Below are 67,500 nucleotides of genomic sequence, written 5' to 3'. Positions count from 1 at the left end.
ACAATCCCACTGATGAGGGTGCTTTATAAAAGCCAAAATGATGTTGGTGCTCTCATAGAGCCCAGAAAACAGCTGGGTGTTTTTGAGGTTAGAACGTTTCGGATTCAATCCCTGGGCTCTGTTCATAACAAAGAACAGAATCTTTCTTGTTTGGTGTAAAGTGGTAACTCCAGTTGTGTCCACCATAACCTGGTAACTATGCAAAGTACAATCAAGATATAAATATGAATTATGATAACAGTAATACTAATGACCAATAATTAAATAATTAAAATTTAACATTTGCAGTTTAGTTAGCACGAGTTTATTATTTTTGAAGAAGAATGTAGTAATATGTGATGTCATTACCAATAATACCATCATCATTGGTAATATGAATGCCCATCCATTTGAATTTTTGCAGCTTGAGAAATGCAGAAAGTAGCAACCAAAACTGGAGAATGATACCAGCTATGAAAACTGGCTCCATGAGATATGTAGTAGGTACTTTCTTCAGCAGTTTACTCGTAAGTTGCAGGTTAGAGATGTTTCATTGCAATCTCAGTCATAAAGTTTCTGTAGAACTGCACGCAAGAGGGTTGAATTCTTAGGCGTGAATTTATTTTGAACAGAGATGGAATAATTGGTTGGGTTGATCTTGGTGACTGAATGCTGAGAAAGTCATTCAGACTAGGACTATCTGACTGGCTTTTAGGAGGATGTGGTCAGTGTGCATAAAGAAGTTTCCTATGTGCTCATAGGATGCTGATCCTGTGTCTTTATTCTTGGAGTTTTCTATGGACTGAGAGTGCCAGTGTTGATGTTATGAGGTGAGGTAAGGTGAGGATTGGTAAGGTAAGATAATGGGAGGCAATGTAAGGTGAGGAGAGGTAGGGTGAGATAATGGGAGGCAATGTAAGGTGAGGAAAGGTAATGGGAGGTGAGGTAAGATGAGATGAGGTAAAGTGAGCTAAGATGAGATAATGGAAGGTGAGGTCACGGGAGTGAGGTAATGTGAGGAGAGGCAGGGTGAGGTCACAGGAGATGAGGTGATGGGAGGTGAGGTAGGGAGAGGTCACAGGAGATTTTGCAATGAAAGCAGGATATCTCAAAGGTGTTTTCCCTGAATCCAGAGTTTGATCAAACAAAGAAAGAATCTTGGAAACTTGACAGAAAGTTCAAAGAAAGAAAAACACTAAATCATATCAACATACGATCTACTACCCTAAATTAATTCATATAGAATTCAGTATTCGTAAAAATGTAACATTATAAACGTTAAAATATTCCTGGAGATTTTGTCGAGTCTTCTTCTTGTACTGCCTACAATTTTTCCAAGACGTTACTGAATGGGAAACTGGACTAAAATAGCACTGAATTCGTCATATTGAAGATAAAGTGGTACTCAATATATATATATATATATATATATATATATATATATATATATATTATATATATATATATATATATATATGAAACCACAACTTTAAGCATATCTAAGTGTCAGGACTATTACACCATTTATTTACAAGATTAACCTCAAATAATAATGTTTAAACCAACTAGCAGCATCTTGTAACTATATATATGATTTAAAGTAGGTCTCATTTGTAAAATATTTCTCCGTTTGATATACAAGATAGATTATGGAAATCATGAAGACTCACTTCCTATTAGGTGATTAGTGGAAATTACAGAAATCCTTAATAAAATATGTATGACAATAGGCAATGGCAGTTTTTACAAATCACATAACTCAAAACCTTTTTGATACGTAATAAGTTAAAGCTTAAATCTTTTAATCTAATACACATTAAATATTATATAAAAATTCATCTCTGTCCTATTTATACTTTATACTCGTTTACCTCAAAAACATCTGTCTGCTATGTGTTGTTTGCTGGGAAATAATAATAAAAAAAACTATTGTTTTCATGCTTAAAAGTCTATAACATACTGTACGTTTTTAATTTTCAAAGGATTTCTATATAAAAGATATATATAAACACTAATTTCAAAATTAACAGAAATGTATTTGCTGTAAAAAATGGTTTTCTAGGCTTCTTGATCACACTGTTCAGTAACTGAGACAGCAGACGAATTTCCGACATGATGCGAACGACAGTAATTCTGTCGAAACCTGATTGATGGCGAAGTGGAAGTGGAGACCAATCAAGTGGGAGGAATGTAGGGTGAGGAGAGAGAGCAGTTGGGAGAAGACTAGACCAAATCAGTAGGCATCAGATGAACTGGGAAAAATGGCCTTCAAAGACGCCAATGGAAATATAGAGGGAGTTGATGCTCATTTCGCTTCTCTATCTAACTTTCTTCTGTCTGGCTTCTTTTCTTCAGCTTTTAATTCATACAGAATCGTTCCTTATTGGTCTTCACTAATCTATGCAGATTATTGGAAGCATCATGTCCTTCATTTAACTTATTTTCAGCTCGAAATAAGGAGAAAATCTGCCTTCAAATATGTTCATTGAAATAGCAGGTTTATGCACATTTCACTTTATTTGGTTAACCTTAAAACGGGCCATTTTCAGCTTTTAATTACAGTAGGATTGTTCCTTAATGTAGAGTCTAGAAGCAGAAGTTCCTTCATGTAGTAATGCTTTTTAACTCTGAAATACTGAAACTATTGTCAAAAGGAGAGAGAGAGAGAGAGAGAGAGAGAGAGGATATTCCTGTCCCAGTACACAAACGAGTTTAAGGTGTTACGACTATTTTAGTTTTATACATACATTTGGACACATTCAACTGTCCTGTCAAAGGCCAAACGTCTTAATTCTAATGTTCCTGTTAATATCAACGATACTGGTTGAAGGTCAAGTATGCCAGAGCCTGAGCGAGGACTACAGGAAGTCCAGGAACCAACAGATGATGGGAGAAACTACATATGTCCATTATGCAGGTTTTAATGAAGAGTAACAACGATTTTGTTGCCGCAGAACCACCATGTGTAGTACATCAGTTAGTACATAGTCATTTTAGGAGGACTTGAGTCACAAATTGTGCAAACGATATTAAAACCCAATGGAAAAACTTCTCTACAAATTGCCTACTTTAATTCAGTTAGGCCCTCCATTCCATTCGACTGAACGGAGGGCCGTAAAGTGGCTTTGTAGTAGGTAATTTTTTCCAACACTTCAATTTCCACACAGCTATGTTCACGAAGACCAACTAGACTGGTGACACTGGTGATTGAATGAAGGTTAGGGCAGTGAAACTAAAGTCTCCTCAATATTTAGTTCTTCAGTAAATTAGCCTGTCAATATCCATTATAGCAATTATTTCTGGGCTCAGCCCATGTCGCTTCATGAAATGTCCCTTTAGCACTCATTTCTAAGGTAAATATTGCTAACATTACCAGAGAAAAAGCTAAAAAGCCATCACGAGCGCCTCTAGCGGTCATCCTTTTCGTTAGCACCATCTTGCGCACACATGTTTTTTCTTCACTGTGTTTTGTGCTCTGATCTTTGGATTTATCCTTACCATGGAACTCCAAGCCATTGCCGCAGCTAAGTTAAGTACTGCTAAAGTGTTTCACTTAATTTTAGCCAGCCAGAGACCCGTTTAACCGTTTTTATTTAGGTTATAAGACGGGGTCTCCTTCGGCCTGGTTATAGAGTCGTCTCAGGCGGCTTGTCCCACGTGTTTCATTGTTTCATGCTTCTTCAGTCTCCCATACCGTTGTAGCTTGAATTTTAGCAGTATTCATGCCCACATTCTTATACGTTGTGCAATTTTTTCCATGTTTGTTTATGCTTAGCTTTTCAAAGGGATTCCTAAGCTCTGCGGAGCTCGTAGCGTACATCGCTCCTTAGCTCAGTGTTCATGCATGCATGTTCCTTTGTCTAGGTCTTTTTAGGCTCCTTTTAAGACATTGTCCTCTCTTTTTTAGTCCTGCCCACCCTGGCAGCCGCCCTCCGTTCCTACGTATCGGCAGAGGCCAGCTCCGAGTTGTTAGGCGCACTCCCTTCTTGGTTGGCCCGTCTAGCTTCTCCAGGACTTCGCTTTCTCTCGTTCTACTTATTTCTTCCCTCTTCCCCGTGTTCCGTTAGGCTATTTTGATGCATGCCTTGAGACGGTTAGAGGTAGCCTAGGTCACCTCAGACCGCCTGGCCTGTCTTACCGCGTGGTCTACACCACGTTCACGACGAGCCAGGCGATCGCCATGAGCCACCCGGCTACTGTCCCCCACGCTTCCTTCCCCCCCTAGGGGGGGAAGTACCGCTCGCTCACGTTGCCCATGGCAACCATCCGAGCTCCCTCCCTTCTTCCCCCTCTCCACGGGGGGGATACGGGAGTCTGCAGGGGGACATCCGAGGCTGGCTCGCTCCTACCGCTCTCACTCTTCGGTACCAAGGGAGGTCTCCCGTGCGGTCGGTCTCGGCTGGCCACCTCGCTCGGCCCCGCTCGGAACCTCCTCGGTTTCCGATCAGCTCTCTCTCACCCCGAGTCACCACCCTCCCCACCACTCCGCGGTGGGTCCCTCTGGCTCCGCCAGACCTCAGGTGTGGTGACTGAGAGAAGCCCCGCCGCATGTTTTCCCCACATGTTACCGTATTTTATCTTATTTTATTATTCTTTGTTTATATTTTATTCTCGCTAAGTCGGCGGAGTTCCCGCTCACCATCCGGGTTCTCCTCCTGCCTACGCGTATCTGTTACGGCAGAGCTACGCTCCCCCGACTAGTTTTTTACTAGCCTCCTCATGATCCTCCCCGCTGTCCTCGTACTCCTTGCTCGGGCGTATAGGCAGGTTACTGGTTTGGTGAATTTCCGTCTTCCGGTAACACCGGAGACACACTGAAGCCAGTTTACCAGCTCTATCGGACACCCACCACTCACGGCAGGAGAGCAAGTGGAGGCTAATCCCCATGTCAATAACTCCGGTATCCTCTGGCATCATAATATATCACTTCTTGGACTTAGTCCAATTAGTTAGTGTCGGTACTCATGTATCTGTTCACTTACAGGCCACCCATTGCCAGGAATCTGGCTGTAATGCTGTCCTGCAGGACCCCTGTGGGCACGAGGTCTGCCGGACCCATGCTGTCTGCGCCATCCGCTACGGAGACATAGCAGTCTGGCACCACGAGAGTTGCTCGAGCTGTTACGATCTAGTAGACCAGGTTACCTCCGGAGTAAGTACCTTCCGGAGAACAACTGTCATGTATAATTTTGGCCTATATGTATACAGTCCTAATAAGTGATATATCTATATGAATCATATACTTTAGTCTTTCTAGCTTAGTATTTATACTAACCCTCTCTCGCAGGCTGCTCAAGCGGTCAGGGACGCCGCTACAACCACCTTGAAAGCCTGGGTCAGCGGGTTTGGGAGGAATGTCACCAAGGGGCAGCCCTACATCCTCGACAAGAAGATGGCTGCTCTGATCTTCCCCGGCGGAAAGACGACCTCCTACGTCGACCCGCAAGCGGCGGCCCCGTACATCGCCACCATCCAGCATCAAGTGGCTCAAGCCTTGGCGGACCCTGGAAACCCGGAGATCATTGAAGACGTAGCAACTCTCAACTTGGACCTCGAGCCCATGGCGGTAGAGGCAGCAGGTAGGACGTTGGGTGAGGCAGGTTTGCTTGGGGCTCAAGGTGTACCCTTGGGCCATTCTGGATCGTCTTCCCCTATCCCCTCTTCCTCTTCCTTCCAAGGATTTTCGGAGGGTGAACTTTCGGTTAGACCGAAGTCCACCCATGCTATCCCTAAAGTTAAGGGAAAGCGAGAAACAAAGACGCTCGAGAAGACGCTGCCTAAGAAGATGGCTCCTAGCGGTTCTCATAAGACTCCGGCTCACCATCCCGGAGCAGAGAAACCCAAGCCATCTTCTCACTCCAAAGGGTCCAGAGGCAAGTCCTCTAGAGACAAGGCTCAGCTCCCTGATCCTAGGCCTTCAACCTCTACGGGGACGCGCCGCGCCCTAAGACTCCCAGCGGGAAGCAGGAACCTAGTTCCTTCGACTCCGAAGCCTTCACTGCAAACATCATGCAGCAAATGGGGAGTCTAGTGGGAAACTTAGTCCAAGACAAGTTTCAGGAGATGCTCTCCCACATCTCATCTTCCTTTGAGGCATCAGGCCAGTTGATCCAGGACATCTCGGAAAGGCTGGCCAGTCAAGAGAACCTGATCGCAGGTCTCAGGGAAAACCCTATGGCAGCTCTTCCTCAGCCCGGTGTGGCAGCTCAAGCCATGCCGGACTACAACACCCTCCCTCCTTATACGGCAAGTAATCCTTGGAGGATCTCGTCCTATGCCCCCATTAAGGACGGGATGCTAACGTTGGCGGATTGTGGAACTCGAAGGCTTGAGGACTTCGAGTTCCACCCAGCTGACTTGCAACCCCCCTTCATTGGTTACGCCCGCCTTATGGAGGCAGCTATGAGGAGGGAAGATAAGATCCCTAAAGAGACCATAATCTTCGGTTGGGATCAGGCTCAGCGGGACTGGCTGAGAAACCTGGAAGAATGGGACTGCATCAACACCAGGATGCAAGCCTTCAAGAGCGCTTTTACCATTATTGTGGTGGATGGAGAGACCCCCATTCCGTTCACCACAAAGGTGGCGGAGTTGACTTTACAGGCCGCAATGAGAGACGAGCCTATGCCTCAGCTCCGGGAAACGGAGCCCACGTCACTCCTCCTTCCAGGTATGGAAGATCTTTGGGCAGATCTTCCAGCCACCTTCACGGTCGGGAAGCTAAAGCCGGATTGTGCAATAACACAATTCAGCGAAAGGCTTCCCAGGCTCCCGGACAACCTCATCCAGGCTGAGTTCGATGCAAGAACCAGGTTAGGCAGGTCTCTCAATACCCTGGTTATGACAGAGATTTTGGCCATTACTTATGGGAACGAGCCTCTGTTCAAACTTATAGCCAAGTCACATTTACATACCGTACAATGTGACTTGTATGACTTCGTAGTGGCGAGGCGTAACTGCAGAAAACATGTTCTGCAGGAAGCCACCATCCGCCATGAACCTAACAAGTTGCTGGCGGCTCCGATCTGGGCCGCTGACCTTTTCCCAGAATCGGTTGTCAACTCTGTGCAGTACGAAGCGACAAGACTCAACCAGAGTCTTAAGGTCTGTTGGGGTCTTTCAAGTAAAAGGAGGCCAGAGTCGACTTCTTCAGCTAGAAAACCTAAACAGCCTAGGAAATTCCAGCCTTTCCAGGCTCCCCAACAACAGCAGGTAGTACAGGCAGTGCCAGTCTCCCAAGTGGCACAGCCTTCCACATCAAAGGCCCAGCCTCAACAGCAATTTCTGCTGTTGACTCCTCAGGGTCAAGCTTCTACCTCCTTCGCTGTCTCCCCGGCCTTCAACCCAGTGTTTGGGGGCCAGGCTTTCCAACCTTTTAATAGGTTCGGAAGGGGCAGCAGGGCTAGGGGTGCCTTTCGCCAGAGAGGTGGCGGAAGAGCAACCAGCCGGGGGAAGCACCTACGAGGAGGGCGCGGATCTCGACCTGCCCCAAGCCAGTGAGAACCCTCAGGTAGGAGGGAGACTGTTCCTTTATCGACACAGATGGGGGTTCAGCAACTGGGCACAGAGTATTGTGTCCAAAGGCCTAGGGTGGAGTTGGACCAAAGGTCCCCCTCCATCCAAGACCTATCAACAACCAACAACGGAATTGATGGAGTATGCCCAAGAGCTCCTTCAGAAAGGAGTAGTGTCAAAAGTCAAGCATTTAAAGTTTCAAGGTCGCTTCTACCTCACAGGTGCGGACCTTACTTCCCCGTGGGGCCGTCACCACCTCTATCGATCTTACAGACGCATACTATCATATCCCAGTGGCAAGACACTTCCGCCCGTACCTAGGTTTCAGGCTAGGGAACCAGGCATTCTCCTTCAAGGTAATGCCCTTCGGGCTAAACGTAGCCCCCAGGGTATTTACGAAAGTAGCAGAGACAGTAGTTCAACAACTCAGGTCCCAGGGGATAATGGTAGTTGCGTATCTAGATGATTGGCTCGTTTGGGCAACAAGCATCAAAGAGTGCCACAAAGCAACGGTCAAGGTAATACAGTTTCTGGAACATCTAGGGTTCCAGATAAACAAGACCAAGTCCAGGCTGACACCGGACTCTTGCTTTCAGTGGCTCGGCATTCAGTGGGATTTAAACTCCCACACTCTATCAATTCCGTCGTCCAAAAGGAAAGAAATAGCCAAAGCAACCAAGCAATTTCTCAAGTGCAAAAAGACATCAAGGAGAAGCCAGGAAAGGATCCTAGGCTCTCTTCAATTTGCCTCAGTAACAGACGTTCTGCTGAAGGCAAAACTAAAAGACAAACCGTGTCTGCCGCTCGAGAGCAAACAACAAGTCCCGGGACAAATTGTCAGCTATCCCGGCGATACTTCGCAAACGTCTCCACCCTTGGGCGGAGGTCAAGAATTTGTCAAAGTCAATTCCTCTCCAGTTTCCTCCTCCGGCATTAGTTATCCATACGGATGCTTCACAAGCGGCTGGGGAGGGTACTCTCAGTACAAAAAAGTACAAGGGACTTGGTCCCTTCCATTCCTCCGGCTCCATATCAATGTGCTGGAAGCTATGGCAGTATTCCTCACTCTGAAAGACTTCTGCCAGCCAAGGGATCTCACATCAAGCTGGTATTAGACAGTGCAGTAGTAGTGCACTGCATCAACAGAGGAGGCTCCAAGTCAAGCCATGTGAACCATGTCATGATAGCCATATTTTCTCTGGCAACCAAGTACAAATGGCACCTGTCCTCCACTCACCTGGCGGGAGTGAAGAACGTGATAGCAGATGCCTTGTCTCGCTCAGTCCCTCTAGAGTCGGAGTGGTCTCTGGACAGGCATTCATTCAATTGGATCTGTCTGCAGGTTCCAGGGCTCCAGGTGGATCTTTTCGCCACAGAGTCGAACCACAAGCTTCCCTGCTATGTGGCTCCCAACCTGGACCCTCTGGCTTATGCCATGGATGCCATGGCCATAGATTGGAATCAATGGAAGAAGATCTACATCTTTCCTCCAGTGAATCTTCTACTGAAAGTTCTGAGCAAACTCAGGACTTTCAAGGGACAAGTTGCCCTAGTAGCCCCCAATTGGCCCAAGAGCAACTGGTTCCCACTCCTGCTGGAATTGGGTCTCCGACCTCAACGGATTCCCAATCCCAAGCTATCTCAAGTAGTGCAAATGAAGACTGTGTTCGCTTCCTCAGGAATTCTCAAAACCCTAACTTTATGGACTTCATGAAGTTCGCGGCTAAAAGGGATGCAGATATCGATCCTCAAAACATCCTATTCCTAGAATCGGATAAAAGAGCATCGACCCTTCGTCAATATGACTCAGCCGTTAAGAGACTAGCCAAATTTCTGAGGGGGACCGAATCTCAAATCATGACTACCAACCTGGCTATTTCCTTCTTCAGATCATTATTTGAAAAAGGTTTAGCAGCCAGTACTATTACTACCACTAAATCAGCTCTAAAGAAAATATTCCAGTATGGTTTTAAAATAGATCTAACAGACTCATATTTTTCATCTATTCCTAGAGCCTGTGCTAGACTCAGACCAGCAGAGAGGCCTAGCTCAGTGTCATGGTTCTTGAATGATGTTCTCAAACTGGCCTCAGATACTAATAACAATTCATGTGATTTCTTACCCCTCCTGAGGAAAACATTATTTCTTTTAAGTCTAGCCTCAGGAGCCAGGGTATCTGAACTGTCGGCTCTATCTAGAGACTCGGGTCATATAGAATTTCTCCCATCAGGGGAAGCTCTTCTCTCTCCAGATCGTCAATTTTTGGCTAAAAACGAGGATCCATCAATGAGATGGGCTCCTTGGAAGATCCTTCCTCTTCCTCAAGGCCCCTCCTTATGTCCAGTTATTGCCTTATGAGCATATCTTTCCAGGACAGCCATGAGATCCTCTGGTCCTTTGTTTATAAGGGAAAAGGGTGGCACCATTTCCTTAAAAGGTATTAGACAAAAAATTTTATACTTTATTAAACAAGCCAACCCAAACTCGTTCCCCAAAGTTCACGACATTAGGGCAGTAGCTACCTCAATCAACTACTTTCAACATATGAATTTTGAAGATCTGAAAAAGTATACAGACTGGAAATCTCCGACAGTATTCAAACGTCACTACCTTAAGTCCTTAGAAGCTCTTAAATTCCCAGCAGTGGCAGCGGGAAACACAGTTTCCCCTGACACTGCTTAAGTAGTTTAGTAAATTAGATCCAGATCTCCTTTCTACCTGCCTCACTGACATCCTTCCTGCAATTCTGCCACCATGTACTCCCTTTTAATGCCTTAGTTACCAAAAAGGGCACTTATTGTGATGTTTTCCTTATTTTCATGCTAGGATTACTCACACCTGTAAATAATCTGTTAAATTGTGTCTAGTTTTAAGATTAATATAAGTTATCATAAGTAATCTTAAGTATGTATTATAATCTTTGTAGTCATAAGTTTTTTAGATTATAGTACTTTAATATCAATTGTTTTTTATTCTTTCCTTACTCATGTTATATCCTCTTTCAAGCTTGTGGCCATTTCTCTGGTACTATTTCACGAAGCGACACGGGCTGAGCCCAGAAAAGGGATTTTGACTAAGGAAAAATCTATTTCTGGGCAAGGGCCCGTGTCGCCCAGTGAAATCCCACCCTTCTTTACACCCACCCTTGGGCCCAAGCTTGACAGTCTAACTCCAAGGATGACCGCTACAGGCGCTCGTGATGGCGTCGGGAGCGCTAGTAGTAGTAGTAGCTGGGTGCGGGCCTTGCATCGGCCCTCTCAGGTAGGGGGATTTTGTAGAAGGATGGATCTAAATGGTAAGAGACCCGTGGTAGTGGTTTCACTCGCCCCAGAAACCATACCGACACCTTTTTTATAAGGTGAGCGAGTCAGAATACGCTGACATTCCATTTTAGCTTTTTCTCTGGTAATGTTAGCAATATTTACCTTAGAAATGAGTGCTAAAGGGACATTTCACTGGGCGACACGGGTCCTTGCCCAGAAATAGATTTTTCCTTTGTCAAAATCCCTTATTTACCACCTAAAATGTTCATTCATTACTGCAGTTCTTAAACAAAATGACAAGGGTTGCCTTTGTCACCCGTATGACAAGGGATAACAAGTAGCAATTAAATGTTATAAGTGTAATAACCCCATGAACTTAATATTTCTAACAAGATACGACTTAGTTTCATCTAGAGATCCGGATCAGGTCTCCAGAGGTCTAAATTATTTGTGGCTTATTACTGCATATCAAGTCTGCTGTCAATATGCCTTCACTCATACCTTCAACTATTTGGGATAATAGTAGGTACTTGAACTAGGTGTTGGTAACTTCCTCCTCAACCCAAGTGTCATGATAATAGTTTAGATATTTTTCCCCACACTTCATAATGCAGAAACCATGCAAAAATCAAGATAAACTCAGTCTTCGAGAGATCTTCAGGTAAAAGAAGTCTGTCTGATGAACTGATCGTAGTACAGAGACTGCGTGATCGGTTGCCAGACTTCTGGGCATTTTCAAATGAAGGAAGAGACGTAACCCATCACAAAATCAAGTTGGAGTAGTTAGCACAGTCATTTCTTTCACAGGTTAACTGCTAGTAAGGTAGTCAAGTTTAAAACTTCTCCCTCATAGCAGGATGTGTTTGTTGGTTTTGTAATATTCTGTTTTTAGTCAGACTTTTTAAACTGATTCACTTTATCAAAGAAAATAATCCTGGAATGTGAATAATGTAGTCATCTATACAGTTCGACCAAAAGGCAGCTGTTATGTGAATGAAGTTAGTGCATTGGGACAGTAAGGAAAGATGCACTTCAATTGGGAAGAGGTGCACTGGGACCTGATACTCTGTGCATTCAGACTACATCATGGTGCATTTATTCACTTTTGGCAGTGTAAAATATTATTCTGATATTATTTAAGTTTTAACGGGGTCAAATGAAAAACTATTAATTTATAAACAATTTTTATTATTTATCAATAATTTCAAAGTTTAAACAAGAAATAAAATAAAGAGGTTTAATCTAATTAGAATAACACATTACTTTAGTCATTTACATAACTAGTCTAGTCTCAACACTTCAGACTGGTTAACCTAAAACAAAATACTACATAGTCCACTGTAGTATTCAGTGAGCTAATACAAGGCATTAGTCAAATAAAACTGCACCTGAATTTCATTGAAGTTTAATGAAGATATCAATCCTTTCTATTTCCACTAAGAATAACATTTCATGGAAATATTCAAGCTTACAATTACATATACAAGTGCATATGTAACAATGCTAAATAACAAAAGGAAGAAAACCATGTCAGCCAAAGACAATACTAATTCTTTTTTTGGAAATCATACAAAAAATACACAGGAATGAGAAAAGTGGAGAAGGCAAAGGAAAGTTTCTTAACCTAGCACTGTACAGTGTTCACTGAGAACAATTGTAAGAAAAAACTAAAAGTCATTTATTTTACACAACCATTTTGCATTAAATTCACTCTGGCCAAAATGCTTTGGCTCTGCCTTGACTAATAAAGACTGCAAATGAAGAGCCTTCATCTGCATTTTCAGTGAGACCCTCCTCCAGATTCTCCTTGTGTTCTATACCAGTGTTTTCTTCTATTCCAAAGTATGTACCTATATGAAGACTCCTCCACCTGGTCTTCAACAAATATGCCTTCCTCTACCTTTATGCCTTCTAATGTTACTTTCTTCCTTCTCTTTAGTGTACTCTTGGCATAATTGTCCAACCCAAATTCCATGCAGATGTCATTTGAGAATTGGTGGACTGTCTTAACTTGTTCTTCAAATTTTTCTTCTGAGTCTGAAAACAACTTCAGGTCATCCATGAAGAGCAGGTGGTTCACTCTTTTATTCTCTGTTCTGCTTAGGTCATAGCCAGTGTTAATGTTGTTCAAGATTTTACTAAGATGATCTATGGTCAAGCAGAATAGAAGTGGTGAGAGGCTGTCACCCTGGAATATTCCTCTTTGGATCGTTATGTCTGGCCCTCAGAGTGTTTTAGACAGAGAGTGGTCTTCCACTTATTCATCTGTGCTGCCAGGAAAGATCTTATTTACTCATTGGTATTATATAGTTCCAAACATTTGAGTATCCAGGCGTGCAGCACGCTGTCAAATGCCTTCTTGTAATCTATCCAAGCCATATTAAGATTCCTTTGTCTTTTCTTACAATCTTCTAATATTGCTTTGTTTATTAGCAGTTGATCTTTAGTGCCTAGTTTGTTTCTTGTGCATCTCTTTCGTTCTTTTTCCATATATTTGCCTTGATCTCTAGGTGTTCACAAATCTCATCTGCTACGACTCCTGTGAGCCATTTGTAGGTTGTTGGTAGGCAGCAGATGGGGCTATATTTGTTAGGAAGCTCAGTCTCGGAGCTTTTAGGGAGAAGGTTGGTATTCCTTGTTGTGAGCCACTCTTGAGAAGGGCTTGTGCATAAGTATGATGTAGTGATGTGATCTTTTCTAGCCTGAAATTTGGGATCTTGCTGTTACTGTTATCTTGAAATTATTATATTCTTTTATTTTCTTTGTTACTTTTTCAATGGTGAACCTTATTGGTGGCATTTGCTGTTTCTGGCTGTTCTGCCTAATGGTGTCAATCCATGAATTCTCTTGGTTTGTCTAGGGTCTTCAAACAGTGGCTTCCAAAATTTCTCTAGGTCTTCCTTGCTCGTTGGTGTTTGTACCTCCACTGTTTCTTTTGACATCTTTCTATACACTATCTCTGGAATTTTGCCAAAATGCCTATTTATCTGTTTTACTTCTATCTTCTGTTGTTGTTTCCTATTTGTGAAGCTAGGGCCTTTGTATTGGCTTGGTGTTCTGCCAGTTTTCCACTCATTTGTTCATCCCCCTTTCTGTATTTTTTCATTTTCCTTATTTTCTTGGACAAATTTTGTGAGTGATTTGGATCTCTCATATAGTTGGTCATTTGAGAGATCTCTGCCTTAACTGGTTTAATTTATCATGTTGTTTCTTTTTCCTCTCCAGTATGCAACCTCATATGACGTGTAAGATTTGGTTTCTGGGAAAATGCTTTCCCACACTCCTTGCACACAAATGGCTTCTCTCCAGTATGCAACGTCATATGACGTGTAAGATTTGGTTTCTGGGAAAATGCTTTCCCGCAATCCTTGCACATATATGGTTTCTTTCCAGTATGCAATGTCATATGAAATGTAAGACTTGACTTGTGAGAAAATGCTTTCCCACAATCCTTGCACATGAATGGCATCTCTCCAGTGTGCAATCTCATATGATCTCTAAGATTTGTTTTCTGGGAAAATGCTTTCCCACACTCCTTGCACATATGTGGCTTCTCTCCAGTGTGCAATTTCATATGATGTTTAAGACTTGCTTTCTTTGGAAATGCTTTCCCACATTCCTTGCACACAAAGGGCTTCTCTCCAGTATGCAACCTCATATGACGTGTAAGATTTGGTTTCCGGGAAAATGCTTTCCCGCAATCCTTGCACATATATGGTTTCTTTCCAGTATGCAATGTCATATGAGATGTAAGACTTGACTTGTAAGAAAATGCTTTCCCACAATCCTTGCACATGAATGGCGTCTCTCCAGTGTGCAATCTCATATGATCTCTAAGATTTGTTTTCTGGGAAAATGCTTTCCCACACTCCTTGCATATATGTGGCTTTCTCTCCAAGTGTGCATTTCTTTATTGATGTTTAAGAACTTGCTGTTTCCTTTGGAAATGCTTTCCCACATTCCTTGCACACAAAGGGCTTCTCTCCAGTGTGCAATCTCATATGAAATGTCATTTTTGATTTCTGGGAAAATGCTTTCCCACATTCCTTGCACATATGTGGCTTCTGTCCAGTGTGGATTCTCATATGAAGGTTAAGAGTTGATTTCTGGGAAAATGCTTTCCCACATTCTTTGCACATGAATGACTTTTCTCCAGTATGCAGTCTCATATGATATGTAAGATGTGGTTTGTTGGAAAATGTTTGCCCACATTCTTTGCACACAAATGGCTTCTCTCCAGTATGCAATCTCATATGATCTCTAAGAACTGTTTTCTGGGAAAATGCTTTCCCACATTCCTTGCACACAAATGGCTTCTCTCCTGTATGCAACCTCATATGAAGTGTAAGATTTGATTTCTGAGAAAATGCTTTCCCACATTCTCTGCACATGAACGGCTTTTCTCCAGTGTGGATTCTCATATGAAGTGTAAGAGTTGATTTCTGGGAAAATGCTTTCCCACATTCTTTGCACATGAATGGCTTCTGTCCAGTGTGGATTCTCATATGAAGGTTAAGAGCTGATTTCTGGGGAAATGCTTTCCCACATTCCTTGCATACAAATGGCTTCTCTCCAGTATGCAATCTCATATGAAGTGTAAGATATGGTTTCTGGGAAAATGCTTTCCCACATTCCTTGCAGATGAATGGCTTCTCTACAGTGTGGATTCTCATATGAACTATAAGATTACGTTTCAAGGAAAATGTATTCCCACAGTCACTGCATATGAATGTTTTCTCTCTGGTAGGATTTGTGATATCACTTGTAAGATTAATTTTCTTGTAAAATGCTTTTTCACAGTCAGTGGATCTGAAAGGCTCCTCTCCATTGTCACTAAACCTTCTTTCTTGTTTTACTTCCTTTTTGCAAGTTTGTGGATGTTTTTCATTCACTATCGAATTAATTTCACATGAATATTCATCTTCATTAGACTCACAGAATTCCTCTGGCTCTATTTTGATGTCCATCAATGGATCCAAAGACCAAAAGTCACCATCACTGGTTTCACTAAAGGCAGCCAAGTTGCTGGTTTCTTGATTTATGGAAGGTAGTGATAATGCACCTTCAGTTTCACTTTTCAAAGGAAATTCTAAAGAATACTCTGGATTCATTTTAGCCTTTTGTCCTGTCCTGTTCTGTAATGGAAATGCGTTCAATTCACAACTCTAAACACAAAATTGTTTAAAAATAATTACCAAATAAATCTGTTATAAATTAAATACAATATCTTGAAGGACTACAAGCAGATTTCACTGCTGATGTATGAATCTAATATTAAAATCAGATTTTACTCTTTTAAATTCTTTAAATACGCATACAGTAATTCACTGTTGTCTCATATACTTTAAGAGTTGTTATTGGTAATGTTCCATGTATAGAACCATTAAACAACATGCATTCCCAAAATCCTGATGCTAATCAAAACTGACGAAGGAAGGAAGGTTCTTCTGAGGGAGAATCTGAAATCAAAGAATGCAACGCAGAGTTAAGAAACATAATGCCAGAACTGAAGAAGCAAAATATAAATAAAATTCAATTCAGGTTCCAATAAAGGTCTCAGGCCAATTTACAAAGCATTCATTCGAAAGTTCTATCCAAACAAGAGTACAATCTAACCAAACGTTGTCCAGACACAACATCAAAACATTCCTGAGGCAACAATGCAACAATAGATTGACACCCACCACCTCACATCTGTTAACATTCTTAGCTTAGCATTACAGTAATACAGTAGTACCTCGAGATACAAAATTAATCCGTTCTGAGGCACCCTTCGTATCATGAGGTTTTCGTATCTTGGACCACATTTTACATGTAAAATGGCTAATCCGTTCCAAGCCCTCCAAAAACACCCCAGTAAATTTCATAATAAAGCTAAATTGACCTATAAACAATGAAATACTACAACAATTTGGACCATTTAATACCTAAATTAATAACAAATTGCAAAATAACCTGTAAATAAAGTGTATTAGTGTACATGGTATACAAGAAATACTGTACGTAAAATGTGGAAGCTTACCTTTCGAGTGAGGCTATATCCGAAAGTGGCGGCAGAGGAGGAGGAGGACAAATGGCAGATACGTACGTACACTTAACTTTACGAAAACACATAAAAAAATGTAAGGAAAACATACATAAACTAAAATTTACGAAACACATTAACAAAATTGTAACACTTAACTTTACAAGAAACTAAAATTAAAAAAAAAAATTTCAACTTCATCACCACTTACAACGTTCTGTTTATCACTTGGTTCTTCCTTTTTGCTTTCAACTTTCTGTTTTTTATCACTTTGTTCTTCCTTTTTGCTTACTCCTGCTAATGCTAAAGGCCTCTTTAAAAAATAACGATCCAAGGAAGATTGCTTCTGCCTAATTTTCACAATGTTCCTGAAATGACTCAGGCAAACGTCATCGAACTGAGCAAGCATACGACCTGTGTGAGCCTTTTCGGGGTGTCTTTTTTCGATAAACAATTGCACTTTATGAAAAGCGGCTAGGACATCCTTAATTTCTGCCGTTGTCGTAGGGTCCTCCTCCTCTTCCTCGCCGCTGCTAGAGAACTCCTCTTGAACGACGTTATGTTGCATGGCCTCCAACTCCTTCAGGTCATCTGTCATAAGCTCCTCTTGGTGCTCCTCGAGAAGGTCGCTGATATCGTCCTCATCGACGACCAGCCCTATGGACTTGCCGAGTGCAACGATCTCGTCAAGTTTCGGGATCGCCAACTGTTTCGGACTCTGCAGCACCAGCTTCGCCCACGTCGAATCCCTCAAAGTCTCGGCCAGATACAGCATCAGGCCAGAGTTTCCTCCACAAGGAATTCAAGGTTCACCTCGAAACCTCCTGCCAAGCTTGGTCAATGAGTCGGATACAAATGACGATGTCGAAATGTTCCTTCCAAAATTGACGCAAGGTGAGGTTTGTGGTATTGGTGATGTTGAAACATCTCTTGAAAAGATGTTTCGTGTACAGCTTCTTAAAGTTCGCTATCACTTGCTGGTCCATGGGCTGGAGGAGAGGGGTGGTGTTGGGCGGAAGAAAAAGAATCTTGACGAAGGAATACTCCGCTAGGATATCTTCCTCGAGGCCAGGAGGGTGGGGTGGGGCAGGGCATTGTCCAACACCAGCAGACATTTAAGGGGGAGGCGCTTCTCTTCCAAAAATTTCTTCACTGTCGGGCCGAAACACAGATTTACCCACTTGGTGAACAAAAGCCTCGTTACCCAGGCTTTTGCATTAGCCCTCCACATCACTGGAAGCTTCTCCTTAAGCACTTTGTGGGCCTTGAAGGCTCGAGGAGTCTCGGAATGATACACCAGTAGGGGCTTCACCTTGCAATCCCCACTGGCGTTCGAACAAAGTGTGAGCGTAAGCCTGTCTTTCATAGGCTTATGCCCGAGTAGCTTCTTCTCTTCCTCCGTGATGTACGTCCGACGAGGCATTTTTTTTTCCAAAAAAGGCCAGTCTCATCACAGTTGAAAACCTGCTGAGAACTGTAGGCTTCCTTGGTCATCATCTCGTCGAAAGTCTTCTTAAATGCTTCAGCCGCTTTCGTGTCCGAGCTGGCAGCCTCCCCATGATGCACCACCGAATGGATGCCAGTTCGTTTAAGAAATTTCTCGAGCCAGCCATGCAAAGCCTTGAACTCTGGGGTTTGCGTTGAAGTCCCTTCTCCTCTGTCGTCTTCCGCCTGCGCAATCAAATCGCCGAAAATAGCGCTGGCCTTGTGGGCGATTGCCGTCTCCGTTAGCGTATCGCCAGCGATTTCTTCGTTTTTTATCTAGACAAGAAGCAGCCGTTCCATCTCGTTGTGCACGTGGGTCCTCTTGCTGGACAAAATAGTGATGCCCTTCGACGGTGTAGCTGCTTTGATGGCATCCTTCTGTTTAAGGATGGTGCCTATTGTCGACGGATTACGGCCGTATTCCTTGGCGATCACACTCAATCGCACACCAGCTTCATACTTCTTGATGATCTCCATCTTTTTCTCCAAAGAGAGCATGCGCTTCTTTCCGTGAATTTCAACTTTCTTGGGACCCATGACTACGTTATCTGGTATGTAATTTACGTATAAGTACACAATAAAGTTTTCGCACAACACGACAATATGTATACTGCAACGAAATCACTAACGAATTTACGTTACTAAACAAAATCATTGGACCGAACGAATACCGCGTGCGTAAGATAACGATGCTGGTACGAAGTGGACGAGGTAGGCACGCCACCACGTATACGTACATAGATGCATGATGGGAGGGATGCTGTCCAATAGGAGAGAAGGATCTCATGGCGGTGACTAGCATCAGGAACCAATGGGAGAGCAGGAGGATGGTGGCGAGTCTACTAAGATGGCGGCGCGCGAGTTTCAAAATTGTTATCGGTGGTTTGGGGGACTTTCAGAAACTTTTCGTATCTTGAAAACTTTTCGTATGTAGAGCCGTTAATTTTTCGTATTGGCTTTCGTATCTTGAGTTTTTCGTAAGTTGAGCCTTTCGTATCTCGAGGTACCACTGTACTTATGAACATATTATTAACAAATCAAAGGCCAGGAATAGAAAATGGAAGAGACCAGCATAAGAATTTTGTGGGGTAAAAGCAGGAAGGGTACAGTACATAGCAAATGCTTAATTATATGTGATCCAGCTATACATAGCTTTTTATAAAGGAGTATCTTTCACTGCACATTGGAAATGAGTTAACCAGTGGTTAGGAAGAGTAAGGGAATTCCCCTCACTCACATGCCTTAACCAAGTACTTCTTTTGGCTTGATTTAAGGTTTTGGTTTGTATAAAGTGGATCCCTGTATTCACAGGTGGGGAATGGGTTGAGATTGAGTCAACTGTACCTCTATGAAAACTTCATTTCTGGGCTCAGTTCGTGTCGCTTCGTGAAATAATCCCTTAAGTTCATTATTTCTAGGTAAATGATACTAACATTACCAGAGAAAAATAAAAATAGGGGGATGTCAGAGTAACTGACTCGCTCGCCCTAAATAAAAAGAGGGTGTCGGTATGGTGCTGGGGCGAGAGAGACCACTACCACGAACCTCTTGTCATTTAGAATTCTCCTTCATCAAAATCCCCCTCCCTGAGAGAGCTGACACACGGCCGGCGCCAGCAACTACTACTACACATCCTCCCACGCCGACCGCAGCGCCTCTCGTGGACATCCTTTTCGTTAGCGAACTTCCGTACGCACGTGTCTGCCATTGCTCTGTGTTTTTGTGCACTTTTGGATTAACTTTGCTTTCAAGATGGAACTCCAAGCTATCGCCGCAGCTAAGTTAAGTACCCCGAAAGGTTATACACTAATTTTAGCCAGCCAGGAGCTGTTTTAACCGTTTTTTTAGGTCCAATAATAGTCACCCTGGTCTGGCGCCTGGATCGCCTCGTGTTTTGGTTAGCTACTTCGGTCTCCCATACCGTGGTAACTATTCCTTGTGTATATATGCCTTTATCATGAGATATTTTAAACGTGGTACGGAAGGTTCTGCTTCCTTTCTATTGCTTTACATCGTACTATTCGGAAATCCTTTGCCTGTGCCTTAGCTTAGTGTTCATGCATGCATGTTCCTTTGTCTAGGTGTTTAGGCGTGTGGGCCCTTTTATTTTTTATTTATTTTATTGCTATATTGCTCTTTAGTCCAGCCATCCTGGCCGTCGCCCTCCGTTTTACGTATCGGCAGAGGCCAGCTCCCGAGTTCTTAGCACGTCCCCCTTCGGGGAGACTAGCCTACTTCTCCTGGACGTCCCTTCTTTTTCTCCCACTCGTGATTTCCTTCTTTTCTTTTTATTACGATGTAATTATTTTGGGTTGCATGTTAGGGGCGATCAGTTTTGCCTAGGCTATGATTTGTTGCATTTATTGCCTCGTGGTCCACCTGCGCTCGCGTCGGGCCGGCTGATCGCCCTGGTCCCAGTTCACCCTCCCCCCTCTCCTTCCTCCCACGTGGAGGGAGGGTTAGTCCTTGCTCGCTCACGGTCGCTATGGCAACCATCCGGGCACCCCTCCCCTCTTCCTCCCTACCAGGGGGATACGGGAGTCATGGACTTGGGGGGGTCCTGTGTTGGACCGGTCACGTTTTCTATGAGCTTCGGGGAGGTCCCGGTGTGTTCAGGTCGGGTTGGCCACCCCGCCAGCTCGCGTCGGGCCTTCTCCGGCGTTCTATGGTTAGATCTCCTATTCCCTCCCCATCGTTACATGTATAGCTGGCCAGCTCTTTGGGGGGGGATAACGGAGTAGGCCTTACATGCTTCCCCTGTATATGATTGTTGTAGTCTCTTTCGTTTTTCCGGCGGAGCACCCGCTCACCATCCGTGTGCTCCGTGAGTTGGCGGAAGGGTTCTACAGCGGAGCTAGGCTCCGCATACATAGTTATTTGTTTGTTTTAGTTTTATTTTGTTTAACTTTATGGATAATCTTCTCACGTTCTCCGCTGTGTGTACCCTCACCCTCGGGTGTACTATAGTGTATGAGCAGGTATCTGGTTTGGCGGAAATCTTCGCTCCGGTGTACCGGAGTTTTTCAAGCCAGTTTACTGAGTCCTACGGACTCTCTCACACGGATTACAGGAGAGGATTATGCCCCCCCCCCCCCCCCCCCCCCCCCCACCCCCCCCCCCCCCCCCCCCCCCCCCCCCCCCCCCCTCCCCCCCCCCCCCCCCCCCCCCCACAAAAAAAAAAATTATTTCACTCCGGCATGCAGCGGAGCTTCATATCTCTTAACGGGTAGTCCTGTTAGTATCTGCTGATACTTATGTATCTGTTCACTTACAGGCTACCAACTGTCAGGAGGCAGGATGTAACGCTGTCCTGCAGGACCCTTGCGGTCATGAGGTCTGCCGGACCCACGCTCCCTATGCTGTCCGCCATAATGACTTGATTGTGTGACACCATGAAGCCTGCTCCATTTGCTACGAGCTAGTGGAACAGTTTTCTACCGGAGTAAGTATATACCGGCGTAGGTATCGTCTCTGTTCTTGGTATATACTGTCAGATAATTTTGTGTAAAATTGTATATATGTGACTTAGAGTCGTAAGTGTTAATGATATATCTTCGGGGCTTCGTTGTAAGGACTACAATGACCCTTTATTTCCGGCTACCGCCGTGAAGGGCGCCGCGTCGGCTACCCTGAAAGCCTGGGTAGGTGGTTTTGGGAAGAACGTGTCGAAGGGGCAGCCGTACATTTTAGACATGAATATGGCTGTCCACATCTTCCCAGGTGGCAAGTTGACCGGCTACGTTGACCCTGTTGCGGCAGCTCCGGCTATAGCTGCCATCCAACTGCAAGTGGCGCAGGCCTTGGCGGAGGGGGGAGCCCCGGAGATCACGGAGGACGTTGCCACCCTGGACCTTAACGTGGAACCTATGACGGTAGGGGAAGGTGAGTTGATGGTTGAGGTAGGTTTGCTGAGCGCTCAAGGGCTTCCCTTGGGCGCATCTGGATCTTCGTCTCCTGTCCCTTCTTCCACTTCTTTCCAAGGTTTTTCTGAATCGGAAATTCTGGCTAGGACGTCTTCTGCCTTGGTTGTTCCTAAAGTGAAAGGACAACGCGAGCAAAAAACCCTTGAGAGGTCGTCTTCTAAGAAGACTTCGGCCTCATCATCTCATAAGTCTCCGGCTCACCATCCCAGAGCAGAGAAAGCGAAGTCATCCTCTTCTTCGCACTCTAAAGGGTCTAGGGGCAAGTCCTCTAAAGAGAAGGTCCGCGCTCCCGCCGAGCCAGTACCTTCAACGTCCACCGGAGCTCGTCCGAAGACCCCTGCTGCGACCAGTAACTCTGGCCCCTTCGATCCTGACTCCTTTACAGCAGGGGTGATGCAACAGGTGGGGAACATGGTGGGGGCCATGATGAATGACAGGCTCGATCAAATGCTTGCCCAAATCTCCACCTCGTTTGCACAATCCGGTCAGTCGATCCAGAACATCTCGGATCGGCTGACGAACCAGGAAAACTTGCTGGCAGGCCTGAGGGAACATCCCCCAGCAGTTCTTCCTCTGGCAGGCGCCGGAGTAACCTCAATGCCGGACTACGACTCTCTTCCCCCATTCACCATGAGTAATCCTTGGAGGGTAGCAGCCTTCGCACCCTTCAAGGATGGAATGATCTCGATCCCGGACTGTGGAACTCGTCGCATCGAGGACTTCGAGTTCCACCCCGCCAATCTTCAACCACTTTTTATGGGGTATGCTAGATTGACGGAGGCAGCTCTGAACAGAGAGGACAAGATCCCAAAAGAGACTGTAATTTACAGTCGGGAGCAAGCCCAGAGAGAATGGGTGAGGTGCCTTGAAGAATGGGACTGTACCAACACCAAACTTCAGGCATTCAAGAGCCCATTCACAATCTTTGTGGCGGAAGAGGAGGCACCACTCCCCTTCACCACAAAAATTGCAGAAGTAACTATCCAGGCCGCCATGAAAGAAGAGCCTCTCCCTCAACTGAGAGAGTCGGACCCGACATCCCCACTCTTCCCAGTTTCTGAGGACCTCTGGACTGACCTTCCAGCTTCTTTTACGGTCGGGAAGCTCAAACCGGACTGTGCTATCAAACAGTTCGGGGAGAGACTCCCAAGACTACCGGACAACCTGATCCAAGCAGAGTTCGACGCAAGGATCAGGTTAGGGAGGACCCTTAATGCCTAAGTAATGACACAGGTTGCCGCCATGACATATGGTACGGAGCCTCTGTTTAAGCTTCTAGCTAAGGCTCAGACGCAGACCGTACAGTCTGATCTGTACGACTTCGTAGTAGCAAGACGAAACTGCAGGAAACATGTCCTGCAGGAAGCCACCATAAGGCATGAGCCTAACAAGCTGCTCTCGTCTTCGATCTTCCCTGAGTCTGCTGTAAACGAGGTCCATCATGAAGCGACCAGGCTCAACCAGAGCCTTAGGGTCTGCTGGGGACTTTCTAGCAAAAGGAAGCCAGAAAGCACCCCCTCTCGTTCTAAGAAATTAAAGACCTCTAGGAAGTTCCCAACCTTCCAGGCACAACAGCAACAACAGTTCGTCCAAGCAGTCCCGGTATCACAATCCGTGCAACCGTCAACTTCCAAGAACCAGAGCCAGCCCATCCTCCTGTTGACGTCCCAGAACCAGCCCTCAACCTCCTACGCTGTTTCCCCAGCCTTCAATCCTGTGTTCGAAGGCCAGGCGTTCCAAGCCATCAATAGGTTTGGAAGAGGAAGCAGAGCTAGGGGTACATTTCGACAGAGGGGTGGCGGAAGGGCACACAACAGGGGGAGACACTTCCGTGGAGGGCGCGGAGCACGTCCTGCACAAACCCAGTGAGAACCCTCAGGTAGGAGGGAGGCTGTTCCTCTTCCGACACCGGTGGGGATTCAGCAATTGGGCACAAAGCATTGTGTCCAAAGGGCTGGGATGGAGTTGGATCAAGGGTCCTCCTCCATCCAAAACATTCCTTCAAATACCAACAAAGGAATTGACAGAGTATGCACAGGAGCTCCTTCAGAAAGGGGTAGTATCAAGAGTCAAACATTTGAAGTTTCAAGGACGCTTGTTCAGCGTGCCAAAGAAAGGCTCAACAAAACGAAGAATAATCTTACTCTTGTCCCGTCTAAACTTATTCATACGTTGCGACAAGTTCAAAATGCTGACTATCTCGCAGGTGCGGACCTTACTTCCCCGTTGGGCGGTCACCACCTCTATCGATCTTACAGATGCATACTATCATATCCCAGTCGCGAGACACTTCCGCCCATATCTAGGCTTCAGGCTAGGAGACCAGGCATTCTCTTTCAAAGTGATGCCCTTCGGGCTGAACGTAGCCCCCAGGGTGTTCCCAAAAATAGCGGAATCAGTGGTCCAACAACTGAGATCACAAGGGATAATGGTAGTAGTGTACCTTGACGATTGGCTCATTTGGGCAACAACCGTCGAGGAATGCCTCAAAGCCACAGACAAAGTAATTCAGTTTCTGGAACATCTGGGGTTCCAAATAAACAAGACCAAATCCAGGCTAACGCCGGAGTCTCGTTTTCAGTGGCTCGGAATTCAGTGGGACCTGAACTCCCACACTCTGTCAATTCCATTGGTCAAAAGGAAAGAAATAGCCAAGTCAATAAGACAATTCCTCAAATGCAAACAGACGTCAAGGAGAAACCAGGAAAGGATCCTAGGTTCCCTCCAGTTTGCGTCAGTCACAGACGTTCTGTTGAAAGCAAAATTGAAGGATATAAATTGAGTTTGGCGCTCAAGAGCAAATGTCAAATCTCGAGACAAGTTGTCAGTAATTCCGCTGATTCTTCGCAAACGTCTCCGCCCCTGGGCGGAGTCCAAGAATCTGTCCAAATCAGTTCCTCTCCAGTTCCCTCCTCCGGCGTTGGTTATCCATACGGACGCCTCTCTAAGCGGGTGGGGAGGATACTCCCAATTCAAGAAAGTTCAAGGGACTTGGTCGCCTCAGTTCCGCCGGCTTCACATAAACGTATTGGAAGCCATGGCAGTTTTCCTCACTCTGAAGAGGCTTCTACCAGCCAAGAATTCCCATATAAAGCTGGTTTTGGACAGCGCAGTAGTGGTACACTGCATCAACAGGGGAGGATCCAAGTCAAAGCACATGAACCATGTCATGATAGCCATTTTTTCTCTAGCAACCAAGTACAAATGGCATCTATCCTCCACTCATCTGGCGGGAGTAAGGAACGTGATAGCAGACGCCCTGTCTTGATCAGTTCCTCTAGAATCGGAGTGGTCCTTGGACAAGCGCTCATTCCAGTGGATATGCCAAAGGGTCCCAGGTCTCCAGGTGGATCTTTTCGCATCTCAAGCGAACCACAAACTCCCTTGCTATGTGGCCCCCAACCTGGACCCTCTGGCTTATGCCATAGACGCCATGTCCATAGATTGGAATCAGTGGAGGAAGATATACATCTTTCCTCCAGTGAATCTTCTATTGAAAGTCCTGAGCAAACTCAGGACATTCAAGGGACAAGTAGCTCTAGTAGCCCCGGATTGGCCCAAGAGCAACTGGTATCCTCTCCTCCTGGAATTGGGTCTCCGACCTCGACGGATTCCCAATCCCAAACTATCTCAGTCAGTACAAATGAGGACTGTGTTCGCTTCCTCAGGAATTCTCAAAACCCTAACTTTATGGACTTCATGAAGTTTGCGGCTAAGAGAGATGCAAATATTGATCCCCAGAATATCCTTTTCTTAGAATCGGATAAGAGGGAGTCAACTTTATGCCAGTACGATGCTGCTGTTAAGAAACTGGCAAATTTCCTGAAGGAAACAAACACCCGAACCATGACAGTTAATTTAGCTATATCCTTTTTCAGATCCCTGTTTGAAAAAGGTCTAGCAGCTAGTACTATTACCACTAATAAGTAAGCTTTAAAGAAAATCTTCCAGTTTGGCTTTAAGATAGACTTAACAGACTCCTACTTTACGTCTATTCCTAAGGCCTGTGCTAGGCTCAGACCTTCAGAAAGGCCTAGTTCAGTTTCATGGTTCTTGAATGACGTTCTCAAACTGGCTTCAGATACTGACAACGATTCATGTAACTATCTAATGTTATTAAGAAAAACATTATTTTTACTAAGCCTGGCTTCAGGAGCCAGAATATCAGAACTGTCAGCCCTTTCCAGAGCCCCTGGACATGTAGAATTCCTCCCCTCAGGAGAAGTCCTACTATCTCCAGATCGTAGCTTTTTGCCAAAGAATGAGGACCCCTTAATGAGATGGGCCCCTTGGAAGGTCCTCCCTCTTCCACAAGACCCTTCTCTTTGTCCGGTGACGACCTTACGAGCCTATCTGTCCAGGACATCTTCTAGATCCTCAGGCCCCCTCTTTATGAGGGAAAAAGGTGGCACTATTTCAATAAAAGGGATTAGGCAACAAATCCTGTATTTTATCAAACAAGCTAACCCTGATTCATTCCCTAAAGCCCATGACATCAGGGCAGTAGCCACCTCTATTAATTACTTCCAACATATGAATTTCGATGAATTAGAAGAAGGACACAGGCTGGAAATCGCCGACAGTTTTTAAACGTCACTACTTAAAATCCTTGGAATCTCTTAAATTTCCGGCAGTGGCAGCGGGAAACATAGTTTCTCCTGACACTGCTCAGCAGTTGTAGTCGAAGATCCAGATCTCCTTTCTACCTGCCTCACTAACAATTCACCTAACCTTACCGTCATGTTCAATTGGGTTCTTCAGCCTTAGCTGCCTAAAAAGGCTATAGTGATGTGCCCCTTATTTTTTTGCTAGGGACACTCACAATTGTAAATATTGATTACTAACTGTGACTATTTAGTGTCGTTCTCCCTTACTTTTTTGCTAGGGAGACACACTCATATGTATGTTAAGATATTTAAACATGTCACTTAAGAACTGTAGTGAGTTATCCTCTCTTATTTTTATGCTAGAGAGTCTCATTTGTACATATTATTTCATAAAATCTAGTTCTAAGTTATCATAAGTTAAAGTCTAATTTTAAGTCCAATTATATGTTTTAAGCTGGCATTTATTATATTAGGTTAAGTTAACCTTAGTTATGATAACTTGTAAATTTTTCAACTAGATTATATTCATTTATTTTATTTTCTTTCGTTTTATTGAGACCTTATTTTATTTTCCAATCTTGTGCTAATTCTCTGGTACTACTTCACGAAGCGACACGAACTAAGCCCAGAAAAGGGATTTTGACGAAGGAAAAATCTATTTCTGGGCAAGGGTTCGTGTCGCCCAGTGAAATCCCACCCTGTTCTCCCACCCATGCGCCCAAGATTGGCATCTAACTCCAAGGATGGCCACGAGAGGCGCTGCGGTCGGCATGGGAGGATGTGTAGTAGTAGTTGCTCCCTCTCAGGGAGGGGGATTTTGATGAAGGAGAATTCTAAATGACAAGAGGTTCGTGGTAGTGGTCTCACTCGCCCCAGCACCATACTGACACCCTCTTTTTATTTAGGGTGAGCGAGTCAGTAACTCTGACATCCCCCTATTTTTATTTTTCTCTGGTAATGTTAGTATCATTTACCTAGAAATAATGAATTTAAGGGATTATTTTACTGGGCGACACGAACCCTTGCCCAGAAATAGACTTTTCCTTTGTCAAAATCCCTTATTACAACACTTTCTTGATTAGTGTACTATCTGCATATGCATGGTTTGTGACTTGGCAATATATTAACATTTAATTCCAGCACACCAAATTCTATACGTATATATACGTACATAAATAAAATTAATACAGTAAAAAGCCTTTTGGTTTTCAATCCTGTAAAGGTGGAAAAACTACAAATTTTTAAAGTAATTTCGGTAAACGGCTGTTCAACCCACATCCTTATGCGTTCACTTCAACCTTTCAGTTTGGGTAACAGAATGAGGGGTGGCTTGAGGTGAGGTGGGCCATTTATGTAAACACCTTCAGGTTTGTATGTTCAGAAAAATAAAAATTACTTAAAATATTTGTTCGTAAACAAATACAAACCTTCGTTCTTTACATATGGAGTTTTCCTTCTTGGTGGAAGGATTTTGAGTAACTCTCTGGACTGACAAGTAGCTAAGCACCTCAGTGGCGTGGTTGGTTTGGTGTTTGCTTCTCACCTCGGTGGTCGCAGGTTCGATTCTCGGCCATTCCATTGAGGAGTGAGAGATGTGTATATCTGGTGATAGAAGTTCACTCTCGATGTGGTTCGGAAGTCATGTAAAGCCGTTGGTCCCATTGCTGAATAACCAATGGTTCCATGCAATGTAAAAACACCATACAAACAAGCAAACAGACAAGTAGCTCAACTCACCTGGGCCTCCTTCCTGGTCATGTAGAGCAGAGGAAGGAGTCCTTCCCTCCTGTGCCTCTAACCTGTTGAGCTTATGATGATGTTCAGCGGCCAGACTTCTGGCCCTTTCAAATGAATGGGCATGTATAGCATCCTTGATTCAAAAAGGGTCTGGATGAACACATAGTGTCAAAGACAATAAAAGGCTAATAAAACCAATGAGTTTTGTTTTATCGTTAGCCCCTCTCTCCCTCTGCTAGAGAGATGGGATGGACTTGCATCTATTAATCTACAAACTTTTAGATTATAGACAGGGTACAGTACTCAGTTATGTAGCTCACCTGCATCGCACGCCCATCCAGCAAGTAATGGTTCGCCAACCTTCCCTCTGCTCTACAGTTGAGGAAGGGTATAAAACGAAAAAGGGAGGAGGCCAGTCACTGACTAACACTCTTTCTTTGTAACCGAACACCTGAAGCAAGATGCTACTAGTCCCTCTAGGGGTGCCAGGTGAGCTACACAACTTGTTGAGCAGCCACCACAGCACCTCCATACCAGAAAGAAGCTATTGAACAAGACTTAGAAAATATCATCACAGTCAATAAGACTAAGCTAAGGAGTGGTGATTACCAACAGACATCTGCGATGCAGATCGAAAGAACAACTGGGTTTCTCATTATGAAATAGATACGAGGTCACCCCTACAATGGTGGTAGCGGTGGTTTACATATAATAAAGAATGTATTTTCACATTCTATACTGTAATGTACAAGATGAGAAATAGGCCAGAGACCAAGGGGTCATGCAGAAGTTTGACGAAGCGTTGACGGAGCTTTGAATAAGCGTCCTGGTGTATGGACACCTGGAGTCATCATTAACATTGCTAAATGTAACGTCAACAATGCCTCCTCTGAGAAAACATGTTGATGTTCTCACAAGGCTGTGGTCTACGTGACCAACCTAGTTTCATATGTCAGTTTGTATGTATGCATATCGAGCCAGTGTTTGCTCTCCTATGATTTTGTAAACAGAACTGTATCTCATACTTCACCTTCTCCTCTTAGCTTGAAGACCTATCAAACCTTCCTGCATCTATCCAGTGATGTAGCTAGTTAAATATAACTTATATTTTATACTACGAGTTTCAACGTCTTCACCTCCATACCAGAAAGAAGCTATTGAACGAGACTTAGAAAATATCATCACAGTCAATGAGACTTAGCTAAGAAGGAGTGGTGTTTACCAACAGACATCTGCGATGCAGATCGAAAGAACAACTTGGTGCCTCGTTATGCAATAGATACGAGGTCACCCTTACACATGGACCTGAACGTAGAAGGTTGTGAATGTAGTTTTTCAAGAACACACTCTCACCCTTAGTGCCTAAGGAACCAACAAATCCTTCCAGAATGCGAGGGACGGATCAATGACCCTAACTTCGTGAACTCTTATCTAACCCCTCCACAGAAGTAGAGTACTCTCGTTTGATTGTCTCATGAAGCCAGAAAGAAATCATGTTCTTGGGCACTTTTTTTTTCTTGGTTGAGCCAGTACTAATGAAGAGTCATTGACACTCGGACCGGAGATGTTGAGGCCTATTAAGATAGCACCGCAGCACTTGAACTGGACACAGTAGCATATCGTCTTGATCACTACCGGCAAAGTCCTCTAGGGAGGGGATGGAAAAATACTTGAATTTTGTGTCAGGAACTGATGGATTCTGAGTCTTTGTTATGAATTCTGAGACAAACTCGAGCATGACAGATCCTCATCCCCTCAAGTGTTTAACATCGAAGGAAAGTCCATGAAGTTTGCCAACTCTCTTTATTGATGCCAGGGCAAGCAAGAACACAGTCTTGAAGAACAGATCCCTGTTTGATGACTCTTGTAAAGGCTAGGGTGCACAAGTCAGGCTCCGTAAGCCAAGAGTCACATCCCACTTGGGGGATTCTCAACAGCATGGATATCTCCCACAGGGAAGAGAGACCGACACTCTTCAAGCAAAGGACTACTCTAAGGGCAGCTCTGCAGCTCCTGATAGCTGAGATGGAGAGAAACTTCTTTCAGTGAGGAAAGACATGAAAGTCTGCTACCTGCTGAAGAGGAGCTCCGACCAGAGAGATACCCCATCAATGACACCAATCACAGAAGATGACCCATTTCCCCTAGTGCAAAGTGGCTGAAAAAACCTCACGCTTGCAAGAGACACTGGATAGTCTCCAGGCATGAAGTGACAGTCCTTTCACAATCTGGTGATACCTCTCTGTGAGCAGTTGGCACAGCAGGTTGTACCAAGGGGGGAATTTCTCTTGGCTGGTACCTAGGGAAGTAGAGCTAGCAGGTCTGGATACCACTCAGCATGTGGCGACTTGGGAGCGACCAGGTCATCTGTGATTTGGGGTGATCATGACCCTGCTGATCACCCAATGAATCAGACAAAATGGAGGAAAAACATAGGCCTTAGAGATTGTTTCATGGGTGTTGGAAAGTGTCTTCTATTACTGCCCATCGGTCTGGCACAACAGAACAGAATGTCAGGAGCTTTCTGTTGTGCAAGGTTGCAAAGAGGTCTATGTCTAGTAAGCCCTGAGATACTGAACAACCCTTCTGTAATGTCTTGGTTGTAGGGACCACTTTGTCCCTGTCTCCTGAACCTGGTGACTGAGCTTGTCTACCACTATGTTCCAGTTCCCTGGAATTTACCTGGCAGACAGCTCTACTGATCGTACTAACGCCCACTCATGAACCTGTATCGCCATGTGGAGCTGAAGGGAAACCAATTCCTCTATTTGTTGACCTATGCTAATACTGTGCAGTTGTACAGTAATACCCCAAACTTAAACGAAGTTAGGTTGTAGACCACCTTGCGCAAGAGGATTTTCCCGTAAGTTAGGCACGGTCTCTAAAAAATGCTCATAAATGCTTACTTATAGAGTTTAAACACTAAATATGACCTTAATCATGCTCCATAATTATTAAGCTAACTTTTGAATAAAATTAGTTACTGTAATTTCATTTAAAAGTTAGCTTAATACATTGCCCTTGAAAAAAAGTAAATGGTTGGTTAAACTATAGGAGAGTATGAAGATTACAGACATACAACAGAGAGAGAGAGAGAGAAGAAAAGACGAGAGATGAGAGAGAGAGGAGGTGAGAGAGAGAGAGACGAGAAGAGAGAGACGAGATAGAGAGAGAGAGAGAGAGAGAGAATTATTATTTTCATTATTCAATGTAATTTAATTAAAACATAAAAGCCTGAAAACTTATAAATCACATATAGAATTAAACAAACACTTTTGCAGGTTTTTTCAAGAGTTTGAAAATGTTGCATTAGCTTTTGCACGTCTTTGAAATACTACTGAATAATAAATAGTTACGTTCCAATGAAAAGTTTGCGCTATTGTGAATTTGCACAACTCGAATAGCATAAGATTGAGGTATTGCTGTATTGTTGATGTAAACACCATGAAGTGCCCCCAATCACCAGATCCTGAACCTCTTGTAGAGCCAAAAATGCCCCCTTGAGATCCAGATGTGGATCTGTCTAAAGTCCTGGTTCCACACACCTGAAACCAGCAACTCTCCATGTATCGACAAACAGAAGCATCTCGGGATTGGAACCACCAGGATAAGTCCTTCCTTGCTTCCTCTGAGAAAGGCATCTGGAAGAATGAGGACTCCCTTACGCGTGACCAAAACTCCTTCATTCTCCACTGAACAGAACGAAGGTGAAGCTACTCACGAGGGGCCAGCTTCTCCAAGGATGACAGGTGACCCAGAATGACTTGGCACTGCTGAGGTGGTTCTTCCTATTGAGACAGGAATAACTGCACTGCCTCTCTGATCTTGCTATGTGAGTCTGAGGGGCAGACTCTTGCTAATGCCATAACTATCAGCAAGGCTAGATACCAGATACTTTACCCTTTGCTTGGGTGTGAGATCATCCTTCTCAAAAATGACAATTTTATAATAAAATTAGATTTGACACATACTTTTCATGTAATTACCTGTAGCTGAAAGCTTCCTATCCCAGCAGACAAAATATTCCAAATTTTGTGGCGGCGCCACCATCGCTAATGTAGTAGGTGGCTAGAACCCGCCCAGTTTTAGGACCAATGGGTACAAAACTGCAGAGAGAACCAATTTGCTTGGTCTGCCATGTCCATCTGTGGGGAAGAGGGAAGGGTTATAATCAAGCAATTATTTGGTATGTGTAAAATCTAATTTCATTATAAAACTGTCATTTTTACACATGTAACTTACCAAGTAATTACCTGTAGCTGATTCCACGTTTATGCAGGTGGGAATCATGGGCATGTCTATATTAAAGACAATAAAGTTAAGTAATGACTCAATATAGAAAGTCTTCAAGTATTTTCAAAATACTCATTGTACCTTACCTGGTAAGAAAGTGCTGCAAATGAATACTGCCTCAGGTCGGTGCTCTCTTAACCTGCAGAAGGCATGACAGTTTTGATCAATGATCGCCCATTACTTTAGCGGGAATAAAGACTGCAGACATGGAAGTTCTCCGGATGACTGTTGAAAGTTACAAACTGATGCACTTGCCCTGGGCTTAGAATAGATAAAAACAATAACTATCACCTACACTATAAAAACCAACCAGTAATACCCTACCATAATGACTGGTGGGTACTCCTGGTAACTAGTACCCCCTAAGCTTCCAAAAACTCGTACTCCAGGTAACTAGTACCCCCAGGCTTCCCAAACCTCGTACTCTGGGTAACCAGTAACCACAGGCTTTCCAAAACTCAACACAAAAAAGTAATAACAGCAGAAAGTAGAAGGACAGTATGCCCCCTTTGCTTCCTCCCCCAACACCGTGCCAACCACCGACAACGGGCCCAACGTGGAACAATTCTTGAAAACCATTTCAATATCTTTTAGATAATGTACAGAAAACACTGACATACATTTCCAGAATGTAGAGAACATAATAGATTCTAAATACATATTATGTCTAAAGGTGAGAGAAGATGCAACCACCCTCACTTCATATGCCTTAGCATTAATGGAAGGCAATACATCTTCCTGGTGCAGAGAATGCTTCGAATTTCAAACTCCTCAAGAAAAAGGAAATGGCGTTCTTTGACATCAGGCGAGACAGAGACTTCACAGAAAACCAAAGATTATTTGCAGGACCTCTAATTTTCTCTGCTCTCTGTAAATAGTAGCTTAAAGCCCTTACTGGGCATAGAAGTCACTCTTCCTTCTCTGGTCCGATGATGTCCATCAGGTTCTTAACAGTAAAGGAACATGACCAGGGTTTGCCCACATCCTGATTTTTGGTGAGAAATCCCAAGGAAAGAGAACAGACAGCATCTCCTTGGGAAAACCCCACTCTATTGTCTATAGCCTGATATTCACTGACCTTTTTGGCCGTAGTCAGAGCTACAAGGAAGAGGGTCTTTTTCATGAGATTCTTAGGTGATACTGAACGGAGGGGTTCAAAGGAGTCACGAGAAATCCACTTCAGTACTACATCTAGATTCCATGAAACTGATTTAGTATTCTCCAAAATGGAAGTGTCCAGAGATCTAATAAGATTGCTGAGGTCCTGGTTGAGACCAACATCTACACCTCTGTGCTTGAAAACAGTTCAACATCAACCTACCTTTACCCCTTCATGGTAGAGCCTGCTAGTAGAAGAAAGACAACATCTAGCAATGGCCTCTGCAACTTGCACTGAAAAGCCTTTCGCTTTGACCAGTCGTCTGACAGTCGAAATTCTGTCAGGGACAGAGCGGATAATCCTTGATGGAACCTGAACAGGTGAGGCTGTTCGAGCAGAGACTTCTTCTGAGGGAGAAGTCTTGGGAAGTACACTAACAGATGAAAAAGGTCAGGAAACCATTCCTTCCTTGGCCAAAATGGGGCTCCTAGGATCATGGAGACATTCTGATGAGTTGAAAAATTTTTTTATTACCTCCTGAATCATGGCAAACGGAGGGAAGACATATAGGTCTAATCCTGTTCAGTCGAGAAGCATGGCATCTTTTGCCCATGACAGAGGGTCAGGGACTGGTGAACAGAAGATTGGAAGACGATGGTTCTTTGCTGTAGTAAACATATCTAATGTCAGTTGTCCCCAAGCCTCCAAAGTTCCTTGCAGACTAGAGGATCTAAGGTCCACTCTTTGGAAGAACCTGGTTTTGTCTGCTTAGTTCGTCCGCTAAGACATTTAGTCTGCCTTGAACAAAGCAAGCGAAGAATGTCACTTGTTGTTCTGTCCATAGCAGAAGATTCCTCGATGTCTGGTAAAGAGAGAAGGAGTGAGTGCCCCCTTCTTTGTGGATGTAGGACAAGGCTGTTGTGTTGTCTGCAAACACTGCTTTTATCTTCCTGGACACTTGGCAAGGAAAGTGTTTAAGTCCAAGAAATATCGTCAACAACTTCACGTTGATGTGGAGGGCTTTCTGGTCCTCTGACCAAAACCCCACCACCTGTTGAGATTCCAAGAAGGCTCCCCATACGAGATCTGATTCGTCCAAATAAAATTTCAGCTCTGGATTCTGCGGTCAGAGCCACTTACCTTCTTGTAGTCTGTCCACAGACAACCAACACTGAAGGTCTGTTTTTATCTCCTCAGAAACAGGGAAGACGAAAGGGTCCTGCTGCGTCTTTTTGGACCATAGAACCTTCAAGTAAAACTGAAGTGGAGGCATGTGTAACCTGCCGAAACTGATAAAGGGCTCCACTGAAGCAAGGGTTCCCAGCAGGTTTATTCATTGAAGAGCTGAGCAGGACTTCAGATCTAGGAATTCTCGCTTGGGCGAGAGAAAAGCCCGAAAAATCTGAGAGTCCAGAATCATGCCCAAATACAGAATCGTCTGCACCGGAGCAAGCTGTGATTTTTGGATAATGATAAAAATTCCCAACTCATCAGTCAAAAGCATTAGTTTCTTCAAGTCCCCTGAGCACTGTTCTCCGACAGAAGATGCTGCAGAGGCAAGACAGGAGTTAGCCGTACTAGCTCTGGGTCAACTTGTTTGGTCAGCAAAGGGTTCTCCGAGGGCAAGTAGAATCGCCTCTGTCGAGGTAGAAGAGGGGGAAGCAGCTTGTCTGATCTGTTGGCTCTAAGTGAACTCCTTTGCCGTGAGACAAGATTGTTCACCTGGCCCAACACACCTTCGGAGGCTACTGCTATTGCAGTTTTTCGGGCCGTCTCCTGGCTGGATCTGTGCTCCCTCACAGTATCCAAAGTTGCTGCTTCTTCGGGACCAATAGTTCCCGGAGAAAACTCAGCTTTCGGGAGACTTTGTCAGTCTGGCAGTAGGGCTATTTCCTACCTGGCCCACCAGACTGCAAACCTGTGGGCCAACCTTGTTCTTAGGAGGGATGCTGTCCTAAATCATATAACAAGGTCAGTGGGCCCAGAGTCATCATTGGGTCCTAGGAATGGACAGTTGTTGGCTTCCTCCTCTCTCTCTTTCCTAGAGAGATGGTGGATGCTGCAGTAGACAAGCATAGAACTGAAGACCGCAATTGTCATGTCCACCAGGAAGTTGCCAAGACATCCCGGCCATCTCGTGCAACTGTGGCTGGCTAGACTCAGAGCCAGGCTAGCTCTTCCTCCGCCCCCAAGAAGACTCCTCCTTCTAGAGGGGCCCAAGGAAAAACCCAAGCTTCCTCCTTCACTCCAAAAGGAGATCATCAGGCCCCCCTCTCAGCCCCCCTTCTCTCGCCTGAAGGGAAGTAAGCAAAAGAGGAAGAAGGGGAAATGCTAGGGATGGCGTTTCCCCAAGCTGCTGCCATCGGTGGGGGTGTCTGGTGAGCTATTGGGCAACATGGCAGCACTACGGAGCCGAGACCTGGGTTGTAGATGTTCTTTGGGAGGGATATCATCTTCCCTTCAAGTCGAGACCACTCTTCACTGACCATCTGATCCAACTTCAGTGGTACATCCCTGGTTCTGCCAAAGATTGGACACTCAAAGAAGAAGTGCTATCAATACCGAGCAAGAGAGCTGTGGAAGTTGTTCGAGATCCGTCACCAGGGTTTTACAGCCAACTTTTCCTGGTGGAGAAGGCTACGGGGCGGCTGGAGAAAGGTGATAGATCTCTCTCCCCTGAACCGATTTGTATGCCAGACTCAGTCCAAGATGGAGACAGCACGTTCCTTGCTCTCCTCTATCAGGAAAAACAACTTCATGTTTTAGGTGGACCTGAGGGAAGCGTATTTTCAGATACCCATCCATCAGTCCTCCATGAAGTACCTTCGCTTTATCCTCGAGGGGACAGTGTTCCAATTAAGGCCATTTTGTTTCGTACTTTCGACCGCCCCTCAGGAATTCACGTGTGTTCACCTTGGTGTCAACTTGGGCCCACTCGGTCGGAATACATCTCTTGAGGTAGCTTGACGACTGGCTAGTCCTGGCAAGCTCACTCTCGCAGTTGCTACAAGACAAGGATCGACATCTCGATTTTTGTCACGATCTAGGGATTGTGATGAACTTCAAATAGTCGGATCTCATTCCCAAGCAGAGGATAAAGTATCTGGGTATGCTGACAGACATAGTAGCAGCACGAGTCTTCCCCGCAGACTCAAGGATCAGCAAGTTCAGGAAGGTAGCTGAACTGTTTCTGTCTTGACAGGAACAGCCAACTTGGCTTTGGGAGGTCGTGACTGGTCACCTGTCGTCACTAGAGATAGTCCCTCACAAGAGTCTTCACCTGCGGTCTCTGCAATGGAGACTAAAGGAGTGTTGGTCACAGGCTCGGGATCCTCAATCCTTCTTCATTCTTCTAATGGAGGAAGTGAGGAAGGATTTAGCCTGGCGTCTGGATGACAGGAACCTCTTAATAGGAGTGGAATTGCACACTTCCCCTCCGGACATGCTTCTGTTCTTGGTTGCATCGAATGAGGGTTGGGGCGCACAACTGGAGGAGTTGCTGACTGCAGGTGTGTGGAATCGACACGACAAGCACCTTCACATTAACGTTCAATGGAGTGGACTTTGGATCAACTGGTGTGCAAGGACCTTTGGAGGCTGTAGGGCCGACATTCCATAGACCTCTTTGCGACTTCAAAAAACCACAGACTCCCAAGATTCTGTTCTCCAATCCTGGACCCTCTCGCCTGGAGGACGGATGCAATGTCGCAAGACTGGACCAGTTTGGATTTCTACGCCTTCCCTTCCTTTGGTATGATCAGGGAGGTCATAAACAAGTTAAACTTTCACCAAAATGTAACAATGACACAATCATTCATAAAAACACAACAAAGAAAGGTCTCACAATTCTCGACGACAGAGAGCAGAGAGCATGTCTGCACACAACGGCGGCCGAAAGCAAAGTAGAATGTTTACGTCTGGTCAGGCAGGACTCCTGACTAGCGAACAAGCAGTTGCGACTGATTTCCAGCCTTCGCTGAAAGTAATTCCTTATATAAAGGACCCAGGGTTTGTATTATGTGTAGGAACAAACTTAGAATCTACTTCAAGCCAAGAGGGAAACAAACTTAGGATCTACTTCAAGCCAAGAGGGAGGATATGAGGCCAAAATTGACACTAGGATAAAAGCTAAGTGGGGAAGTGGAGAGACGTAGCTGGAGTAGCATGTGATAAGAAAATTCCAATCAAGCTAAAAGTCGAGATCTATAACACAGTGATAAGACAAGTGTTAATGCATGGATCAGAAACATGGGCTCTAAGAAAACAGGAAGTAAAGCTTGAGACAACAAGAGATGAGAATGCTGAGGTGTATTATGGGAATATCACTGGTTGAGATTTTGGAAAATTATGAAATAAGAAAAAGGGCAGGCTTACTAAAGATGACAGAGGTGATAAGAGAGACACGGTTGAGATAGTACAGGCATGTGTTGAAGATGGGGAGGGAATGAAGAGGGCTTGTGAAGACCCTGTTGAAAGAAGAATATCGAGAGGGAGACAAGGAAGATACGGAGGGAAGAGGTTTGGTGGAGGATGATGTCTTTAATAAGAGGCAGTGGAGAAGGCGCATCAGGCAACTGACCCCTTAATGTAGGGATAACGGTGGGAAAGATCCTTCTTGAGGTCTCTTTTCTGCACTGGAGACAAGAATCTTTCAAAGAAAATGGAGGCTATTTTGTAAAGGTCTGAGAACCTAAGATTCATGGCAGTTGCATGAGAGGATCAATTCAAGGATGAAGTGGTGAAGGAGATACGTGCTGTTCAGTAAGTGGAAAAAAGACTTTAATCTAAAAAATCTTCATGGTGTGGACAAGAGACGAGAAGCAGCTGACTATAAATAGCATAAGTGGACAAAGCAGAAGAGGGACTAGCAAGAAGGCTCTTCTATATCGTAGAAAAAAACCATAAATGAACACTTAAAATCTAAATGAAGGCCTCCACTAGCACCTAATTTACCGAGAAATCAAGTGACACAATAAAACACCTTATGGCTTATCAATTTGCTCAACGTTTTGATTTGCTACTCATTAGTTGCTGGCACCAAGACCAACACCTAGAAACTTTATGACAGGGACAAAATAAGGACTCTCTAGATATAAATTTTTATGCAAGATTTCAGATGCAGAAGACTACTATCGTTTCTAGAGGCTGTGTAATAGTGTTTTTCCCAAATATCTAACAAACCGGCTCATGAATTTCCATGAAACTACAGCAATGAATGATTCAAACATTGGCCTAATTTTTGGTGGTACAATGGAATTGAACAGATGTGCTTAATTAGCCGTTTACTCTTAGAAAAAGAGAACTTCTTCCCCTCCTTCAGAGCGTTTCGAAGAAGTGGTACTTAATCACGTAACTGTGACGCAGAGGTTCCCCCAACCCTCCTTGGTGTTTACACCTATGGCTATCCTAGTACTTCCCCCCCCCCCCCCCTCCCTTCCTTCTTGCCTTCTTTCCTTCATTCCCATTGTTATTAGGCTACCGAGTAAATCCCTGTTAGGAAAGACTGTGTGCTGCACATATAAAATGAGCCGGAAGAGCAATAAAATGTTTTATGGTGGTAGATAATGATTAGATGGTTAACACAAACTATCGAACATAATAGAAGTGGTTTAAAACAGGGGTGTGGAATCGCACTGAGAGATATTCTACTCGGACTCCTACAAATTTTAGATTTGCAACTAAAAAAAAAAAAAAAAAAAATAAAACAAATAAAATAAAATTAAAAAACATTAGGTAGAAATAGAAAAACATTTTTTTTCCTTGATGGAGAGTTTTTATATTTGGAATGATGTTTTATTGGGGCAAGACTGGAGCAGGATTCAGAAATAATTTCACCGACTTCGACTCCTACCTCAGAGCCCCTTTTAATACACCCAAGGTAATCATCGGCAGCAGTTGTAGTAGTAGCTCTGAACTATTTCATATAGATTCGACTTTAGTCATGGCAAATATGTTGCTTTGTCCTCGCCATTGCAAAACTACAATTGCGCTGAAGCTCTTCACCATTTACAACAGAGAGAAAGAAAGAAACCGCCTGAAAATTAGTATAAATCGGTAAGAAAAGTATGACTTTAATAAGTACATGATATATTGCAATATACTGCTAGCCATATATATATATATATATATATATATATATATATATATATATATATACACACACACATATATATCTATATATATATATATATATATATATATATATATATATATATATATAGTTTATTTAAATGTATTTATTTTTTTTCCTACAGGCCATGTGAACGAGTTGCTGATGCTATGGGGATGACTCTGAACGCTGTCCGAGTGTTGGTGAGCCGTGGAAAGAATCCTCATCCACCTGAAACACCACCTGCATCATCAAATACGTCGCCTCTGGTCTTTGACAACTTCACCGTTGGTTCCATTAGGAGACATGTGCACAGCATGTTTGCTGCTAAGCAATTTTTCACTATTGCCACTTTAGCGGAAGAAAAACTTAAAATGCTAAATATCATTCCAGAAGAAACATCTGAGAAGGCAGTATGGCGAATCCTCCATAACATGGGTTTCCAGTACAATAAACATCCCAGCGGAAAATGTACCTAAGGAAAGAAACTTTGGACGTCGTTTGCCGCCGAGTTGATGCTCTACGATCCCTCCAGCAACATCGTGATGAAGGAAGAGAAGTAGTGTATGTCGATGAGACGTGGTTTACGACGAGAATGCAACATAGCAAAGGAGTGGGTGGACACCTCTCAATCTGTCACCAGTGCCACCTACAGCCGGCAGGTGCCACCAGGAGAAGGAGAGAGGTTTGTGGTGGTAGCAGGTGGTACAGCTAAAGGTTTTGTTGAAAATTCATTTTATGCTTCCCTGCAAATAATAAAACCGGCGACGACTACCAGGGTGGAGAAATGAATTCAGAGTTATTTATTCGGTGGCTAACATCACAGCTCCTGCCGTCGCTTGAGGATCCTTCGGTGCTGGTACTAGACAACGCCCCATACCATAGCCAATTGACAGGAGATAGCGATGCCCAACAACAGCATACAAAAAAGGAGGATTTGGTTAACTGGCTCAGGTCTCGAAAAATACAGTATCCAGCTCACGCAAACACGCCCTGAGCTTCTAAAGATATGCAGGGGCAACCGGCCGAAACCAGTTTACATTGTTGGATAATATAATCCGTGAATGGGCCATGAAGTGGGTTCGCTTGGCCCCTGCCCATCCTGAGCTCTCAACGCCATCGAGCAGGTGTGGGGCTGTATGAAACGACAGGTACGCTCCTCGTTGCAGCGGTTTACCCGTGCTGATCTCTTTGCCAGGCTTGAAGAGGCCAGGCTTGCTGTAACAGGGGAGACGTGGGCTGGCACTGTCAGGAGATCAAGATATTTGAAGATGATTACTGGCTTTCAGATAATATTCAAGACAGTATAGATCCGGTCATCATCAACATTGATAGTGACGAGGAAAACAATCTTTTCCTTGAGAGTGATGATGACTAAAATGTATAAGTGTCCATTTCTTGTTTTTTTTTCATCCCTCATATATCTATGCTTTCCAGCAATTGGTTGATAACATTATTTTGAAAAAGAGCAAAGCTAATGAATACTTTGATACGAGTATATCAGCTTGGCATGTAGACAATGTCAATGGATTTCTCAAAGTAAGGTTGATTGGTTCATTAATTGAAGTCTGGTATAATTCCAGTGGCAAAGTCGCAATGATATTTGTCACACACCTTAAGTAAACAAAAATAGGTTCTGGTACTATATCGTAAATAAATATATAAAAACATATAGGTTGAAATATAATAAATCTTATGTATGTATGAACACACACACGCATATATATATATATATATATATATATATATATTATATATATATATATATATATATATATATATATGATTCCAATTTAAAATTTATCAAATGGCTGATGTCAATGCCCTTATATGAAACATCTTTTAGAAGTCTACCTTCTAAGGAATTCAAGCTACTCTCTTTGGTGAAATTGATATAATAAATTATATCAAACAATGCTCTCTGTCATTTTCTTCCTGGCAATTGATGTATCGAGTAACCTGTGTTGTATGGAAGAATGAGTCCTACGGCTTAACCTAAAGAAAACTATATTTCTATTGCTTTACCAACACTCGCTTGAAGTGCGAAGTGTAGGGTTAGCATGGCTTCTTTCGTCTCCTGTCATAAGTCTCATTCTTGATCTTCAATGTAAGTGAGTGGGTAAGATATAAAAAGTTGGTCTTGTGTTTAGGTAAAGTCTCAAGTCACGAATCACATTACCAGGTATGCTGAACTTTTACTGACCAAGAATTTTGTATTGCTTGGGGTAGGTCATATGACAATTATCTATGGAGTTAAACAGGCGTTTAACAATTCGGGGGACGGGAGGTACAGGGGAAGAAACGTTATACCAACGTCACTGAGGGACGTCATCACTTTTGCGAATGTGTGGGTGGCTAAGACTGGCTTTAGCCTCATTTTCTTAAGTAAAAAAGTTAATGAAACGTAATTGGCAATGCACAGTATTTCCCAAAATTAAGCCATTGTATGAAGCGCTCCCTGCTTTGATATCATGGAAATCCATCAGTTATTTTAGGAGTTATTAAAAAAAAACACTATTACACGGCCTCTGGAAACGTTAGTAGGTTTCAGCAGACCCTGGCCCCATTTAACTCTATCAGTTATTAAGCCTTGGCAGGCCCCATCTACCCAAGAGCTACATCTGTGAAAAGCAATATTATACTTCACACATTGCTTGATAAATTACTAATCAAAATATTATTCTCACTCTGGTGTCATTTCTAATCATATTATTTGTACTTTTTGGTATGTTGACATTTAAAACAGTGTCTCTGTAACAAGGTGAAAACTGCCAAAAATTTAAGTCAGTGCATCATGAAAAACTGACTGGATTCTGAACAATGACAAAGATTCAACAAAGCTTATATCAAATACTACACATAATTTAGGGACATTCTCTCTAACTGCAATTACTTCACTTTTATATCACTTACCTAGAGTATGTTGTTGAGGAAAATTAACTCTATGCTAAAGAAAACACGTTCCTTCGCAGATTATCAGAGATCATCCACAACAAAACACGTTATCTGTGGCAAAAGAAATGTGATCTCCATCAGCACATAGATGTTTTCCATACACAATACAGTATCAATGAGACTGTACACTAAGCACTTGCAGACTTAACGCGTATGTTAGAATAATGCAGAGCAAAACATGTGTGAAAAAATCTAATGTTTCTGGGTACTCCCACATTAATATAAACTAAAAATATGTCATTTTAAAATTTGTTCCTTTCACATAAACATAACAAAATAAAAATATATTGCAGAACTAGTATAAAGCTTTATTTGCAAATGTTCACATATACACCACTTAAAAAAGAAAGTACATACAATAATTCTGCAATGTACTCGTAGATATATAAGTAGCATTCTAGGTTTAGTTACAATGTACTACAAAACCAAAAAATGATATTTTTATTTTAAGATAAATTTTTAAATATACTTACCTGGCAGTTATATACATAGCTATATTCTCTGACGTCATGACGTCACGACAGACTTATCGAAACTCGCAGCAATCGCCGACCGTCGGTCAGGTGATCGTTACCTGTACGCCCTCTAGATAGTTACCTGGAAACCTCAGATTTTCTCGCCCTCTAGTCTCTTGAGGGGAGGTGGGTGGGTTTCTAATTGAATATAACTGCCAGATAAGTATAATTTTTAAGTATATTTAAAAATTTATCTTAAAATAAAAATATCATTTTTAAATTTGTAACTGACCTGGCAGTTATATACATAGCTGATTGACACCTTTGGAGGAGGGTCAGAGACAGCAACATCGTTGTAAGGTAACTACTTGATAGGTAACTAAAGATTCTTACCTGCTAAGGAAGCTGACTTGACGAGTACTGCCTCTTTAGTCTGCTCTCCTTAGGAGCTCCAGCTAAGGGATGTGACCTGTGCAGCTGATGAGCTCAAAGGGGTTTGTCGACGGGACGTGACCTCTATGCGACAAAACCCCTTATGCCCTTGACATGGGCTAAAACAGGCAAAAGACCACCTAACCATCCAATCCTTGCATACAAGAGATTGAAAAACACACATATACACTAGACTGTGAAGGTTTCCCCTAACCTTCAACAGACAACCATAAAAAATAACATCAAGGGTCTAACATGTAGGATTAGAGGTATCAACTCCTTCACCCAACACCGAGCCAGTGGCTACGAACAGTCCAAGGGTTCTGCAGTCTTCATATACCGTTTCTATTTGTTTCAGATAAAAAGAAGAAAATACGGAGCTGCTCCTCCAGTATGTTGCGTCTAAAATGGCTTTAAGGGACTGATTCTTTCTAAACGCCATTGACGTCGAGACTGCTCGCACTTCATGGGCCTTTACCTTTAAAGCCTTGTAAAGCGTTTCATTGCACTCCGTGTGAGCTTCTTGAATCACACATCTAATAAAGAAGGCTAAGGCGTTCTTTGACATAGGCCTTTTGGGATCTTTAACGGAACACCATAAGTTGTCAAAAGTCCCCCTAACATCCTTGCACCTGTGCAGATAAACCTGTAATGCTCTTACCGGACAAAGAGTCCTTTCACGTTCCTGACCTGCAAAATCTCCAAGGCTGGGAATCGTAAAAGACCTAGGCCAAGGATTGGTTGGAGTTTCATTCTTGGCTAAGAAACCTAAAGTGGTTGAACAAACCGCTTTAGATCTACTAATTCCTACTCTTTTGTCCATAGCTTGAATCTTGCTTACTCTCCTTGCAGTAGCGAGAGCGACTAGAAAAAGTCTTCCTGGTTAAATTCCTGAACGAGCTCTCCTGGATCGGCTCAAACTTGTCAGACATTAAAAACCTTAGTACTACGTCCAGATTCTATCCTGGTAGTTGTTCACTCTTTTGTTTCGTAGTATCAAAAGATCTAATTAAGTCGTGAAGATCTTGATTCCTAGACAAGTCCAGTCCTCTATGTCTAAAGACTGACGCCAGCATGCTCCTGTATCCCTTAATTGTAGTAGTGGCTAGACCTACTTTAAGTTTTAAGTGAAGAAGGAAGCCTGCGATCTGGCTCACAGATGTGTTGGACGAGGACACCTTCTTCTCCTTACACCAGTTTCTAAATATCTCCCACTTCGACAGGTAGACGTTGATGGTCGAAGCCCTTCTTGATCTGGCAATAGCTTTAGCTGCCTCTCGCGAAAAGCCTCTAGCTCTAAGGAGCTTTTCGACAGTCGAAAGGCAGTTAGCTGAAGAGCGCGGGTATTCCTGTGATACCGTTTGAAGTGGGGCTGTCTGAGCAGATCTGGAAGCAACGGAAGGGTTCTTGGAACTTCCACTAGCCACGCAACATTTCTGCGAACCAGTCTCAGCGTTCGGCCAGTACGGGCTATCAGGGTCATTCTGGTTCCTTCGGACTGAGTGAACTTCTTTAATACTTTGTGTATCATTTTGAAGGGAGGGAAGGCGTACAGATCCAGTCCTTCCCAGTTCATGAGGAACGCGTCTACTGCTACCGCTTGTGGATCTGGCACCGGTGAGCAGAACGTCTGCATCCTCCTTGTCTTGTTGGTTGCAAACAAGTCTATGGCAGGTTGCCCCCAAAACCTCCATAGCATTTCGCATACCTCTAACTTGAGAGTCCATTCTGTTGGCAGGACCTGATTTTTCCGGCTCAAGAGGTCCGCTCTGACATTTAATTCTCCTTGTACAAATCTTGTTTGGAGGACGATATTTCTGTCCTTTGCCCATAGCAACAGATTCTTGGCTGTCTCGTTCAGAGAAAAGGAGTGGGTGCCTCCTTGTTTCTAGACATACGCTAGAGCAGTCACTACTTTGCCTGCCACACATTCCTCGAATACCTGAAGAGCTAGAAAAGCTGCCATCAGCTCTTTCTTGTTGATATGCCAATTTCTTTCGGTTTCGCTCCATCTTCCCGAAATTTCCCTGTTCCCCAGAGTCGCTCCCCAGCCTAGGTTGGATGCGTCTAAGAACAGTATTAGCTGTGGGTTCAATTGTTGAAGTGAAACTCCTTCTCCCAGCTTCGCTGGATCCAGCCACCACATCAAGTCTTTCTGACCTCTGCTGAAATTGGGAAGAAGTGTCTGAAAGCCTTTGTTCCTTCCTTTTCCAATTTTTGTTGAGGTAAAATTGCAGAGGTCTGAGGTGCAGTCTTCCCAGTGAGACGAACTGTTCGATCGAGGAAATGGTCCCCAAAAGACTCATCCATTCCCTCGCCGAACACTGTTGTCTCCCCAGGAATTCCTGCACCCGATTCAGGCATCGGTCTTGTCTCTCCTGGGAGGGAGAAGCCCGAAAATCCTGAGAGTTCATCAGAACTCCCAAATAAATGATCGAGCGAGAGGGCTCCAGGTGAGACTTTTCCAGGTTCACCATTAGCCCTAGTTCCCGTACTAGGTTCAGGGTTATTTTCATATCCTCCAGACACTGTTTCTTGAGTTGGCCCTGAGAAGCCAATCGTCCAGATAAAGAGAAAATGCGGATCCCCCTTCATGTAGCCATTTGGCTACATTCGCCATAATAGCTGTGAATATTTGTGGCGCCGTGCTGAGCCCGAAGCAAAGAGCCCTGAACTGGAATACACTTCCTTTGAATAAGAACCTGAGGTACTTCCGAGAGCTCGGGTGGATGGGCACATGAAAATAAGCGTCCTGTAGGTCTAATGAGACCATCCAATCTCCCGGTCTCAACGCCGATAGCACTGATTGCGTTGTCTCCATCGTGAATTTCGTCTTCACGACGAAGGCGTTTAGGGCACTGACGTCCAGAACGGGTCTCCATCCTCCCGAGCTCTTGGGTACCAAAAACAGTCGATTGTAGAACCCCGGATTCTCTTGGGGCGAAACAGGTTCTATCGCCTTTTTTAAGAGCATAAGTTCTACTTATTCTTTTAACGCGAATCTCTTGCTGCTGTCCCTGTAATTCGCTGTTAAGTCGAGGGGATCTAAAACTATGGGAGGTTTGGCGTAAAAAGGGATCTTGTAGCCCTCCCTTAGTATCTGAAGGGTCCAGTTGTCCGCCCCTCTGTCCCTCCAGGCTTCCCAAAACAAAGAAAGCCTGGCTCTTATTTGTGTCTGAAGGACTGTCTGATCATGGCCTCCTTTTGGAAGGAAGTTTGCCACCTTTTCTGGAGGGCTTTCTAGAAGTTCCCGACGTCCCTCAGGGCTGTTTTCCTCGAAAAAATTGTTGTGGTTGCTTCTCCTCTCTCGCTCTCTTGGTCGCAAACGAAGAAGGCAAAACCCCACTGGCTGCCTTCGATATTAGGTCCTGTGTGGTCTTCTGAGTCAATGAAGTGGCAATATCTCTAATAATCTCCTGTGGAAAAAGAAATTTAGCAAAGGGGGCAACCAAAGTTCTGCTCTTTGTACCTGTGTGACCCCTTTAGCTGTAAAGGAGCAGAAGAAGGTTAGATATGTCCGTTGAATCCTTCTCTTCCACTTTCTTGGCGAGAGCACTCAGAGACCAGTCTAGAAAGTTCAGGACCTCAAACACTCTAAACACGCCCTTCAGTAAATGATCGAACTCTTGCATCGACCACATCACCTTCGCCGCTGTTAAGGCGTGTCTACGATTGGCATCGACGATACTGGAGAAGTCTGCCTGAGAGGAGACAGGTACTCCCAGGCCCAGAACTTCCCCAGTCTCGTACCAAACGCTGGATTTCGAAGCCAATCTTGCAGGAGGAAAATCGAAAGCAGTTTTGCCTCGCTCCTTTTTCTCTCTCATCCAGTCGTTCATCTTCGCAAGCACTTTCTTGGCCGAAATGGAAAGAACCATCTTAGTAAAGGCAGTTTTATTCTGTGTTCTTCCACAAAGGAACTGAGACAGGGGAGAACGAGGTGCTGCGGGCTTGAAATCTGTTTCAAAAAGCTCTTGAAACAGAAGCATAAGAGTCTTATAGTCGGAAGGAGGAACTTGTTCTTTCGTCTCCTCTTCCGACTCTACCTCCAACATCTCCGAAGGTCTCTCTCTGTCTCGTTCCGCATCGGATGATGTAGTTAAAGCCAAAGCCGGAGCGCCATTGGTCTCGATGCGTTCCTTGGCACCAGAAACCGCCGAGGCGTCATGCTTCTGAGCGTCGGCGTCACGTCCTTCTCTCTCACGCGCGCTGGCGTCACGCTCTTTGCTCTTACGCGCGCTGGCGTCACGCTTGGAAGCGTCATGTCCGAGTAAATCGGAAGCGTCCTGGTTGTCTGTGTTCTTCTTGGCGTTGACACTTCGCGAAGTCTTCATCACTCCCGGGGCATCAGACTGACGCTTGGGTTCTTGCAGCTTTTCCATAAGTACAGACAGTTGCTGTTGCATATCTTGCAGCATATTCTTGGCTTCATTGTCCCTCGCGGGAGAGGGTAACTCGTCAAATTCGCCCGCACGAACTGCAGCCGGAGGAGTCCATCCTTCTAAGGCTTCCTGAGGACGCTTGGTAGGAAGCTTCCTAGGTAAACATCCTCCCTCCAAGTCGAAGGATGGAACGAGGAGCGTGCATCGAAAGCGCTGTCTTGCTCTGTTAGCTGGCGAGGCTTCCGATGACGAAAAAAACCTGTCCGGAGAACTCCAGTGACTGCAGCCCGCAGTTGCTCATCTGATGAGACCTCACAAACACGAGGTAATTTCCTCTTGAGAGGACGAGAGGAAGTAGAGTGTCGCCATCCTCGACGCGGGGAGACGTCATCGGATGACGAACCAAACACACTCGACGCGCCTTTTCTACGGCTGTCTGAAGCAACCTGGGAAGCATCAGCAGGTTTGCTTGAGGGCACGCCCGACCGGATACTAGAGCCTCTCGCCTCCCTTAGACTTTCGACTTTACGTCTCCCATGGGTCCGGGAGCTTGTAAGAGGTCTGGGTCTAGGAGCGCGACAGGACCAATCTGACGCACCCTCCACTACATTGGCACTAACACTAAACTTATCACTTACACTGACTTTAGCACCTGCACTTGTAGCACTTACGACAGTCCAAGTGCAATTGCCCTGCTTAGTAAGAGAGGCAATCTGTTGTCCCATTTTTTCAAGCACCGCTTGAATACCTGCAAAGGTTGAGTCCTTCGCCCCCGACTCGGAGACAGGTTCGGGAGCTGATACTTCTACTAAATTACGCACAGAAGGAGTAGGGGAAGGAACTATGGGATTATCTACCACTTCCTGACTCATTGATGAACGGGAAAGGGAACTCTTAGTTCTTCTAATTCTATCTCTCTCGCGCTTACAGACATACTTGTCCAACTCCTTCCACTCCTTATCATCCAAAATCAAGCACTCATCACATCTATTCTCAAAAGAGCAAATTCTACCCCTACAACTCACACAAAGTGTGTGGGGATCAAGAGAAGCTTTGGGAATTCTAACCCTACACCCCCCTTTACAGCAGACTCTATACACAACTCCCGAGTCCGACATTGTTAATTGAGTAATCCAAAAACAAATCCAAAATCAATCCAAGTCAACAACAGCAAAAGCCAATAAAATACTTCACCCAACGATGAAATACTCTAGCGAGTACGAAAGACCTATCGAGGAGCCCACAACAACGAAGTTACCGGCTCGGGCGACAGAGAAAATCTGAGGTTTCCAGGTAACTATCTAGAGGGCGTACAGGTAACGATCACCTGACCGACGGTCGGCGATTGCCGCGAGTTTCGATAAGTCTGTCGTGACGTCATGACGTCAGAGAATATAGCTATGTATATAACTGCCAGGTCAGTTACATATTTAAAAATGACTAATTTAAGTAATTTGTATTTTTCCTAACATAAAAACCTGAGCTTTTTACCTATGGAAATACCTTCAGCACAGCTGGAAATTGGCCATCCAATACTTAACAAGGTTTTTAGGTAGTTAACTACTGGCAATAGGGTGGTGAGTCCAACCCTTCCTTCCAGCAATGCGTTCACTCAGTCTTGCCAAAATGCAGAATTTTCTGCATTTATGCAGAACAACAAAACTCTGCAGAAGTTGATAACGCATTTCAGTGCAGACGAAGATTCGTTGCTTTGTCTATGTATTATGGCTTCGACCAGCTTTCTACAATGTACAGGAAACCGGTCAACCAGAGGGTAATTTTGATTCACAGTCGTGAATGGCGGTTTGTAGTTGAGGCGCATCGCAAGCGTCTCGTTCATATTTGATATTCTTCAAGGTTCTTGAAACAACTCGAAGTATAAAAGATAGATTTACGTATGGTCTTAATTATTTACAAGTCGAGACTCATCTTAGAGATATGAGCTCTTTAAAGGACTCCTGAGTAGATGGGAGATTGAGAGAGAATGATAACAAAAGTTCTCAATTTGATCTTAGGAAAAGTGACATACGTACAAACTAACATACACACATGACTTTTGAGGTCACGAGAAAGAATAATGATTCAAGACTTGATCTAGATTCTCATGGGAGCCTGGTCATGTAAACCCAGCGGAATAATGAGGCATCTGTTTATAAGGCACATGATGATTCTGCATTTGCACAACATTCTGAGTGGACATGTTAATTTTGGAAGTTCTTTCCTCCTTAACCCATTATACAGAGCATAACAGTGTTTTTATAATGAAAATGAGATGCATTTCCATTTTTGTAAGTAATTCTATTACATATGCAGAAAAAATTTGCCACTTTCAAATGACTGATTTTTTTACATTATTCAGTACAATATTATTGTAAATTGTAAGCTTACCTATTAAAAATAAACATGAAACCAATCAAAATGCCATGTTTTATTACGTACATTCCTGCACTTATTCCTAAGTGTATCGTATCTTATGACATTAGCAAGAGTCGTGGAGAATTACACTATTTCTATGCTCGCCGCTGTCAAAACATAAGTTGAAGTACAATTTGACATATGAATAAATTTCATTTTTGTGTTGTCAATGTATAAATTTTAATTGAACATATGCATATCTTTTAAATCCATCGTTTTCCTTTTAAAGTTCTTCACTGTTGAGGGCACATAGCCTTTATGGTCTTTAAAACTTGCATCTCTTCTTTGAGGGCTTTTACAGCTTCTCGTCTTGCGCACCTTCTGTAATAAGCATAGGGGTAGGCCTAATATGAAGTCTCTTCTATGGAAGTAGGGTATGGGTATATATCTTCTATGTATACCCACACATACTAACTCCTAATGCTCAGTGTAATGCTTTGGCATCTTTTAAAAGTATAACTCTCCCTCTCTCTCTCTCTGAATATTATACAGTAATTTCTACTGACTTGCGAGTTCCAAGGGCTTGAAATAATGTTTCCATATAATTTTTACTAGATTTATAGAAACATGCCACCAAAGAAAACATTTAGTTCCAGGGATGGCTGAGGATGGCAGACAGAAGGCAACAGGGAACGGCCATATTGTCAGATTTGCAAGAATGAGTTTAACGTTAACATTACTGCAATTAAACGACATAAGTTCACTAACTGCCATCTAAGGAACACAATACAACTAGAAGCCGAGCAAGAAAATGAACAGGAGAACAGACAAGAAGACATTAATGACAAAGTTACCATGACTGAAATCAAACTGGCTACGTTCTTACCAGAACACAACATTGCTTTTAATTCATGTGACCTTTTAATTGAGTTAATCAAATATGTATTCCCAGACTCTGCAATAGCCCAGAAAATGTCTTTAAAAAGATTGAAGCCCACACGAATACTTAAGGAAATTGGAAACATATCACAGGAAATTATTGTAACAGCTTTGAAGAACAGTAAATTTTCCATCATTATACATGAGACTACAGATGTTAGCACGGAAAAGACGTGCAGTAATAGTAAACACTTTGATAAGACCATAGGATCCAAAGAGACATGATTACTTGAGCTACTAAACATATATAACCCCAGACAACAGTGAAGATGAGGGATCAACGGGGTACCATCTATATAATCTTTTAGTTACGCTTTTCAATGAACACCAAATCCTCATTGAAAATTTAGTAGGGTTTGCTCCAGATGGTCCGAGCAATATAATGGGGATTAATAATTCAGCTACCAGTAGACTTAGAAATGCTGCACCTGGTATCACTGTACTAAGATGTATTTGCCATTCAGCTCAGTTATGTGCATCACAACCGCCAAAAACTTTTCTCGGTTTTGTGAAGACTTGATTGGAGACATCTACACCTATTTCTCTTAAAGTGTATAAAGGATTCATGAGTTTTAAAGAATTTCAAACATTTTCTAATTTGGAACCACACAAATTACTTCATGTTTCACTTTAAGGTGCCTTTCGTTGCATGAAGCTGTTGCTTGAGTGTAAATCTGAAGACGGACCAGAGCTTCAGCAATGGGTGGCCTCGAGTCGAAGGGAAGATATCCCTCATGAAGGACATCCACTACCCAGGTCTAAGCTCCATAGCGCTGACATGTTGCCCAATGGCTCACCAGGTAACCCCCCACCGGTGGCAGCAGCTGAAGGGGAACGCCATCCTAAGCGTTTCACTTTCTTCTTTCGCTTATACCTCCATTCCTGCAAGAGAAAGGGGGCTGAAAGGGATGTTGTTGGTCCCCTTTTGATGCGAAAGAAAGCTGTGTCTTTCCTCGCGCCCCCTTTGAAGGAAGAGTCTTCTTGGAGGCAGAGGAAGAGCTAGCTTGGCTCGAAGGCCTAGCTGCAGTTGCTCGAGACAGCCCTTAAGTCTTAGCAACTGCCTAGTGGACAAGTCGATCTCACTCCTTCCCTCCGCACAGTGCTGAGTCGTGATGGCAAGCGGACTCAGTGTCACCGACTCTGGCTGCACACTCATGGGTAGATTTGTGTGCACTCGGGGAAACATGCTAATGAGAACCCTTGGCGGTACCAGTCCTAGAGGCAGAACCTCTAGGACTACAAGTAGAAGTTTGAGCAGAAGTCCTATGGTCCCTGACCCTCACACCCCTGGGGGCGAGAAGGTTGCTCTCATTTTCAAAGAAATGGGAGGACCAGCGGAATGCCTACCTGTCTCACCAGAATGGCAAGACAGACCCCATAGAAGGCCCAGATAGAGACTTCTTGCATGGGGAGAGACAACCTTTTTCTGCCTCAGCATGGGAGCCTCAGAAGAAGAAGTGGAGGGGGGTGGCACACAACAACACCTTACACTTCTTCTTGGACTTCTTCATCAGCTTCCTCAACACAGCAGTAAGATCCCCCATCAGAGCAGCAAGACAGACCCTTAGAAGTCTCAGATCGAGCCTTGTTGGCGGGGGGAGACAGCCTTCTTCTTCTTCTTTGGCGGGGGAGCCTCAGAAGAAGAAGTGGAGGAGGTGGCAGCCGACGAAGACGAGGGGGAAGACAACGACACCTTTCGCTTCTTTTTACTTCTTTGTCAGCTTCCTCAGAGCAGCAGTCAGATCCCCATCCAGGGTGCCACTGAAGCAGCTGCCAAAGCAGCAGGTTCCAAAGCAACCTGGACCTGGGGTGCCGATGCCACAGCAGCGCTCATGTGGTCAGGGACTGGTACAGCAACAGGCATGGGAACGGAGATAGGTGGAAGATCCAGTAGGGATAGTCTCTGGGGTTGATCATAAATGGCTTGGGGAGAGAGGACTTCATAGCCTAGAGGAGGAGGCAGAAATGGTTCCACACTCAAAGTACGTGGCACTGACGACATGACTGCAGAAGGTGTTACTGTGGTAAAGTGTTGGGTGTATACCAGCTTCCCCATGAGTCACAGGGGCTGACAAAAAATTATCCATCAGCCCCTGGAGAGACTAGTGCCAGACAAACACAACTTCGCCCAAGTCTGCTGCAAACCAACTGTGGAGACAGACACAACTGAAGGAGAAAAAGTTGGGTTAGTGGGGAAACTCCTATTTGCCCCAAAGGAGAAAGATCCCCTCTGGAGCAAACAGAAGCTCCCGAATACAACTCAGAGTCGCTGTGCCTTCCCCCCTCTTCTACACTCGACAAATTGAATGAAGAAGAGGAAGGAGACATTTACCCTAAAGGGGAAACAGCGAGATAGGGAAGCTTATGTGGAGGGAGAAAAGAAGACGAAGGATTAGTCACCAGCGGAGTCATCAGGGGCGTGTAACCCTCCGATGAAGCCTTGGAAGATTTACCATGAGATTGCTTCCTCCCCTCGTATCTCCCCCATTGCTCCACCGACCAAGAGACAAGTTTTACAAGGATTAATAATTGAGCACTCATGCCCTCAGCACTTCACGCAGAGGACGTGAGGATCCACCTCTATCCTAGAGCAGAACCCACAGCACTTTCTGCCTCCAACTCCAGGGCAAAAGCATTGCAAAAATCGGGGGTGAGAAGACTTATCAGAGTTTTGGGTTTGCATAATAAAATAATAGAAAGCTAACAACAAAACACAATCATTCAACACAAAAACAGAAAGATCTCACAAGAATCTTGAACAACAGGATGAGCAGAGAGCATGTCTGCAAACAACGGCGACTGAAAGCAAAGTGGAATGTTTACGTCCGGTCAAGCAGGACTCCCGATTGGAAAAGCAGTTACTGCCTAACTACCTTGTTGTTATTCCCTTACAACCAAATTCCAGCCTATGCTGAAAGTAATTCTTCCTTATATAAAGGGCCGAGGGTTTGTATCAAGTGCAGGAACAACCACCTTGTTCAAAAATTTAGTGGATGTATTCCAGTCTATGTGGAAAGTAATTCCTAATGTAAAGGACTAACGGTTTGTATATCATGAACGAACAAATTGTGATTAACAGCCAGTCATCAAGAGCTCACAAACATACATCTTCATTGGAAGATGGTTGAAAGCAAAGTGGAGTGTTTACATTCGGTCAACCTCATGGTAGATACCGCCTAACCACCTTGTTCAAGAATTTAATGACCATATTCCAGCCTACGTTGAAAGTAATTACTAATGTAAAGGACCGAGGGTTTGTATATCATGTAGGAACAATTGAAGAACTCACATTTACAGGTAATTCAAGATACGATAATTCATCTTACAATAATTCGACTTTATGATGGAGTTAGCAATTAATACTGATATAACAATTTGTCGAAAATTGTATTTTTCCTAACTATACAAACCTGAGGTCCTTTAACAATAGGAATGTAACTTGCGGCAGCTGGAACCGGTCATAAGCTTCGAACAAGGGAGTTTGGTAGTTAACTGCTTGTCCGACAGTCAGCGCACCGCGTGACTGGGAGGTGAAGATTCACTTTGCTTTAGGCCCAGGAAAATACAGAGTGAGGGGTGGCATGAGGTGGGACTATGTGTCAAGGACCTCAGGTTTGTATAGTTTCGTAAGAGCAGAGGGAGGGATCCTAGCCTATGCCCAATGATTGGGGTATGTACCGCAGGATCAATGGTCAGCTTCCCCATCCTTTTCTCCCTCTCTACCTGTGGGCAGAGGGACGTGGTCGTCACTACGCTGGATCAGGAGGCGATGCAGGTAAGCTACTCGACCGAGATATCCACTCCCTACAGTTTCAGGACTAGAGCCCTGTATCCTTTGACTGTGGGGACTGAGAGGAGCTTCTCTCGGCGAAGGAAAACGAGGAAATCTGCCACATGCTGAAGAGTGGTTCTGAGAGGAGATAGACCCCGTCTACGATACCAACCACAGAAGACGGCCCACTTTCCCTGGTACACAGCTGCAGAGGACTGTCTGATGTACCCAGCCATCTCTGTTGCTGCTCGGCGAGAAAAGCCTCTCGCTCGCAAGAGATGGTGGATAACAGCCAGCCGTGAAGATGAAGGGACTGGACTGACTGGTGGCCGTTCCACGTGTGGCTGGACGAGAAGGTTGTGCCAAGGGGGAATCTCTCTCGGTGCTCCTGCAAGAAGAGCCAGCAGGTCCGGATACCAAATGGCCTGAGGGCATTTGGGAGCCACCAGGATCATCCGGAGATTTGGGACAACACTAGGCGCGGGCTCGGAATCGCAAGGGACATGCCTTCGTTCTTTTTGAGAGGAGCCACCCACCACGCCAGGTGGTTCTTTATCTCCTGATGGATTGGGAAGGAGTCCAACAGATCTCCTGTCTTTCGATTCCACACCTTCTGCAGGAAGAATTGTAGGGGTCTTAAGTTGAGCCTCCCTAGAGAAAAGAACTGCTCCAGCGAGGAAAGAGTCCCCAGCCGGCTCAGCCATTCCCTCGCTGAGCTTCGTTCCTTCCCTAAGAAGGCTGAGACTTTCTCCAAGCCTCGAACGAGCCTTTCTTGCGATGGAAAAACTCGAAAACCCAGAGAATCCATCTGAATCCCCAGATAGACAATGTTCTGGCTGGGGATCATCTGGGACTTCTCGAGGTTCACAAGAAGTCCAAGGGACCGTACTAGGTCCAGAGTCATTTTCAAGTCCTCCAAACATTGATGTTCCGACTTGGCTCTGATGAGCCAGTCGTCGAGATAAAGCGATATATTCACCCCCTTCAGATGCAGCCAATGGGCTACGTTCTTCATAAGGCCCGTAAAAACTTGAGGGGCCGTGGAAAGGCCAAAGCACAAGGCCCTGAACTGAAAGATCCTGCCCCGTATCATGAACCGAAGAAACTTTCTTGATGAAGGATGCAGCGGGACATGAAAGTACGCATCTTGCAGGTCCAGGGAGACCATCCAATCTCCAGGACGTAGAGCCGCAAGAACCGAGGCGGTAGTCTCCATAGAGAATTTCGTCTTCTTTACGAATCGGTTCAATGCGCTCACGTCTAGCACAGGTCTCCAGCCTCCCGAGGCTTTTGGAACAAGGAAAAGTCTATTGTAGAAGCCTTGGGAGTGGGGATCCTGTACTAATTCGATGGCCTCCTTTTCCAACATCTGATCCAGAAGTTGCAGGAGAGTTCTTCTCATGACAGGGTCCTTGTACTTTGCTGACAGTTCCCTTGGAGTCGAAGTCAAGGGTGGTCTGTCTACGAAGGGGATGAGATATCCTTTCGTTATTATTGAGAGGGACCAGTTGTCCACCTCTCTCAAAGTCCATGCTTCTGCGAACTTCAGAAGCCTGGCTCCTACTGGTGTTTGGAGGACTGAAGAGTCATTTTCCCTTCTTAAAAGGCCTAATGGATGACCTCCCTCTCTTCTCAGGTCCTTTCTTTCTAGAGGAGGATCGCGAAGAAGGACTTCCTTGAAAGGGCGTTTGAGGAGTATTAGTTCCCTTCATAGCAGAGGGTACAGCAGTTCTAGCCTTTTTTGCCGACTGAACTAGAAGATCTTGGGTAGCCTTCTCAGTGAGTGAGTGAGAAATGTCTCTCACTAACTGAGTAGGAAACAGTCGGTTTGATAGAGGAGCATATAGAAGAGAAGCCCTCTGAACTGGAGAGACAGCTTTTGTCAAAAATGAGCTAAAACTGCTCTCTTCTTGAGTATTCCTGCTCCAAAAAGGGAGGCTACTTCTCCCGAGCCATCTTGGACAGCCTTGCCCATACATGACAACACGCTATGAAGTACTTCGGGACTAAGGAATTCCGGGTCTTGAGTCTTCTTGGCCAACGCCCCAAGAGACCAGTCCAGAAAGTTAAAAACTTCCAGGACATGGAATAATCCCTTGAGGAGATGGTCCATTTCCGACATACCCCATGTGGTTCTGGCTGTAGGCAGTGCATGTCTCTTCGTCGAGTCCACAAGAGTCGAGAAATCTGCCTCTGCAGACGAAGGCAGGGCCAGTCCCATGGCTTCCCCCGTCTCATACCAAATGCCCCTCCTTCCTGAAAGCTTAGAGGGAGGGCAGGTAAAGACAGTTTTACCTGCTTCCTCCTTAGAGCTGAACCAAGCCCCAACTGACTGTAGGGCTTTCTTCATGGAGATAGTCGGACACATCATCAGGAAGGAGGAGGATTTAAAAGTCTGTGCTGGTGAACAAAGAACGATGAGAAGGAGGGGCGGTTGGACTGAGAGTCTCCATACTCTTGCAGTAGTAAAGCCGCTAAGGTCTTGTAATCTGAAAGAGCCGCACCTCTTGGGGATTCTACATCGGAAATTTCCTCCATTTCTTGTCTCATCTTGGGGGAATCGCGATCAACAGAAGATGAGCGCTTATTCTGAGAGGAATCACCTGCTATATCAGTCCTCTGATCTATTGGAGAAGGGCTTCTTCTAAGTAGCTCGGAGAGTCTGGAAGGTGTCTTATGTCCGCCCTGACAAAGGCGACGGCCGCCTGTGCGACATCTTGCGCCTTTGTCACTGTCATCGACATTTCCAGAAACTCGTTTGCGTTCAGAAGAAAGCTCTATCTCGGAAGTCAAAAAGTCTGGCGCCTCCGGACGAAGACTCGCGCCGAGAGGCTGGGAAGAGGCTCGCGCCTGGATAGCGGTTGGCACCTAGCAGAAGATTCTTGTTTCCTCGGCGACATACGCCTGAAAGGAGATTGGCGTTCGTCCGAAGACTCGTATCGAGTTGGTGCCTCGCTCCTCGGTACGTCCAGGATCCGGGATCTCTTAATGGGAAGAGAGGAGTCCTTCCTACAAGGAGGATCCTTTTTGAGTACTCCCACCAAGGACGAGATTTGCTCCTGCATATTAAGGAGAATTCTTGTCGCAGGATCTTCCCTCTCTTGGACAGAAGGAGGTTTGGAGGACGAATGGGATTCCCAGCCGAAAGCAGGCGAATGCAAGGCCCTCTTAGCTCCCTTCTTATCCATCGGCGAACCTTCTGGGAAGCGTTCGGGGCTTGAATCCAATGCGGGCGCTTTCCAACTCCTCTTCAGAGGACGAGATTGATCATCCGAACTCCAACCTCTTCTGTGCGACGAGGAGTCGGAAGAAGAGAAGCATTCTCTCAGGAAGCCTTTACAACGGCGATCCCTGGCAGTCTGTGACGACACAGATCCTGCCGAAGGGACGCCTGACCGGTGGGGATTCTCCATAACCTCCGTACGGCTTTCGACATTCCTTCTCCTCTGGGCCTGGGAGCTTGGAAGAGGTCTAGGCCTGGGAGCGTTGCAGAGCCGATCAGACGCCCCTGCCACTGCACTGGGTACACTGATATCACTTTCCACTGCACTTTGCTTACCTACAAGAGCTATCATTTTAAGCTCCATCCTTTTGAGGGCAGCTTTCAAATCTGCAATTTCCACAGAAGAATCTGCATGATCTGTGAAGGGAGAATGAGCTGATATCATGGGGGAGGGTGCAACATTTACTTGTGGGATAGGTGTTAACTCAACACTAACTGGCTCGTTAGAGCGAGATCTACTTAAACTTCTAGAGGAAGCTTTCCTAGCCCTATCCTTTTCTAACTTCCTTCAGTAGGAAGTTAGAGTCTTCCATCCATCCTCACTCAAATTCTCACATTCCTTACACGTATTAGTGAATGAACATTCATACCCCCTACACCGCTTGCATACAGTGTGAGGATCTACCGAAGCTTTCGGTAGCCTCACCTTACAACCTTCATTCACACATACTCTAATTACACAACTAGAGTCAGACATTCTTAGAAAAATCTAAAGCGAAATCCAGTAAACAGTCCACAAAAGCGTATGCCAAACCAACGATCCAGTACGTCACCAAAAAATACACCCCAGAAGATCAATGGCGATGAAAAACGAAAATCAAGTCAGGAGGAACCAACAACGATGTTGACGGAACCGGCGACAGAGAAAAATCTGATTAGAAAACGGGAATGGTTCCTAGTCCTGCCACCCAGCGGCAGGGCGGTAGATCACCTGACTTAGCTGTAGCGTGTGCCGCGAAATTCGAATTTCTGTCGGGGACGATGGAGTCTAAAGCTAAGTATATATCTGACAGGGAAGTTGAATGTACAAAAATTAAGGTTAATTGCTATAATCTATGAACAAAGTTACAGGGCAATTGGAACCTTAATAGTAAACTAAAATACAAAACAATTCATACTTAATAGTAAACAGCAAGGTTTAATGCAAACTGTGAATAATCCTAGGAACAAAACAAGAGGAAACATCACAATTAAATACAACATGTGGCATCCAAGGTACAATATGGCTACATGGTGGCTGAGCCACGGCAAGAAAGTTAGCGAGGCAGGTAGGAAGGAGAGATCTAAGTTAAACTACTTACTACTACTCAGGCAGTGTCCAGGAGAAACTGTGTTTCCTCCTGCTGCCACTGCTGGAAATTTAAGGGCTTCTAAGGACTTAAGATAATGGCGTTTGAATACTGTCGGAGATTTCCAGCCTGTGTACTTCTTCAGATCATCAAAATTCATATGTTGAAAATAATTAATAGAGGTAGCTACTACCCTAACATCATGTACCCGTGGGAAGGACTGCGGGTTGGCTTGCTTAACCCTCTTACGCCGATTGGACGTATTAAACGTCGAGTCAAAATGTCTCCCCGTATGCCGATTGGACGTATCATACGTCGGCTCAAAAAAGTTTTTTTGTTTTTTTAAAAAATTCGCGGGAAAAATACTTATAGGCCTACCATCCGAAAACTTTTGTATCACGCGCCTTGGGGGGATGCTGGGAGTTCACGGATCAAGGTGTTGTTTTGTTTACAATCGCTACGCAGGCGCGCAAGCACGAATTTCTTTCTTATCGCACTAAAAAGTATCAGTGACACATCTCGGAAATTATTCCGTCACTTTGACATAATTATTGCACCATTTTAAATTATCCTTTACATGAAGTATTATATATGAAAATGTGCGCAATTTCATGCACAATACAACTAAAAAATACTCATGATTGTAGCTTTTATCAGTTTTGAAATATTTTCATATAAATAACGATAAGTGCAAAAATTTCAACCTTCGGTCAACTTTGACTCTACAGAAATGGTCGAGAAACGCAATTGTAAGCTAAAACTCTTACATTATAGTAATATTCAATCATTTGCCTTCATTTTGCAACAAATTGGACGTCTCTAGCACAATATTTCGATTTATGGTGAATTTATGAAAAAACTTTTTCCTTACGTTCGTGCGATAACTCTTCCGATAAATTTTTTCGTGCGATTGTCCTAATGTTTGCACCCTTTTAATTTGCCGTTACGTAAAGTTTTATATATAGAAAGTGCGCAATTTCATGCACAATACAAAAAACAAAAAACAACCCATGGTTGTAGCTTTTATCAGTTTTGAAATATTTTCATATATAACGTTAAGTGCAAAAATTTCAACTTTCGGTCAACTTTGACTCTACGAAATGGTCGAAAAAAACATCAAAAAACGTTTAAAACCAACTCTTATATTCTAGTAATATTCAATCATTTACCTTCATTTTGCAACGACTTGGAAGTCTCTAGCACAATATTTCGATTTATGGTGAATTTATGAAAAAAAAAAACATTACGTTTCGCGCGTAACTTCCGAAAAATCAGAATTTTTTTGTGCGATTGTCGAAATGTTTGCACCATTTAAAATTAGCTGTTACATAAAGTTTTAATATATGAAAATTTGTGCGTAATTTCCATGTAGAATACAACTAAATATGATTGAAGGTTGTAGCTTTTCTCTTTTTTTTGAAATATTTGCATATAAATCACGATAAATAGAAAAAAAAAACCACCAGTTCGGTGGTCAAATTTGACTCTACCGAAATAGTTGAAAAACGCAATTGTAAGCTAAAACTCTTACGGCCTAGTAATATTCTGTCATTTTTCTTCATTTTGAAACAAATTTTGAAGTCTCTAAAACAATATTGTGATTTATGGTAAATTTTTTGAAAAATATATTTACCTTCACTCCGCGCGCCGATTCGCGGCCGCCGCAAGTCTCCGAAATACGTACATGGCATTATCCTAATATTTGCTCCTTTTCATATAGCCTTTTTATAGAGTTTCATATATCAAAATGTGCGCAAATTCATGAAGAATACAATAAAAAATAATTGAAGGTTGTAGCTTTTTCCACATCTTCGAATATGTCCTATATATATATATATAAAAGTTTCGACATTCGGTCAAATTTACTCGTCCCCCGCAAATGGTCGAAATCTGCAATTCTAATCTAAAACTCTTACAGTATCCGTAATATTCAATCATTTGTCTTAATTTTGAAACAAATTGGAAGTCTCTAGAACTTATTTAGAATTACGGTGAATTTTTTGAAAATAACATTTTTTTACGTCCGCTCGTTACGAATTCGTACATCATTTTGTGATAATATTTTTCCGGTGTTGCTTTTATTGTTTTACAATGATATATATTAAATGATCGCAATTTAGTGTACAATACAACGCAAAAAAGTAACTGGTTAGCTTTGACCGTTTTCTGCACAGCGTGATTTTGAATACAATTATGTATGATTTTTTTTTTTTTTTCGCTACCATATATCGCATTATTTACATATGATAATGATATTATTTTTCATTTCTGATGGTTGCATTCTAAACTTCAGGCAATGACAAAAAAGGGAGCCAAAATGAACTCTTAATCTTCAAAAGTACGCGCGCTGTAATTTTTGAAAAAAAATTATTTTTTTCCAGTTTTTTCCGCTTCTCCGCGCTCCACACCAAACCAGGCCCTGGCATACGGGAGACGTTTTGATTTTTAGGGCTCCGGCGTAAAGAGGGTTAATAAAGCATAAGATTTGCTGCCTAATTCCTTTTAAGGAAATGGTGCCTCCCTTTTCTCTAACAAATAGAGGGCCTAAAGATCTTAGGGCAGTTCTATTTAGGTATGCTTTCAGAGAAGCAACTGGACATAAGGACGGGTCCTGTGGAAGTGGGAGAATTTTCCATGGGACCCACCTATCCAGTGGGTCCTCATTCTTAGCTAGAAATTGACGATCTGGGGAAAGTAACACTTCTCCTGAAGGGAGGAACTCTATATGACCTGAGTCATATAGAGGAATAATGTTTTCCTCAGGAGAGGTAAAAAGTCACATGAGTCATTATTAGTGTCCGAGGCCAATTTAAGGACATCGTTCAAAAACCATGACACAGACTTGGGCCTCGGATGGTTTGAGTCTAGCGCAGGCCTTAGGGATAGATGAAAAATAAGAATCTGTCAGATCTATTTTGAATCCAAACTGGAAGATTTTCTTAAGTGCAGACTTAGTAGTAGTAGTAGTAATAGTGCTAGCTGCTAAACCTTTCTCAAACAGTGTCCTGAAAAAGGACAAGGCCAGATTGGTTGTCATGGTTTGTGTATCAGAGTTCCTTAGGAATACAGCTAGTTTTTTAACTGCTGAATCATATTGATGCAAGGTTGATTCCCATTTATCAGATTCTAAGAATAAGATGTTCTTGGGGTCAATATTAGCATCTCTTTGTGCCGCAAACTTCATGAAGTCCATAAAGTTAGGGCTTTCTGAATTCCTGAGGAAGCGAACACAGTCCTCGTTTGTACTAGTTGTGATGGTTTGGGATTGGGGATCTGTTGAGGGCCGAATCCCAATTCCAGTAGAAGTGGGAACCAATTGCTCTTGGGCCAATTGGGGGCTATTATAGCAATGTGGCCTTTGAACGTCCTGAGCTCGTTCAGAACCTTCAAGAGAAGATTCACTGAAGGAAAGAGGTAAATCTTCTTCCATTGATTCCAGTCTATAGCCATGGCGTCCGTGGCATAGGCCAGAGGGTCCAGGTTGGGGGCCACGTAACAAGGGAGCTTGTGATTCGACTCGGTGGCGAAGAGATCTACCTGAAGCCCTGGGACTAGTTGACAGACCCAACTGAATGACTGCTTGTCCAGGGACCACTCTGACTCCAGCGGGACTGAGCGTGCTAGCACGTCCGCTACTACGTTCCTTACACCAGCTAGATGAGTGGCGGACAGGTGCCATTTGTTCTTGCCTGCTAGTGAAAATATGGCTATCATGACATGGTTCACGTGGCTCGATTTGGAGCCTCCCCTGTTGATGCAGTGTACTACCACTGCACTGTCCAGCACCAGTTTGATATGAGATTTCTTGGCTGGATGAAGCTTTTTCAGGGTGAGGAACACTGCCATAGCTTCCAGTACATTGATATGAAGCTGGTGGAATGGTAGGGACCAGGTTCCCTGTACCTTTTTGTACTGTGAGTATCCTCCCCAGCCGCTTAGTGATGCATCTGTGTGGATCACTAGGGCCGGCGGAGGGAACTGGAGCGGAATTGTCTTTGACAAATTCTTGATCTCCGTCCATGGGCAGAGTCTCTTTCGTAAGATTGCCGGGATAGGGGCTAATTTGTCCCGGGATCTGTTGCTTGCTCTTGAGCGCCAAACCCGGTTTATGTCCTTCAGTTTGGCTTTTAGAAGAACGTCCGTTACTGAAGCAAATTGGAGAGAACCTAAGATCCTTTCTTGGTTCCTCCGGGACGTCTGCTTGCACTTGAGAAATTGCCTGGTTGCTTTGGCTATTTCTCTCCTCTTCAACGGCGGAATTGATAGTGTGAGAGTTCAAGTCCCATTGAATGCCTAACCACTGGAAGCGGGACTCCTGTGTTAGCCGGGACTTGGTTTTGTTTATCTGGAAGCCCAGATGTTCCAGAAACTGGATTACTTTGACCGTTGCTTTGCGGCATGCTTCGATGCTTGTGGCCCACACGAGCCAATCGTCCAGATAAGCTACTAGCATTATTCCTGGCGACCTTAGTTCTTGAACGACTGTCTCCGCCAGTTTTGTAAATATCCTGGGGGCTACGTTGAGCCCGAACAGCATTACTTTGAAAGAGAATGCCTTGTTTCCTAGTCTGAAGCCTAGAAACGGGCAGAAGTGTCTTGCTACTGGAACATGATAGTATGCATCTGTAAGATTTATAGAGGTGGTGACTGCCCCACGGGGAAGTAAGGTCCGCACCTGAGAAACGGTCAGCATCCGGAACTTGTCGCAACGAATGAATAAGTTCAGATGGGACAAGTCTAGAATTATTCTTCGTTTGTTTGAGCCTTTCTTTGGCCCGCTGAACAAGCGACCTTGAAATTTTAAATGCTTGACTCTTGACACTACTCCTTTTTGAAGGAGTTCTTGAGAGTATTCTACCAATTCTGCTGTTGGTTGTTGATGAAAGGTTTTGGATGGAGGGGGACCTTTGAGCCAACTCCACCCTAGACCTTTGGACACAATGCTTTGGGCCCATTTGCTGAACCTCCAACGGTGACGAAAGAGGAACAGTCTCCCTCCTACCTGAGGATTCTCACTGGTTCGAGGAGGGGCGTGCACCACGTCCTCCTCGGGAACCCTTACCTCGGTTGGAGGCTCTTCTGCCGCCCCGTTGGCGGAAGGTGCCTCTAGCCCTGCTGCCCCTGCCAAACCTGTTGAAAGGCTGAAAGGACTGGCTTTCGAAGACTGGGTTGTAAGCAGGGGAGACAGTGTAGGAGGTCGAAGCCTGTGCCTGTTGCGGCGATTGTGTCAGCAGCACAAACTGCTGTTGTGGCTGCGACTTGGAAGTGGAAGGTTGCGGTACCTGTGATACCGGAACCGCTTGTACTAGAGCCTGCTGTTGAGGAGCCTGGAAAGGCTGGAATTTCCTAGGCTTCTTCTTCGATTAAGGATTTGATCCAGCTGACTCCAGTTTGCGTTTATTGACCAAACCCCAGCGAACTCTTAGACTTTGATTGAATCTAACTGCCTCGCAGTGAACTTCGTTCACTAAAGAGGCTGGGAAGAGGTCAGAGCCCCAAATGGATGAGGTTAAGAGCTTGTTAGGCTCATGGCGGATGGTGGCCTCCGCCAGTACATGTTTCCTACAATTTCGCCTAGCTATGACGAAATCAGACAAGTCATATTGCATCGAGTACAAAAGTGACTTTGCAATGATCTTGAATAGCGGCTCTTCTCCGTAGATTAGAGCTGATACTTCCGTCATAACTAGGGAATTGAGGGACCTGCACAGCCACATCCTGGCGTCGTATTCAGTCTGGATGAGGTTCTCTGACAGCCTGAGCAATCTCTCGCTGAATTGAGTGATGGCGCAGTCCGGCTTCAGCTTACCCACTGAAAAGGTGGCGGGAAGATCGACCCAGTGATTGTCAGTTCCGGGGAGCAGGAGGGAGGTTGGTTCTGTCTCCCGGAGCTGTGGCATGGGTTCGTCCTTCATTGCGGCTTGCAGGGTCAATTCCGCTACCTTCGATGTGAACGGGATGGGTGTCTCCTCGTCCACAGTGAAGATCGTGAAGGGGCTTTTGAAAGCAGTAACCTTGGTGTTGGTACACTGCCACTCCTCTAGGTTACGTAGCCATTCCCGTTGCGCGTGATCCCAGGAGAGAATTACGGTTTCATTCGGGACCTTGTCTTCCCTTCTCATAGCTGCTTCTGTAAGGCAGACATAGCCTATGAAAGGGGGCTGTAATCCTTGTGGATGAAACTCGAAGTCCTCAATCCTTCGAGTTCCGCAGCCCTCGATCGTTAGCATGCCATCTACGTAAGGAGCGTAGGAAGCATCCTTCCAAAGGCTGTTCGGTGTAAAGGTACGAAGGGTAGACGAATCCGGCATGAGTAAGCTTTGATCTGCAAGGCCGAACTGTGGAAGTCCTGTCATCGCATTCTCGCGGAGCCCTGAGATGAGGTTCTCCTGGGTAACCAGCCTATCCGAGATAGTCCGGATAGACTGCCCTGACTCCTCTAGAGAAGATGAAAGCTGGACAAACATCTCCTGGAACTTGGTTTGTACCAAGTTCCTGACCATACTACCCATCTGCTGCATAATATTGGCGGAAATATTAGCAGAGAATGTGTCTGGGTCGAAAGGGGAAGGTTCTACCTTCTCCTTAGTAGTCCTGGGTCTGGCTCCCTTGGAGGTTGAAGGCTCAGGGTCGGAGGGGAAGGGCTGAGCCCTGTCCTTAGAAGACTTGGACTTCGACTCTTTAGCGTAAGAGGACAGTTTAGCCTTGTCCGCTCCGGGATGGTGAGCCGAAGACTTACGGGCAAGGCTAGAATCTGACTTCTTCGACAGAGACTTCTGAACCGATTTAAAGTCACGCTTACCTTTGACTTTAGGGATTGCCAGGGCGGACTTCGGTCTGACCGACTGAATCCCCCCGGTGAATCCCTGGAAAGAAGTAGAAGTAGAAGGAGACGAAGCTCTTGATGGGCTCAAGGAAAGCCCTTGAGCCCCTACAGTACCTGCCTCACTTACATCCTTACCTACACCTTCCACCGTCATGGGCTCGAGGTCCAGGTCTAGGGCAGCAACTTCTTTGGCGACCTCCTGCGTCGTCGCCTCCTCTGAAGGCTGAGCCACTTCCTCCTGGATGGAAGCGATCAGGGGAGCCGCCACCTCTGGGTCTACGTAGGAGGTACTCTTCCAGCCGGGGAAGATGAGGGTGGCCATCTCCTTGGAGAGTATGTAGGGTTGGCCCTTGGTCACGTTGCAGCCAAACCCACCAACCCAGGCCTTCAGGGTGGCAAGAGCAGTCTCCCGGATCGCTTGGGCAGAGAGCGATGGCAAACAACGTCCTCACACCACACGGCCGAAAGCAAAAGTGGTTCTTCACCTCTCAGGTGCGCGGTGCGCGCACTGTCGGACAAGCAGTTAACTACCGAACTCCCTTGTTCGAAGCTTACGACCGTTCCAGCTGCCGCTAGTTACCTTCCTATTGTTAAAGGACCGAGGGTTTGTATTACGTACCGGAACAAACAACATTTTGTTGCCTATATTACTGAAAGTATGAAGCTTTTTATTCCCGGGGTCATGGTTTGAACTGAATTCATTCTTACCTTGTAATCGATGGGTTTTTTATCCTTACTGCCATCACACTGAAACTCCACAGTGCTTATTTGATTGTT

General features: G+C 44.4%; 1 protein-coding gene across 1 annotated transcript; it reads right to left on the bottom strand.

Moving 5' to 3' along the window:
* Positions 1-11,924: 11,924 nt before the first annotated feature.
* LOC135211329 (gastrula zinc finger protein XlCGF26.1-like) lies at positions 11,925-43,059 on the bottom strand. Its single transcript, XM_064244645.1, has 3 exons — positions 42,949-43,059; positions 14,690-16,216; positions 11,925-14,649 (listed from the first exon to the last, which is right to left on the bottom strand). Exons 2-3 carry the CDS (start codon positions 15,866-15,868, stop codon positions 13,957-13,959), a joined length of 1,872 nt encoding a protein of 623 aa, XP_064100715.1. The 5' UTR covers positions 15,869-16,216; positions 42,949-43,059; the 3' UTR covers positions 11,925-13,956.
* Positions 43,060-67,500: the final 24,441 nt, after the last annotated feature.

Source organism: Macrobrachium nipponense, chromosome 4, assembly GCF_015104395.2.
Source record: "Macrobrachium nipponense isolate FS-2020 chromosome 4, ASM1510439v2, whole genome shotgun sequence".
Classification (NCBI taxonomy): Eukaryota; Metazoa; Arthropoda; class Malacostraca; order Decapoda; family Palaemonidae; genus Macrobrachium; species Macrobrachium nipponense.
Note: the sequence above shows the minus strand (reverse complement) of the source record. Positions and strands in the feature narration are given on the sequence as shown.

Coding starts and splice junctions, on each gene's coding strand:
- LOC135211329 (XM_064244645.1), bottom strand. CDS start 15,868: ATGAATCCAGAGTATTCTTTAGAATTTCCTTTGAAAAGTGAAACTGAA. Junction 14,650..14,689: donor AAGCATTTCCAAAGGAAACA/GCAAGTTCTTAA, acceptor GCACACTTGGAG/AGAAAGCCACATATATGCAA.